At 44.1% G+C, this 61,503-nt stretch overlaps 2 protein-coding genes and 2 long non-coding RNA genes across 5 annotated transcripts; 3 read left to right on the top strand and 1 right to left on the bottom strand.

The window, feature by feature from the left end:
* Positions 1–11,152: 11,152 nt before the first annotated feature.
* LOC134760732 (uncharacterized) lies at positions 11,153–14,427 on the bottom strand. The gene is made up of 3 exons (XR_010138658.1): positions 14,328–14,427; positions 13,138–14,155; positions 11,153–12,027 (listed from the first exon to the last, which is right to left on the bottom strand). It is a non-coding gene; the product is annotated as an uncharacterized LOC134760732 (long non-coding RNA).
* Positions 14,043–19,660, top strand: SIGLEC14 (sialic acid binding Ig like lectin 14). The gene is made up of 7 exons (XM_024237133.3): positions 14,043–14,146; positions 14,230–14,613; positions 14,810–15,088; positions 15,334–15,387; positions 16,831–17,088; positions 17,198–17,333; positions 17,473–19,660. The coding sequence occupies exons 1-7, from the start codon at positions 14,110–14,112 to the stop codon at positions 17,513–17,515; spliced, it is 1,191 nt and encodes a 396-aa protein (XP_024092901.3). The 5' UTR covers positions 14,043–14,109; the 3' UTR covers positions 17,516–19,660.
* Positions 19,661–20,867: 1,207 nt separating this feature from the next.
* On the top strand, positions 20,868–23,298 carry LOC129052026 (uncharacterized). The gene is made up of 2 exons (XR_008516717.2): positions 20,868–22,309; positions 23,048–23,298. It is a non-coding gene; the product is annotated as an uncharacterized LOC129052026 (long non-coding RNA).
* An 11,174-nt stretch (positions 23,299–34,472) lies between these two features.
* Positions 34,473–53,627, top strand: SIGLEC5 (sialic acid binding Ig like lectin 5). 2 transcript variants are annotated; one of them, XM_024237131.3, is made up of 9 exons: positions 34,475–34,705; positions 34,789–35,172; positions 35,369–35,647; positions 35,916–35,954; positions 37,269–37,526; positions 37,614–37,898; positions 38,112–38,211; positions 39,239–39,320; positions 53,117–53,627. In XM_024237131.3, the coding sequence occupies exons 1-9, from the start codon at positions 34,669–34,671 to the stop codon at positions 53,306–53,308; spliced, it is 1,656 nt and encodes a 551-aa protein (XP_024092899.2). In that variant the 5' UTR covers positions 34,475–34,668; the 3' UTR covers positions 53,309–53,627. The 2 variants fall into 2 exon arrangements, with proteins under 2 accessions (XP_054397072.2, XP_024092899.2); XM_054541097.2 differs by lacking the exon at positions 39,239–39,320 and having other exon boundaries at positions 34,473–34,705; positions 53,117–53,237.
* Positions 53,628–61,503: the final 7,876 nt, after the last annotated feature.

The following is a 61,503-nucleotide window of genomic DNA, read 5'->3' as shown; positions in this document are numbered from 1 at the left end:
CTTGAGACTGGTGGTGGAGGGGGCTCTCACTATATTGTCAAGGCTGGCCTCGAACTCCTAGGCTCAAGCGATCTTGCTGCCTTGGCCTCCCAAAGTGCTGGGATTACAGGCTTGAGCCACTGCACCCAGCCTGGCTAAAGGAATACACACACACACACACACACACACACACACACACACACACACACACACACATATATATTGAGACAGGGTCTCTCTCTGTGGCCCAGGCTGGAGTGCAGTGGCGCGATCTCGGCTCACTGCAACCTCTGTCTCCCGGATTCAAGCGATTTCAGCTAGAAGAATGTTTATTTAACGGCTCAGTGCATCTGTTTCCCAAGAGTTACACAGTCGAGTCTCTACAAGAGAAAAGCACGTATAGAAAATAAGTAGGAGTGGGGTAAGATAAACTATGGGGGTGGGACATGGTGGCTTCTACCTGTAATCCCAGGGCTTTGGGAGGTCGAGGTGGGAGGATCACTTGAGCCCAGGAGTTTGAGACCTGCCTGGGCAATAGAGTGAGACCCCACTTCTACAAAAAATAAAAAAATTAGCCGGGCATGGTGGCACACACCAGTGGTCCCAACTACTCAAGAGGCTGAGGCAGAAGGATCACTTGAGCCCAGGAGTTGGAAACTACAGTGAGCTATGATCGTGCCACCGCACTCCAGCCTGGGGGAACAAGAGCAAGACCTTGTCTCAAATGACGACAACAACAAAAAGATAAACAATGGGGCAAGATATTGACAAAGCTTTGTCAGTCTACTTGTTTTGGCCTCAGCTCAGGGGAGACCATAGCACTTGGTGAGGAATGCAGCATAGTAAAGAGGGGCAGCTCCTGCTTCCCCGGGCTAATTTGCTGGTATGTGGGCATGCAAGCTAGTCAGTTATTTCAAGAGAAGTTAGACATTCAGATTACTGGGAGAGAGCTCCAAATTTTAAACTGTGATCCATGAATTAAAAATATTTTTTAAATGGCTGGGCGCTGTGATGGCTCACACCTGTAATCCCAGCACTTTGGGAGGCCGAGGCAGGAGGATCGCTTGAGTCCAGGAGTTAGCTGCAATGAGCTGTGATTGTGCCACTGCACTACAGCCTGGGCAACAGAGCGAGACTGTTTCTTAAAAAAAAAAATTAAAACACTATATATACTTTGAATACAACTATGAACTAGAATTTTATTGGTGAATGGCACTGGAGTTACTGTATTTCTGTAGCATGGACTTCCAGTTATACTGAATAGTGCAAATTGAACACTTTTTCCCTAAGATCAAGAAAAACAAAGATATCTATTATTACCACTTTATGCAACATTGTAATAAAACTACTAGTGGGTTCAATGAAGCAGGAAGAATAAGAGGCACATTGATTGGGAAGGAAGAAGCAAAACATTATTGTTTTCAATGACAAGATAACATACATAGAAAATCCAAAATATCCTCTAATTTGATATAACTATGAGAATTTAGCAGAGCAGCAGCATCCAAAGTCAACATACAGAAATCATTTCTATATCTCTGGTAGCAGCTATCGGAAAATTAAACTTAAGATACAGTATCTTTTAAAATAGCACCTCAAATCACAGTATTCTTAAAAGTGAAACTAACAAAATGGTTCCAAGACCTCTACATTGAAAGCTAGAGCACGTTGTTGAGAGGAATTAACGTCCTGAATAATGGTGAGCTATACCATGCTGATGAGTTAGAACAGTTGATAATTTTTTAAATTTTTATTTAATTTTTTATTTTTTGAGACGGAGCCTTGCTCCGTCGCCAGGCTGGAGTGCAGTGGCATGATCTCAGCTGACTGCAACCTCCACCTTCCAGGTTCAAGCAATCCTCCTGCCTCAGCCTCCCGAGTAGCTGGGACTACAGGCATGTGCCACCACGCTTAGCTAATTTTTGTATTTTTAGTAGAAACAGGGTTTCACCATGTTGGCCAGGCTGGTCTCAAACTCTTGACCTCAAGTGATCCGCCCGCCTCGGCCTCCCAAAGTGCTGGGATTACAGGCATGAGCCACCGTGCCTGATCAGAACATTTGATAATTTAAAGAAGTCAATTCTTCCCCAAATCAGGAGCCCAGGTGCTGAGGCCTGGGAGTGCACAGTGCTTTTCCTTCCTAGACCCATCTTGTTATTGGGGGTCCTGGTCACCCTAGAAAGGGGACTGTTTCCTGTTCCAAATCATGAAGCTAATATGTGAAACCAACAGTGAGTATTGAGCAGTGCAGGCTTCATTCAACAGCTACAGGATTGGGGAAGTGGGAGCTGGGCTTACAAATCAACTTCTCAGCTCCTGAGAACTGGGAAGTTACAGATATAGGGTATCATTCATTAGGGGGCTGGACATTAAGAGCAAGGGGAGGAATATTCGTGCTTTGTCTTGGGAAGGGATGAAGATTTTCTTTTTCTGTTTTTTTTTTTTTGAGACAGAGCCTCACTCTGTCGCCAGGCTGGAGTGCAGTGACACAGTCTAGGCTCACTGCAACCTCTGCCTCCCGGGTTCAAACGATTCCTCAGCCTCAGCCTCCTGAGTAGCTGGGACTACAGGTGCGTGCCACCATGCCCAGCTAATTTTTGTATTTTTAGTAGAGACGGGATTTCACCATGTTAGCCAGGATGGTCTCAATCTCTCAACCTCGTGATCCTCCTGCCTCAGGCTTCCAAAGTGCTGGGATTACAGGTATGAGCCACCATGCCCGGCCCTGCTGCCTGTCTTTTAAGGACCCTTGCAATTACATTGAAGGTCCACTTAGGTAATTCAAAATGATCTCCCCATCTTGAGATACTTAATCACACCATCAAAGTCTCTCTTGCCACAGGTCACATTCACAGGTTCTAGGAATTAGGGTCTGTATAGCTTTGCAAGTCATTATTAAACACGCTGTGATTAAATATCCATCTTTTAGGGGACCTGTGCCTCTGGGTTATGGCATTCACAAGTGATTCTCAGCTTCTCTCCATTCATTTCAGGTGAGACAGGAAGTCTAGAATGTGCTGTGCTGGATTCAGGAGAAAATCTCCTCCTTCTCCTCCTTCCTCCTTCCTCCTTCTTCTTTTCTTTGAGACGGGGTTTCTCGCCATGCTGACCAGGCTGGTCTTGAACTCCTGGCCTCAAGTGATCCTCCCAACTCAGCCTCCCAAAGTGCTAGGATTACAGGCACGAGCCACCATGCCCGGCCAGGAGAAATCCCTTCTTCCAGGTGGGAGAAGGTACCAATAAATTATTTATCCCTGGAGAATAGGCCTGTGTTGGGGAGAATGCTCTGGGTATACTTAACAACAGTTACTCTTCCTCTCCCTACCAGGACTATGGGCTAGGGGGCCTTTCAGGGCTCTTCACTGATAGAGTTACTGGAGGTAAAATCCACGAAAGTGTGGGGACTCGTAAGACTGAAATCTGTAGAAATTTATCATTCTTGGGCTAATTCTTACCCAGCCTGCAGCAACTTGTCAGAATTACCATGCAAATGTCTTCACCAGTTAGTGACTCCAGCAGCTTCTGCCCTGTGTAAATGGATCTCATTAGTAACTCTCTGGATTTGCCAGTGTCTCCAGACTTGGGGATGGTAATTCACTATGTTACTGCAGTTCTTTTGATGTGTCCAAGAAAAGCTGTTGATTCTCAGTTCGTTCAGCCTTTTCTTGTTGTAAGAAAAAAAGTGACAACTTCGAAGTTCTTCTCATGTCCGAGCAGAGACAAGAAATCTCATTCTATGTTATTTTCCTTCTTCTTCTTCTTTTTTTTTTTTTTTGTACATTTCCGTTGGAGGCTTGGCCTTGCGCATTAATACTTCGGGAATGTGTCTCTTCAAGTTTAACGTCCGGAATGTGCCAAAAATGCTGAGCTCACTGGGTCCAGCAGGGGGAGCCCTTGGGCTTTGGTTGCCTTTTCTTTCTCAAGGGAGTTTGACCTCTGCTGATGAGCCCAAAAGAGAGACATCGGATATCTTTTGTTTGGTAGGTCCAGTGCCCCTGAATCAAACCTCTACATGGTCAAGGCAGTTACGGCAAATGAGGGAAGTGGATTTGTGTAAGGAAAACAACTGGGCAAGTATTCCGACAAATGACACCTGGACTTTGGCTTTAGTAGAGGGAGATGATAGCCCATGGTGGGGAGTGCGGCAAAGTAAAGGTGATTGGTTCTTGCTTAGCCTCAGTTGATCGCTACATGTGAGGATACCACATCTTCCTATTTTCCAAGAAAGTCAGGGCTTTCATGTCAGTGTGAGATATCTTCCAATCTTTTTCTTTTCTTTTTTCTTTCTTTCTTTCTTCCTTTCTTTCTTTCTTTTTTTTTAGACAAAGTCTTGCTGTGTCTCCGAGGCTGGAATGCAGTGGCATGCTCACTGCAACCTCCACCTTCCAGGCTCAAGTACTTCTCCTGCCTCAGCCTACCAAATAGCTGGATTTACAGGCGTGTGCCACCACACATGGCTATTTTTGTATTTTTAGTAGAGACGGGGTTTCGCCATGTGGGCCAGACTGGTCTTGAACTCCTGACCTCAGATAATCCGCCCACCTCGGCTCCCAAAGTGCTGGGATTACAGGCATGAGCCACTGCGCCCGGCCCAATATTTTAATGCTGTAAATTAGTTAAGTATTTCCAAACCATCCCAGTCAAACAAAATGCGAAGAGGAGCCAGACCCTGCCTGCTCACTGGAAGCCAAGTCTAAGGGAGAGGGACCTTTTTTACTTTTTTTTTTTGAGATGGAATTTCACTCTCGTTGCCCAGGCTGGACTGCAATGGTGCGATCTTGGCTCACTGCAACTTCTGTCTCCCGGGTTCAAGCTATTCTCCTGCCTCAGCCTCCCGAATAGCTGGGATTATAGGCATGCACCACCACGCCTGGCTATTTTTTTTTTTTTTTTTTGAGATGGAGTCTCGCTCTGTTGCCCGAGCTAGAGTACAGTGGTGTGATCTTGGCTCACTGCCAGCTCTGCTTCCTGGGTTCACGCCATTCTCCTGCCTCAGCCTCCCGAGTAGCTGGGGCTACAGGCACCCGCCACCAAGCCTGGCTAATTTTTTTGTATTTTTAGTAGAGACGGGGTTTCAGCATGTTAGCCAGGATGGTCTCGATCTCCAGACCTCATGATCCGCCTGCCTCGGCCTCCCAAAGTGTAATTTTGTATTTTTAGCAGAGACAGGGTTTCACCATGTTGGTCAGGCTGGTCTGGAACTCCTGTCCTCAAGTGATCCACCCGCCTCAGGAGAGAGACTCTTTACAAGTGCCTGGTGTCTTTTTCAGCCTTGATGCCACCACTGTTCAAACATGTATCCCATCCCTCCTGCGGTCTATACCCATGCTAGTTGGAGTCCTTCATCATTTCCTCTCCATACTTCAGCTTCACAACATTGTTTCACATTCTTAGACGCGGGCCGGGGGAGAGGGGTGGGGAGGCTCTGCCTTTGTTCTCAGTTCTCCTTCCCTACCTTCAATGATGTCCACATGATAGTGATACCAAACTGATATCCTCAAGGATTTTTGCATTATGCAGGGTACAAACCAGAGATCCCCCAATGCTGCACCCTTCCAGGATTTTAAAGTCTAAAGGAAATAAATGGAACCCAAGCCACAGAAGTACAGTGAATCCCAAACTTCCCACCCTGTACATTATTTGGGAAGATTACCGTAGATAACGGTATTCTCCTAATTGTCATTTGCACAGTGATGTTCTTTCCTCCTGACATGGGAACAAACGCTTCCTTCTTGCATTCCTCGGTACTCTTAATCCAGTGATATTGTGTAAAACATACAGAAAGTTTGGGGAAAGCAATAGCGAATGGTCCCAAAAGACGTGTCAAAAATGCTGAGTTCACCAGGTCCAGCAGGGGGAGCCCTAACGGAGCAACCTACACGGGACATTAATCTCCACCATCCATCTCTACCCCACAGGACCTGGTACCAGCTGTATGTCTGCTGTCACCAGGCTGCTGGGGTCCCATCTATCAAAAAAGAACACTAGCTCCTGTACCCACCACCTCCATTGTCATCAAAACCAGGACTTTTGCTGTCTTTTCTCTCTCAGCCACAATCTTAGGATTCACATTATTCTATTGTGCAGAGAAAATTTAGCCTGTTCTTCAGCTCACCCTCCAGGCTAGTCCTGGGCTTACTGTTTAGACACCCAAAAAGGTGATCAATTTGTTTTGAAAAACAAGTATATAGGTCTTCTCCCTGAAATAAATTTTGTATCTCTTTTTGAATGTGGAAAATTGCTCTCCTACCCTGTGACAGCCTGAATATACATGCAGAAATGGCCAGATTATATATAAAACTAGAACTCTGACCCCTAATTTGCAGCAACCAGCCCTGAAAAACCAGCCCATCATCCACAGTCACCAGCTCAGGCAGCCAGGCTACTCTCTATAAGCCAGACTTATCTCTGGTAACCTGTCCAGGAAGCTAAACAATAATCCCTGTAACAATTGGCCCTAAATGGCTGGAACTTGATTAATAACTGACAGCTTCCCTAATTTCTGTCCCCACTTTCTACTTAGGACCAAATCAGAGAAAGTGGATACGGTTTCTTAACCCAATCATGTAGGATTCCCTGCTTCTAGCTGGCTCACCTACAGTTTCCCCAGGCCAATAGCCTCCAATCAGGACACACCTGAAGTTTTCTCTTTTCCCCACTATGAAGCTCTCCCACTCCACGGCCTGCCTGTGAGTGTCTGCCAAAACGCAAATAATGGTGGCTGACTCCCTTGTCATAGCAAGACCTGAATACATAGCCTTTCCTTGTTCTCATTTAGTTGGTCTTTATTTCTACAACTGCTTTTGATTATTTTAATTATTAATTAATAAATTAATTAATTTTGGAGACAGGGTTGCATCTCTCTCTGTCCTCCAGGCTGGAATGTAGTGGCATGATCATAGCTCACTGCAGCCTTGACCTCTGGCCTCAAGCAATCCTCCTGCCTCAGCCTCCTGAGTAGCTGCAACTACAGGCATGCACCACTACACCTGGCTAATTTTGTATTTTTTAATTTTAATTTTTAGTTTAATTTTTAAGTTTTTAAATTTTTGTGGATACATAGTAGGTGTATATATTTCTGGGTTACACAAGATATTTTGATACAGGCATGCAACATGTAACAATCACATCAAGGTAAATGAAGTATCCATCACCTCATGCATTTATCCTTTGTGTTATAAACAATTCAATTATACTTTTTAAGTTATTTTAAAATATACAATTAAATTATTTTTGACTATAATCACCCTGTGGTACTATCAAATACGAGGTCTCATTTCATCTTTCCAATTTTTCGTACCCATTAACCATCCCCACCTTCTCTCCTCCTCCATGCCTACTATCCTCCCCAGTCTCTGGTAACCCATCCTTCCACTCTCTATCTCCATGAGTTCAATTGTTTTAATTCTTACTTTCCTCCAATAAGTGAGACCATGCAAAGTTTGTCTTTCAGTGCTTGGTTTATTTCACTTAACATAGTGACCTCCAGTTCCATCCACGCTTATTGCAAATGACAGGATCTCATTCTTTTTCATGGCTGAATAGTACTCCCTGGTGTATAAGCACCACATTTTCTTTATCCATTCATCTGTTGGCGGATATTTAGGTTGCTTTCAAGTCTTGGCTTTTGTGAACAGTGCTACAATAAACTTGGGAGTGCAGATATCTCTTCCATATACTGATTTCCTTCCTTTTGGGTATATGCCCAGCAGTGGGATTGCAAGATCATGTGGTAGCTCTATTTTCAATTTTTTGAGGAATTTCAAAATTGTTCTTCACAGTGGCTATATTAACTTACATTCCCGCCAACAGTGTACAAGGATTCCCTTTTCTCTACACCCTCGCCAGAATTTGTTATTGCCTGTCTTTTAGATATAAGCCATTTTACCTGGGATGAGATGATATCTCATTGTAATTTTGATTTGTATTTCTCTGATTATCAATGATGCCAAGTACCTTTTCATATACCTGTTTGCCATTTGTACGTCTTCTATTGAGAAATATCTGTTCAGATCTTTTGCCCAGTTTTTGGTTGGATTATTAAATTTTGTCCTAGAGTTGTTTGAGCTCCTTACATATTCTGGTTATTAATCCTCATTTGTAAATTTTTTGTAGAGACAGAGTCTCATTACGTTGCCCAGGCTGATCTTGAACTCCTAGGCTCAAGCAATCCTTCCACCTTAGCCTTCAGAACAGCTGGGACTATAGGCACATGCCACCAGGCCTGGTAATTGACTTTATGTTGATGGACATCACAGAGGGTCTTGTTAAAAGGGAGGGGCATATGTCAGCATCTTTCCCAGAAGTCCATGGAAGGGTTGTGAACTCTGAAATTGAGGTCAAGTCTCACAGGGAGGTTTTTGGCAGCTTCAGGGTCTGATGCAGAGTAGGTGAGGGGATGTGGAACACAGTGGTTAGGGGAGAGGTTATATCAGGAAGAACTCTTTGGGGTGCAAGCAAGATCAATCTAGCTCAAATGGGCCTATTGGGAAATAAAAGCCAAGCATTGGCCCACTTAGCCGAAAAGTCCTGAAGTACACTGGCTTCAGGCACAGCAGGTTCCAGAGTTGGTTGATGTCTCTAAAATCCTTTTTCTTTATTTGTTAACCCTAGAGTTCTTCCTTCCTCTGTTGACTTTGTTCTCAGGCAGCTCCAGGCTTACATTTCTTCCACTCAGAGATGCCAGGAGAAACTGAACAGCTATTTTTCCTGAAGGTGTGGCAAAAATCCTGGAACTTGGATTCTTTGGAGGCAATTGGACACAGGCTTGTTCTTAAAATTGGCTGCAGCATTGCTGGTGATGAGCTATGTCGATTGGACAGTGCTCCCTGCACAATTCACAGACTCCCCACTGAAGCGAGGGATGGGGCTGACAGTGGTAGTTCTCCAGAGGAAAATAAAATAGGGCTAAGGGTGAAGAACTGGGTTGTGGGCAGTCAACAAATAAGCAAGCAAACAAATAATAACACCACTGCATAGGAGATCAGAGCCATCGGAGACCTCTGCCTTTCCCTCAAACTTGGAAAACCTAAAAGTGTAGAGGAGGAAGTGAAGATGAAGGCAAGTCTGCCAAGGGTTACAAGATTTGTACATTGGACTCAGCATTGGAGCTGGAGATCTGACACCAAGAGCGTGGTGTTGTGTTGGTATTTCCACATCAACTCAGAAACTCTCAGAAGGGTGGCTGGGGACCCAAGCTGGAGACATCATGGGGAAACTTCCTCTTCTACTGAATCAGAGTGCTTATGTCTACGTGTTGTGTCTTCTGAATGCAACTTCCTTCCCGCTCACTTATCTCTTCTGCATTCCCGCTCCTAGAAGATGAATCAGAGTATGGGGTTAGAGAATGAGGTGATTCCAGGGCAGGGACTTGGGTCTCCTCCAGCCTAGAGATGCTTCTGGCCTTCCTGCCATTGACTGGGGCAGCAGTCAGAGGGTGGATGGGGGCAGAGAGTGGGGTTGGCTGCACTTGAGTTTCATTTCCCTAGACAGAGCCTGGGGGTGTGCAGAAAGAACGAGTGACCACGAACCGTGCACTTCCCCTACACCTGGTGCATAGTCTGACTCTGATCCTCAGGTCTAGGAAACCCCAAATTCAAGTTCCCCACATTCAAAATTCCCAGAGGGCACATGTGACTTTGGCGCTCTGATTCCCTCTCTTGGTTCCCGCCATCTCCTGCAGTTTTGACTGTAAATTCTTTTCTCTCTTGTCAGCCCTTCCATGGTTTTCAGAAGATTTGTGTTAATAATCTTCCCTGTATTTTTAGTCATTTTCAGTGGGAAAGTGGGTCTGATATCCAGATCATGGAAGCCCTGGAGATGGTCTCTGTCCCTTTTTCACTTGAACTCATGCCCTGGCCAGGCATGGTGGCTCACACCTATAATCCCAGCACTTTCGGAGGCCAGGGCAGGAGGACCACTGGAGCCCAGGAGTTCAAGACCAGCCTGGGTCACATAGTGGAACCTTCGTCTCTACTTAAAAAAAAAATTAGTTAGGCGTGGTGATGTGCACACGTAGTCCCAGCTACTCAAGTGGCTGAGGTGAGATGATTGCTTGAGCCTGGGAAGTTGAGGCTGCAGTGAGCTATGACGGCACCACTGCACTCCAGCCTGGGTGACAGCTAGACCATGTCTTAAATAAATAAATAAATAAATAAATAAATAAATAAACTCATGCTCTTTGTGATGTCACTCAGGCTCATGACTACAGACACTCTTTGAACATGAATGACCCCACTTTTGTCTCCAGCCAGAACTTTTTCCTATTTTTCCTAAATTCCAGACCCACAGATCTAACCCCTTTCCTTTTCCTTCCACTTGTATGTCTAATAAGCACATCTAACCCAACATGCCCCAAGCTGAGCTCCTGATTCTTCTCTTGAAGTCTTTTCCTCTTCTCTCAATGGCAGCTTCAAGCCTGCAAAATCTCGGGTCAAAAACAGGCATTATCTGTGGCCCTTTCCTTTCTCTTCCTATGTGTGTCCAATCTGTTGACAAATACTGTTAACTCCCCCTCTTCTCACCACCTCCACTGTGTCCTTGCAGACCTGAGCACCCTCCTCTCACATCCCAAGCATTGCAATGGCTCAGCAGAGTCTAGTCTCAGGAAAGCAAGCAGAGTGATCAGGTAAAAACAAATAAAATCCTGCCCCTTCTCTGTTCAACCCCTGTCTTCACAATTTGCTCAGTGTGATGGTTAATTTTAGGTCTCCACTTGACAGGGCCATAAAGTGCCCTGGCATTTGCTCAAATACTATTCTGGGTGTTCCTATGAGGGTGTTTTGGGATGAGATTAACATTTAAATCAGTAGAATTTCAGTAAAGTGGATTGCCCTCCTCAGGGTGGGTGAGCCTTAACCAATCGGTTGAAGGCCTGGATAGAGCAAAAAGCCTGGCCCTCCTATGAGTAAGGGGAACTCCTTTTGCCTGACTACCTGCAAGCTGGGACCTGAGTTTCCTCCTGCCTTTGGACTTGAGCTGAAACTTTGGCTCTTCCTGGATATCCAGCCTGGAAGCTTGTGGACTGGAGCTACACCGTCAGTTCTCCCAGGTCTCCAGCTTGCCAGCTGAGGATCTTGGGACTTTTCTGCTTCCATAATTGTGTGAGTCAATTCCTTATAATAAACACACACACACACACACACACACACACAGACACACCCCGTTGATTCTGTTTCTCTGGAGAACCCTGGCTAATACACTCAGCAAAAGTCAGGTTTTTGTTTTCAGTTTGAAAGTAGATACTGTTTATTAACTGACCAGATTAGAAAAATAAATCATGGTAGACACCTTAGTTTGTTCTTCTAAGAAGCCTATTGATCTAGTCCTCCTTGTTGCCAGCATCTCCACCTTCTGCAAAAGGGGTTGTCTCTTTCCTCATTCTACCTTGTGGAGAGGATAATTTGAAGGGCTACGAGAAGTTATTTCTTCAAATCATTTTCCAGCAGTACAGGTCCCATGAATTGGATCCTCATATAGCAGATGATGCTATATTTACATATTTATCAAGCAATCAAAGTGTTATCTGTCAAAGCAATTTGCTTCTTATTGATTTTGTCGTAACCACGCTTGTAGGTTAGTTCATTTACTGACTTCAGGTTTGGGTACCCCCATGCGATATGTGGTTCTGCAATCCTCAGCCTGTTAATTGATGCTTTGTTGAGCTTCACAAAGGTTCCATTGGAGAGTTGATGATGGCGAAGAAGCTGCAACACCTTTCGGATGTTTGGGCTCCTGCCATTGACCCCTCAGATTCTGATGACAAAGGCCAATTTGGGTTCTGCAGGTGCATAGAAGTTGCCAGCTTTTCTTGCCTTTCTTGCATTCAAATTTCAGTTCTGTCCATCTGCCTATATTCCTTGTGATAGCGCTTTGCTTTTTCCTAGAAAAGCTTCTTCCTTGCCTTTCAAAGCATCTTTTAGGCAAACTTCCTTCTCAGGCGCTTGATCTTCAGCTCTGTGAAATTCCTTCACTTTTTTTTAAGGGTTTCTGGCACAGCAGGAACCTTCTTTTTCTTCTTCCTCTCTTTGACACCCTCCATGGTTCCAGCTGGACAAGAAAAAAGTGAACTTCTTATGAGAGCTCCCAAATCTCTTCATGATCAGACCCAGGACACCTCCCAGAACTACCCTCCTACCATCTTCCCCACTGATCACCCCTCGATGCTGGCATATGGCTATTTTCCAAGCACACCACGTGTGTTCCTACCTTGGGACTTTTAAATGTGCGGTTCCCTTGGAATGGATACCAGTGGACTCATTCCCACAAGCCCTTCGCATCTTTACTCAAATGTCATCTCCTCCAAGTGGCCCCCCAAGCCGTGTTGTAAAAAATTTTATCATCACGCCTGTCATACCAACACTGTGGGAGGCTGAGATGGGTAGATCACCTGAGGTCGGGAGTTCAAGCCCAGCTTGACCAACATGGAGAAACCTATCTCTACTAAAAATACAAAATTAGCCAGGTGTGGTGGCGCATGCCTGTAATCCCAGCTACTTGAGAGGCTGAGGCAGCAGAATCACTTGAACCTGGGAGGCAGAGGTTTGGTGAGCTGAGATCACGCCATTGCGCTCCAGCCTGGGCAACAAGAGAGAAACTCCGTCTCAAAAAAAAAAAAAAAAAAAAAAAAAAAAATTATCAGTCCTCACTGATTCCTCTTCTGTGTTCCCGTTTTTATTTTCTCTTAGAATATATTATTCTTTAGCAGACTGTGTATTTTAATTTCATATTAAATGTTTGTCTTCCCTCTAGGATTTTTATTATTTTAACTTTTTCTCTTTTTCTTTTTCTTTTTTTTGAGACGGAATCTCACTCTGTCACCCAGGCTGGAGTGCAGTGGTGCGATCTCCGCTCACTGCAAGCTCCACCTCCTGGGTTACGCCATCCTCCTGCCTCAGCCTCCCCAGTAGCTGGGACTACAGGCGCCTGCCACCATGCCCGGCTAATTTTTTGTATTTTTAGTAGAGACGAGGTTTCACCATGTTAGCCAGGACGGTCTTGATCTCCTGACCTCATGATCCGCCTGCCTCAGACTCCCAAAGTGCTGGGATTACAGGCGTGAGCCACCGTGCCTGGCCTTCTTTTTTTACTGTTCTTCGTGGAGCAGGGTATCCATAAGCAGTGTGCCCAGAGGAGCCCTCACTAGGATTTTTGACTTACCTTCTCATCCTAAGAGTTTATCCTTTGCTGTATCTCTAGCTTCTAAAACAGGGGGCCTGGTGCTCATGAAGCATCAGTTGAAAGAGTGAATTCTCAGGGCCAGACACTGTCCTAAGCACTTTACACATGAGACCTCACTGAATCCCCACACAGCAATTCTATTATTGTCTGTATTTTTCAGCCGAGCAAACTGAGGCACAGAGAGGGTAGGTAACTTCTGTAAAGTTCAACAGCCGGTAGGTGAGGGGTCTGGGTTCACACTTGGTATTCCACGTCCTCAACTTCCACATTTCAAATGCCTGGCTCTCAAGCCTCACCTGGCTGTCAACACCAGGGCTGGAGTCTGACGCTGTCTGGAACAAGGACAATGATGAGATGAGGGACCCAAATCCAAGGGGTGGTGGGGACCACATCTCTCTTGACTGCTAAGGACCCGGTCATGTCCACCTGATGTGTTTGTCCCTGAGAACTTGCCTTCCGTCTGGAAAGAGGAAAGTCTTCCCCACCTGAAACCCCCACCCTGTGCTTCCCTCACCACAGCTCCTATCATGTCATAACGAATTCGTTCTCCCATTTCGCTGAGGGGCCAGAGGCCCTGACTCCCAGGGAGACGGCCAGGTGCTGTTCTCCTTCCTGTGTAGACAAAGGTGCATAAGGAAAGTGCTGCAGCTATGGGACCTGGGGACCTCAGGAGTCTAGACTCACAAGTCTGGACAAGCCCCTCTGGGGGCCTCAGTATCTTCACCTGCGGCGTCCAGTGGGGGTGGGAGCAAGATGGCTTCCCAGCTGCCGCCTCACCCCGACAGCACACGTGATGCCCAAGTTCCCCTTCTGTGCGCGGCCGCAGCTCTCACTCACCCTCCGGCTTCCTGTCGGGGCTTCCTCAGCCCCACCCCACATTTGGACATTTGGAGCATTTCCTTCCCTGACAGCGGGACCTGGGACCGGGCTGGGGCCCTGGCGGATGGAGACATGCTGCCCCTGCTGCTGCTGCCCCTGCTGTGGGGGGGTGAGTGAGCTGAGGGAGGAGGGACAGGCACGGGGGTGAGAAGGGGGCGCTGGAGCTGCAGCTGAGCCTCTGTGCCCCACTAGGGTCCCCGCAGGAGGAGCCAGGGTACGAGCTGCAAGTGCAGAAGTCGGTGACGGTGCAGGAGGGCCTGTGCGTCTTTGTGCCCTGCTCCTTCTCTTACCCCTGGAGTTCCTGGTATTCCTCTCCCCCACTCTACGTCTACTGGTTCCGGGACGGGGAGAGCCAATACTACAGTCAGGCTGTGGCCACAAACGACCCAGGCAGAGGAGTGAAGCCAGAGACACGGGGCCGATTCCGCCTCCTTGGGGACGTCTGGAAGAAGAACTGCTCACTGAGCATTGGAGATGCCAGAATGCGGGACACGGGAAGCTATTTCTTCTACATGGAGAGAGGAAATGATGTAAGACACAGCTACCAACAGAATAAGCTGAACTTGGAGGTGACAGGTATGGCAGAGGCCCTAGGAGAGGACCCCGGGACGTGGAGACCCCCGTATGAGAACAGGGACAGGGCTTGGGCAGGGGCGGCTGGAGGAGGTGTAAGACTTGGGGCAGGTCGGGGCCTGAGGCCTGGCCACTCTCGGGGTCACACCGTACGTCCTCAAGGCCCTGGGGCCCAGGTATCTCCCTGTCTCCTCCTCAGCCCTGATAGAGAAACCCGATATCCACTTTCTGGAGCCTCTGGAGTCCGGCCGCCCCACAAGGCTGAGCTGCAGCCTTCCAGGATCCTGTGAAGCGGGACGACCTCTCACATTCTCCTGGACGGGGAATGCCCTCAGCACCCTGGACCCAGAGACCACCCGCTCCTCGGAGGTCACCCTCACCCCGAGGCCCGAGGACCACGGCACCAACCTCACCTGTCAGGTGAAACGCCAAGGAGCTCAGGTGACCACGGAGAGAACTGTCCAGCTCAATGTCTCCTGTGAGTGGTGCTGGGGACCCAGATGAGTCCCCAAGGGCAGTGGGAGTAAGGGGTGTGTGTGTGTGTGGTGTGTGTGTAGAAGAGGAGAGAGAAAGATTATGATAACCAGGGAAAACTCGTGTGTGGGCAGGAAGGACAGCCGTCCCCACCTGGTGGGTTTCTGTGACCCCTCCTTGGGTCCCTCTTGGGCCCATGCCCATCCCTCTTGTCACCTCTGAAGCTGGGGCTGTATCTTTCTATCCCAGATGCTCCACAGAACCTCGCCATCAGCATCTTCTTCAGAAATGGCACAGGCACAGGTAGGAAAGACCCTCTTCCCTCTGGGGCTGTGATGGGAGACTTCTATTAGCTCAGGGTTCAGCACTGGGAGAGGAGACCCTCCCTCACCCCTCAGCCCCTGGGTCTGGGTCCCTCCTGCCCGCAATCCCCCAATCCCAGTCACTAAGATCTTGCACGAACAGACCTAGTATTTCTTTTGGCTTCTCCCTTTTCTCTGCTCTCTTTTTCAGATTTATTTTTTCATTGTGAGAAAATACACATAGCACAAAATTTGTCATCTTAGCCATTTTAAAGAATAGAATTCAACAGTGTTAAGTGTGTTCACATTGTTGCAAAACCAAACTGCAGAGCTCCTTTTATCTTGCAAAACTGAAACTTTGTACCCACTGAACAGCGACTTTCCACTTCCCCCTCCTGCCACCAGGCAGTCACCATTCTACTTTTCTGTCTCTGTGAGTTTGAGTACTCAGGACACGCTGTTCCCTTTTCTTGAATTTCTGCCTGCCCCCATGTCCTCTGATGCACGCCCTGCTTCATCTCTATCTGATCGTCCTTTTTGGGAGCCTTCGACTTTCCCACCTCCCATAGCTCTGTCCCAGAACCCTGTTCTTGCCCTCCACATTCCTGAGTGATCTGATCTCTCCTTGACCCTGTCCTGATGCCTCCCACAACTTTATATCCAGCCCTTTCTCTGAGACACAGATCTGCACATTTAGCTGCCTCCCGCAGATGCTTCTCAGCTCCTCCTTCCCTGTTGATCCCAGGGCTGTTCTGGACATCGCTCTAGACAGCACCCTGTCTCATCAGCTTCTCCGTGAGTCCACAAGTCTTAACACCTTTACTTCACCAATCATCACTTCCCTCCTCATCCCCTTGGTTCCAGGCCCAGCTCAAGTATCGTGCTCAACCCTGGCCCATTGCCCCAGCCTCCTCCCAGCCTCCCTGCGTCCCATCCCACTTCCCTCCAGTCGGGGACCTACTTGGCTCCAGCAGGATCTTTCTAGATCCAGTGCTAACTCTGTTTCCCTTGCTTATAGCCCCCTACTGCTTTCCAGGATAAAGCCCAAGGCCCTCAATCTGGCACCCAATGCTCCAAAAGATCTGAGCCTGCTTCTTCTACCTCCATTATCGTGTCTTGGGAACTCTGGGTCCTCCCTGCCAGGTTGCAGATATAGATGCCTCTTTCCTCTTCTGCCTGTCTCAGTTCTTGCCACATCTGCACCTAAGCTGCCCATCCACTTCTCCTTAATGTGAGAACTCCTCCTCATCCGTCTTTTCTCAGCTCAGCCACCTTCTTTCCTGTAGCCTGACCTGATCACCAAGTCCTCACCCCTTCACCCATGACTAGTCCATTCTCAGCACTCACCACACAGTCTTGTCTTTCTTCTTGCAGCTCAGTGGGAGGAGTGAGGGAGATTTGGGCCTCCCAGCTCCACTCACCTGGCTGTGCTTCTCTATCCCAGCCCTGCGGATCCTGAGCAATGGCATGTTGGTGCCCATCCTGGAGGGCCAGTCCCTGTTCCTCGCCTGCACAGTTGACAGCAATCCCCCTGCCTCACTGAGCTGGTTCCGGGAGGGAAAAGCCCTCAATCCTTCCCAGACCTCAGTGTCTGGGATCCTGGAGCTGCCCAACATAGGAGCTACAGAGGGAGGGGAATTCACCTGCCAGGTTCAGCACCCACTGGGCTCCCAGCACCTGTCCTTCATCCTTTCTGTGCAGAGTGAGTTGCAGGACAGGTGCTGAGGGTAGACAGCCCGGTGAGGTATTCAGGTTGGAGGGAGGGACTGAGGCCTGGTAACAGCACCTTACCTTCTTCTCCTTTCCCCCAGGAAGCTCCTCTTCCTGCATATGTGTAACTGAGAAACAGCAGGGCTCCTGGCCCCTTGTCCTCACTCTGATCAGGGGGGCTCTCATGGGGGCTGGCTTCCTCCTCACCTACGGCCTCACTTGGATCTACTATACCAGGTGAGCAGGCCTGCCTGTCTCCAGGAAGCTCCTGAGTTCCAGGTGGGGCTGAGCTGTCCTGGGGCAGGACAGCTCAGCCCCACCTGGAACCAGAACTGAAGTGGCTGGTGCTGATCTGAGGCCCATGTTGGCTCTGCAGGTGTGGAGGCCCCCAGCGGAGCAGGGCTGAGAGGCCTGGCTGAGCCCCTCCTGCTCAAGACAGAACTGAGGTGTGGACACACAGCCCTGCGGGACAGATGCAGGACATCACTGTCAGCTTCTTTCTGGAAGCTCACATCCCACTGACTACCCCTCTTTTCCTTCCTGCCGCATGCCCCTTCTACTTATCCCCCTCTGCTTGTGAGTCTTGCCCCACCATACCTGCATCCCCATCTGCACCCCATCCCCTCCCCACCCCCCTTCTCTTCCCTCTCCATCCTCCATCTCCAGCCCTGTGAAGGGAATGTACTTTTGGTCTTATACCCCCATTACCCATTACCCAAAAGTTACCTTTTTTTTTTTTTTTTTTTGAGACAGAGTCTCGCTCTGTTGCCCAGGCTGGAGTTCAGTGGCACAATCTCTGTTCACTGCAACCTCCACTTCTGGGGTTCAAGCAATTCTCCTGCCTCAGCCTCCCTAGTAGCTGGGATTACAGGTGCCTGCCATCACACCCAGCTAATTTTTTTTTTTTTTGTATTTTAGTAGAGATGGGGTTTTACCATGTTGGCCAGGTCTCGAACTCCTGACCTCAAGCAATCCACTGCACTGGCCTCCCAAAGTGCTGGGATTACAGGTATAAGCCACCTTGCCAGGCCACCAAAAGTTACCTTCTTAACACTTGAATTTCTGGTCTCCTCAGCTTCCCTATCCATATAGGCACAGACAGGCAGCATTTGTTTTCCTGTTAAAACTCTACCTCATTGTGATTATTATCCAATACAATTATTATAAAATAAGTAAAACTTTTATGAAACAATACAACATAATTGATTTTACTCTTTAATACCTCCGTGAGAGTTTGTAGACAAAAATTATGTTTTTTTTTTTTTTTTGAGACAGAGTTTCTGTCTTGTTGCCCAGGCTGGAGTGCAATGGCAAAATCTCAGCTCACTGCAACTTCTGCCTCCCAGATTCAAGTGATTCTCCTTTTGTCCATATACAGAAGGCAATACCTGTATTGTCAGGTTCTGTGCATCGTATAACTGGAACCAAACATATTTGCTTTAGGGTCTGCTTTCATTTTTTCAGTGTGGTTTTCCCAGTTTATCCATGTTGTTACACGTATCAATAGCTCATTCTTGGTTTTAGTGGGTTTTTTTGGCTTTTAATATCGTACAGTCAGCCTTCTGTATCCACTGGTTCTGCATTTTCCCTTTAATCACCACTTTTGCTGCACCACAAAAATTTTGTTATGTTGTATTTTTATATTAGTTCAAAATATTTCCTTCTTTCCCCTGAGATTTCCTTTTAATTCATGGATTGCTTAGAAGTGTGTTGTTTAATTTCTAAGTGATTGCAGATTTTACTGGTTTTTTATTTTTAAACAAATTGTTACTACTTTCTTTTTTAGTTACATTTTAATAAGTACACATACTTGATATGATTTTTTTTTAACTTTTAAGCTCAGGGGGTACAAGTGCAGGTTTGTTACATAGGTAAAGTGTCATGGGAGTTTGTTGTACAGATTATTGCATCACCCAGATATTAAGCCTAGTACCCATTAGTTATTTTCCTCATCCTCTCCCTCCTCCCGCCTTCCACCCTTTGAAAGGCCCCAGTGTGTGTTGCTCACCTCTATGTATCCATGTGTTCTCATCATTTAGCTCCCACTTATAAGTGAGAACCTGTGGTATTTGGTTTTCTCTTCTTGTGTTAGTTTGCTGAGGATAATGGTCTCCAGCTCCACCCATGTCCCTGCAAAGGACATAATCTCATTATTTTTTATGGCTGCTTAGTATTCCATGGTGTGTATGTACCACATTTTCTCTATCCAGTCTACCACTGATAGGCATTTAGGTTGATTCCATGTCGTTGCTATTGTGAATAGCGCTGCAATGAACGTATGCATGCATGTGTCTGTAATAGAATGATTTATATTCCTTTGGGTATATACCCAGGAATGGGATTGCTGAGTCAAATGGTATTTCTGTGTTTAGGTCTTTGAGGAATCGCCACACTGTCTTCCACAATGGCTGAACTAATTTTCACTTTCACCAACAGTGAGAGTCTTTTATATTGGTTAAGTTTACTTTATGACACTGGTCTGTCTTGGTGAATGCTGCATGTGTGCTTAGAAAGAATGTGTATTGCCCTGTTATGGGACGAATATTAAATGGCAATTAGACATAGTTGTTCGATGGTGTTCACTTTTATATCTGGTAACTTTTTTGTCTACTAACTCAGTCTATTACTGAGAGAGGAATGTTGAAGTCTCTGATCATAATGTTGGATTTGTCAGTTTCTCCTCTCAGTTTCATCAGTTTTTGCCTCATGTATTTTTAAACTCCGTCATTAGGTGCATACCTATTAAGAATTCTCATGTCTTCTTAAAGAATCAACTTAAAAAAAAATTTTTTTTTGAGATGGAGTTTCGCTCTTTTTGCCCAGGCTGGAGGGCAATGGCGCGATCTTGGCTCACTGCAACCTCCACCTCCCAGGTACAAGTGATTCTCCTGCCTCAGCCTCCCAAGTAGCTCGGATTACAGGCATGCACCACCATGCCTGGCTAGTTTTTTTTGTATTTAGTAGAGACGGGGTTTCACCATGTTAGTCAAGCTGGTCCTGAACTCCTGACTTCAGGTGATCCACCCGCCTCGGCCTCCCAAAGTGCTGGGATTACAGGCGTGAGCCACTGCGGTTGGCTGAATCAACTGTTTTACATTATGTAACATCACTTTTTGTTCCTGGTAATTTTCTTTGCTCTTAAGTGTACTTCATCTGCTATTAACATAGCCATTCCAGTTTTCTTTTGACTAGTAGTTGCATAGTATGCATTTTCACATCCTTTAAGTCCTAGCCTCACCTCATTATATTTGAGGTGAGCTTTTTAGAAAGCATATATATGGGTCACACTTTTAATTTTAATTCATTCTGACAATCTCTAATTTTTTTAGAGTATTTGCATTTAATGTTATTATTGATATGCTTGAATTTAGGTCTACCATTTTATTACTACTATTTTTCTTTTTTTATTATTTATTTTATTTTATTTTATTTTACCATTTTCCTGCCCTGTTTTGGGATTATTCAAACATATTTTAGTATTCTGTTTCAATTTATTTACTGTGATTTTTTTGTTTCTGAGACAAGGTTTTGCTCTGTAGCTCAGGTTGGCGTGCAGTGGTGCAATCACAGCTCACGGTAACCTTGAATTCTTGGGCTCAAGTGAGCCTCCCACCTTAGTATCCCAAAGTGCTGGGGATGACAGGCATGAGCCACTGTAACTGGCCATATTGACTGTGGTTTTTTTTTTTTAACAGCTCTATTGAGATATAATCCACATACCATAAAATTCACACTATTTTATTTTATTTTATTTTATTTTTTTTTAAGATAAAGTCATGCTCTGTCACCAGGCTGGATTGCAGTGGTGCGATCTTGGCTCACTGCAACATCCGCCTCCCAGGTTCAAGTGATTCTCCTGCCTCAGCCTCCTGAGTAGCTGGGATTACAGGTGAGCGCCACCACACCCAGCTAATTTTTGTATTTTTTAGTAGAGACGGAGTTTCACCATGTTGGTCAGGCTGGTCTCGAACTCCTGACCTCGTGATCTGCCCGTCTCGGCCTCCCAAAGTATTGGGATTACAGGCATGAGCCACCATGCCTGGTCTTCTCCTCTTAATTTTTATTAGTCTTTTATTACTTTCTTTTATAGTTGCCTAGTTACTAAAATATGCATCCTTGACATATTGCAATCTTTCATACATCAGTATTTTTATCTCTTGAATAATACAAACAACTATATCTTCAGATACATATACCATTTCTCCCACCGTTTTTTATTATCCTATATTTTACATCTATAAATGTTATCAACTTCATAGAATATTATAGTTTGATTTAAACAATGATGATTGTTAAAAATTACCTACATGGTCATGATTCACTCATGAAATTCAAGACTTCTATCAAAAATTATTTCTTTTTAGACTGAAGAACTTACTTTTGTTTATACTGCAAGTCTACTGGAGCTCAACTCTGTTTGTTTTTTTAACATGAAATACTATTTTAATTTAATTTTTATAGAATTCTTAGTCTGGTATGGAAATCTGGATGCTACTTTAAAGATATCACTCCATTGTCTTCTGATTTATAGTTTCTTTTGTTATATCATCTTCATCATTATTGTCACTTCATTGAAAGTAACCAGTTGTACATTTCATATATCTGATTGATTTTAATATTTTCTTACTATCATTTGACAATAAGTTCTTACTATTGAGTGGAATGGGGGGCACAGAACGGGGGTGAGGAATACAAGTGGAGATTGAGTTGGAGCTGCTGGTGGTCTCTGTCTTTCCTATAGAAGAGGTGTAGATTCTTTCATGGAATAGGAGGGTCTGTGTGACCTCATGCTGTATGCCATCTCCTACACCTGGAATTCTGAGAATGACTGCAATTAAGCTAATGGTCTGGGACAAACCTCGAATAAATGTGAGCAACTAATTCAATCTTTTTTTTCTAGTGGTTATAAATGACTCTAGATCCAAATGTACAAAATAGAGTCCAAGTTGATTCTAACTTCTTTGACACCCTCAAATCAACATTTCCCTGAGGACTAGAATCTCTCAGGTTGTTGAAGTAGGTGGAATGGAGAGGTACTTGGAGTTCTCATGTGAGATGTACCCTGGGACCTAAGAGACTTGCTGTGAGACTGACAGGTACAAGTCTTCTCAAGGAGAGAGCAAGAAGATGGGGACTGGAGGAGGCATCAAAGCCCAGCTTCAAGAGGACCCCCTGCTATTCATGCTATGGAGAGTAGCCAGCCAGAAACCGTGGTGAGAACATGACCCTCAATTTTTCTTGAATATCACCTATCCTCTCCACCTGGGGACCTGAGATGCCCTGTACTTTGATTCTCACCTTCACCTTGGTTCTCCAGGAGATCAGAAACAGCCTAACTGTTCAGGTGCCATTTCCTGGAGCTGGGGCAACCACACAGAGAACCACACTGTTGAGCATGGCCTGTGAGTCACTGTCATCACAGGACCTCCATGCCCTGGGAGAGGCAAAACATGTTGGCTGGGGAATGGACGTGTCACTAAGCGGCAGAGTCCTCGGTTTTCAGCTTAGGTCAGGGCAGCAGGAAAAGGCCGGAAGGATCTGGTTAAGTTCATTTAGACCAGAACATCCTGGAGCTCCCTGCAGCTGGAAGCACATCACTCCCTCATCCCCCAATCAGGGCAGGGTAAATGTTAGGAGCTGGTTGCAGATCACCTGGGTCCTGGGTGGGCTTTGAGTAGTGTGGGTGGGGATTTGATCTTGGCACCAACTCCTCCCTGTCCCTCCCCCACTTCCACATCTTTACTCTGTCTCTAAGGAGCAGCAGGAGGGCTCCTGACCTTGAGTACTAACTTTGCTGGGGTGAGAAATCTCTCATGGGAATCATCTTTCTTCTAATCTATAGCCTTCCCTTGTTCTACATCAGTTGGCATAGCTCTTTCATTCCTGGGGAGTCCAGACCCTCCCCTACAACCCTGGTCTCAACCTTAACCACAGCTCTGTGTTCACTACAGATGCTGAGACTCTCCAAGATGAGAAGAGCTTGGAGGCCAGGATAAGCTCCTGTCTTCCTCAGGACACAGGGAGTCAACTAGGGATGTTACCAAGAGGATTTCCCAGCCTCACTCGCTCATCACCCCAAATGCCCTCAGGCTCAGATTTCTTTACCACCCCATTCCACAGCTTGTCCTGCCCCCACATACATCCTGGGCCTCCAATCCCCTCACCCAGGACTCAGACAATAAATATCTTCTTTGCTCTGAGATTCTGTCTATGAATCTGGCTCCAGAATGAAGAGAAGCTGGGGACCTCTAGTGTTGCACAGGAATTACCCTTAACCCAGAACCAGTTCCTTCCTCTCCCACAGACAGCCTACATGCCAAGGGGATCAGACATCAGGTCTGATGAGCAGCAGCCTCACTGCACATGAATATCTTCAATTTATTAGATGGTGATGGGAACAATTTATGTCTTTCAGTGTTCCACTCTTTACCAGCACTTGACATCTTCAGATATCTAAAAGTTTTCCAATTTGCAGAGTATGTAATAGTATTTTGCTAGTGGTTTGAACTTAAGTTTGCCCGCTTACTAATGAAACTGAGTACTTCTTCATCCATTTTGTTGGGGCTGGATATTATTTTTATGAAGGATTGCTTTAAATCTTTGGTTTCTTTCATGTCTCTACCAAATTTAGGATGTTTTGGTCATTTTATTCAAATATTTTTGTCTGTTCCATTCTGTCTTTCCTCTTCCTTCAGGACTCCAATTACAAATAGTTAGACTTATTTATATTGTCTCACAGGTCCCTGAGTCTCTGTTCCCTATTATTTTCAATATTTTTTCTCTGTTTTTTTTCAGGTTGAATAACTTTCATTGATCTATCTTCACATTCACTGGGTCTTTCTTCAGTTATCTGTTTCCTTTAAAATTTTAGATACTGTATCACAGTTTTCAGTTTCAAAATTTTCATTTGCTCTTTTAAAATAAATATGTTCTATATCACTGGTCAGATTTCCTATATCTTTATTCATTATGACTATGTTTTCCTTTATCTCCTTGAGCATAGTTATAGTAGCTGCTTTAAAGTCCTGGTCTGTTTTTTCCATCACCTTGGTCATCTCAGCATTGGCCTCTGTATATTGCCTTTCACTTTTCCCCTTTTCTGTGTGTTGTTACCTTCAGGTAGGTCCTATTTTCCTGTGTTTTCATATGTTGAGTCGCTATGGATTGGATCCTAAATGTTCTTAAGGTTACATTGTGGAGACTCTGCAACAAGTTATATTACTTTAAAGAGTATTTTTTAAAGCAGGCAAATAATTTGGTTCAAGTAAAATTGCAGACTATTCCTTGCCTGTGATGGGTGACAGCTCAAGTCTCATAGCAATTCTGTCATCTTTACCTGCAGTGCTTGTGGTATGCCCTACACATACATGGTTCTGAGGTCGTCAGAGACATGGAAAGCATTTATACTCAGAAGCTGGAGTTCCTTTTCCCCAGCTCTCTCCTTTCCAGAATTGTCACCTGTTGTTTCAGTGTTCCTAGTTGCCCTGGGCTTCATCCCTTGTTTCTCAGTCCAGAAAGATGGAAGGAGTTGTATCAGAATTTTAGCAGCCCCTTTCTGCACTGTAGCTCTGACCTACCATTGGAATAAAGCTACTTATTCCTTGTTGGTCCCTTTCCCCAAATATTGACTCCTGCCCAGAATCTATTTTCTTTTATCCCATTTCCCAAGTAGCTTTTTTTCCCCCATTCAAAGCTTATAACTTGTAAGGATTTTTGTTTGTTTGTTTCGTTTTGTTGTGGTGAGTTCACTCTGCTAGGAGCTTACTCCTTCATAATAAAAGCACGACTCCTTCTCTTTTGTTTTGAAGGATAATTTTCCAAAATGTAGAATTCTAGCTTTGCATTTTTCTTTTAACCTTTTGGAGATGTCATTCCACTTTGGAGGGCAGGTGAGTTTCTCATGACAATTCAGTCATCAGTTTCTTATTGCGGTTCCACTTAAGGCAATGTCTGTTTATGTCTTGCTGCTTTTATAATTTCTTTATTCTTTTTCATGAATTTAACTTTTATAAACTTCAGGTATTTTTCTTTTAATTTCCCTAAGTGCATGTAGCAAAGAGAGTGCAATATTTGCTTCTTTTCTATATGCTTTAACTCTTGATATACTTTATTTATGCTATAATAGAAATGTGTGTCTTCCCCAAATTTATATGTTGAAATCTTAAACCTCAAGGTGATGGTATTAGAAGGTTGGGGCCTTTTTGGAGGTGATTAACCCATAATGGTGCCATCCTTCATGAATGGGATTAGTGTTCTCATAAAAGAAATAGAAGGAAGTGTGTTTTCCTCTTCTGCCATGTGAGGATACCACAAAAAGATACTATCTGGGAAGCAGATAATTCTCTCCAGACACTGAATCCACTGGCACCTTGATCTTGGACTTCCCAACCTCCAGAACTATGAGAAATAAATTTCTGTTGTTTATAAATCACCCAGCCTAAGGTATTTTGCTATAGCAGCCCAAATGGACTAAAACAATTTATCTTTTCCATCCTATGTTTTTCCCCTCTTTATTGTTTGGGTAATTTTTGTTGGAAGAGATAGCTTGGACCACCACAGTACATAATAGAAAGTGTGGCAAAGTAAAAGAGGCAGTTCCTGTTCATCCCCAGTTAATCACTGTCATAAGGGGAGTACTAGATCTTTCCATTTTGAAAGGTAAGTTGAGCAAGTTCATATTATTTTAATACTTCTAAATATCGAAATATTGTAAACTAATTTGTAATTTCCAACACATAAATACTTATACAATTTTGTAAACAGTAATAATTACAGGAATGCAAATCAAAACCACTATGAGATACCACTTCATACACGTTAGAATGACCACTATTGAAAAACAAAAAAAAAAAAACAGATAATAACAAATATTGGTGAAGATTTGGAGAAACTGAAACCCTTGTGAATTGCTGGTGGGATGTAAAATGGTGCAGTCACTATGCAAGATGGTATGAAAATTCCTCAAAAAACAAAGCATATAATTACTATGTAATTCAGCAATTCCACTTCTGAGTAGATACCTAGAAGAACTGAAAGCAGGGAGTCTGACATTTGTACACCAATGTTCACAGCAGCATTATTTACAATAGCCAAAACATGGAAGCAACATAAATGTCTATCAATGGATAAATGAATAAACAAAATGTAGCATGCATCCAATAAAATCTTATTCAGCTTTAAAATGGAATGAAGTTCTAACAAATGCTTTAACGTGGATTATTTTGAAGACATTATGCTAGGTGAAATAAACCAGACAGAAAAGGACAAATGTCATATGAGTCTACTTATATGAGATACCTAGTCAAATGCATAGATACAGAAAGTAGAATGACGCTTGCCAGGGGCTGGGGTGAGACGGAAATGGAGAGTCAGTGTTTAATGAGTACACAGATTCAGTTTGGAAAGATGAAAAAGTTCTGGAGATGGATGGTTGTGATAGTTGTACAAGATGAATATATTCAATGCCACTGAACCACACACTTAAAAATGGTTAAAATGTTAAAATTTGTGTTATGCATTATTTTACCAAAATAAAACTTTTTTTGTAAACACTTTCAGTCAAATATAATAGAAATACAAGCTAAATATATCTATTCAATGGATGCCCAATTAAAGTAAAGACTTCATAGCTACCACAGTGTTCTCTCAGTCCACACCTCTCTTAGTTGGAGTCCTTCATAATTGCCTCCACATAATTCCTGCCTCACTTTATCATACCGTCAACTCAGACACAGGTTGTAACTTTGTTCTCAGCTCCTCCTCTCCTGCTTTGAATTTGTTAAAATTGTACTGCACCAGGCTGATATCTTCCAAGAGTTTAAGAGCAGATTTAAGTTTTGATGGTATGAAGCAGTAGTTCCTAAATCTTGCATCCTGTTCAGATTTTAAGATCCCCAGAAACTAACTGGATCTCCCATGCTTAATAATCACAGAGAACCTAAAGCTGCCAACTTACCACAATATGTGGGAGAGTTCCTGGGGGTGATGGGTGGTTGACATATGCAAGCTGGTATCCCTTCCCCAAACATGAGAATGAAGACTTCTTTCCTGCCTTTCCCAGCACTTTGTACAAGTATATTTTGGGTAGCACTCTCATTCAAGGTTTGAGAGCAGCAGAAAGGAATGGCCCTTCAGGATAAGTAGGTTAAATTGGATGCTAGACATCATGTTGCAAAAATTCATCATTCATCCCTACCACAGAAAGTCTTTCACTGGATTTTGTGTCCTATCACCACGTTGTTGAGTCCAAGAGGTCATCCCCCAAATCCTCATTTCATTGCCACTGAATCCAGAACTTTTAAAAATGCTTTCTCTATCCTCCACAAGGGGTAGCCTTAATGTTCATGTTCCTTTTTTATCCAGCATCATTTTAGCTTCCTCTTCACCTCATCCTTCAAAAGTTTATACATCCAAAATTACCACTAGTAATTTTGTCGTCTGAAATTCACCTCAAAAAAAAATTATCACCAGTTTGATTTGAAAACAAAGTAGTGATAAAATATACACACTTCTCTCTTAAGGCAAACTCTGTAGCCCTTCTTGAATAAATGGTTATTTCTTTACCCCAATTCTTTTTTTCCTTCTTTCACCCAATTCTGTATTTTGTGTTACTTTACTTTTATTAGGATGGGCATTGTGTCCCTGAGGTGGGCCAGCCTGGCCTCTTTCTTGCCCTTGGGGCCCAGCTTTCCTGGTAGAGGCTGTGGGGAAATTTCCTTTTCTGCCCTTCTGTCTATATCTTGTGGCTTCTGGTTGCAATTTCCTCTTCTCTCACCCCATCTGTTTCTTGCACTTAATAGGCAGCACAGAGGATGGGGGATGGGGGATGGGGGGATGAAGCTGTCCTGGGGCAAGATCTGGGATCTCCAGCTTGAGAGATGCCTGTAGTGTTGAGTGGGACAAATGCTTGAGAGGACCAGGTGGGGTTTGGGGCTGGCACTGCAGGTATCTCTGTCTCTCACCCAAGGAAACAAGTGACCTAATGTTTTATACATTCTCCTACACCTGGGATCCTGGAATCCTAAAACTCACTGCAGCCAGGCATGTGGTAACTGTGCTCTAGTGATCACAAAGGAGAGGGTGAAAATAAAAAATATAATTCCCAAGATCAATGTCACCTCCTATTGTCCCAGGACAATAACTCTTCTCTGAGTACTGGGGGATTCCAGATGGGAGTTAGTGGGAGATATATCTTAAGAGGATGTGGTATAACATAAACCTTTTACCTAAGGAGTCACTGTGAGAGTGACAGGGGTACAAATTCTCCAAGAGTGAGCAACAAGAGGTGGAGACCAGGGTGGGACCACACATGGAGTTACTCATCACTCAGAAGGGACCCTGGAGCCAACTGGAGAGGAAACACCCATTACCTTCTCTCAAAAAGGTGCTGCCTTCTCCTTTCAGGGACCTGAGACCGATGACTGCTACCTCACTCCTTGTCTCAGTGGTCACCTTTACTTCTGGGCTTCAGGTGCTCTGCAGGTGCCCTTCAGTTTTCCCCTTTGGAAACCAGAGAAACATGGAGAGAACCAGCCTCCTTAGCATGGCTTATGGGAGCTGGAGTAGGATGTCAGGGTCCTGGGGAGACAAGACCTTTGGATGTGCAGGTCCTGTGGAGGCAAGACCTCAGAGAGGTAGAGCTCAGTGTCTGGGCCAGGGGTCAAGTTTTCAATCTTTCTCTTTATAAATAGTGTTATTGGCTGGGCATGGTGGCTCACACCTGTAATCCCAGCACTTTGGGAGGCCAAGGTGGGTGGATCACAAGGTCAGGAGATTGAGACCATCCTGACCAACATGGTAAAACCCCATCTCTACTAAAAATTCAAAAACTAGCTGGGCGTGGTGGGGCGTGCTTGTAGTCCCAGCTACTCCAGAGGCTGAGGCAGGAGAATCACTTGAACCTGGGAGGCGGAGGTTGCAGTGAGCCAAAATCACGCCACTGCACTCCAGCCTGGGTGACAGAGCAAGACTCTGTCTCAAAAATAATAAATAAATAATAAACATAAGCAAATAAATAAAAAAAATAGTGTTATTTATGTTTTGCTCAGAAATCCTTTCCTACCTCAAATTCATGGTAATTTCCTGCTGTATTATTTTCTAACAGCTCTATTGTTTTCTTTGTCATATTTAGCCCTTCAAGCTACCTGTACTTGACTTTTATGCATAAGCTGGGAGTCAAATTTCATTGCAAACTTACTGCAAACTTGATTGCATTAAGTTTTGCCCACAGATATTTTTTGAAAAGTTGGCCGGGCCCAGTGGCTCATGCCTGTAATCCCAACACTTTGGGAGGTTGAGGTGGAGGACCGCTTGAGCCCAGAGGTTTGAGACCAGCCTGGGCAACGTAGTGAGACCCTGTCTCTACAAAAAATTAAAAAATTAGCCAAGCATAATGGTGCATTCCTGTAGTCCCAGCTATTTGGGAGGCTGAGATGAGAGGATTGCCTGAGCCCAGAGAAATAGATACTGTGGTGAGCCCTGATCACACCATTGTACTCCATCCTAGGTGACAGAGACACTGTCTCAAAAAAAATTAAATAAATAAAAACCCAAAATAAATAAAAAGAAAAATTTATCATTTGCCACTTCCTCTATCACACTTGATGTTTCCTGTGGTTGAGGTCTATTTCCAGGTACTCAATTTTGTTCCACTTGGTCAATACATAATTGTCATTTTTTTTTTTCAGACAAGGTCTCACTCTGTCACTCTGTCACCTTGGATGGAGGGCAGTGGTGCAATCTTGGCTCACTGCACCCTCCGCCTCCTGGGCTCAAGTGATCCTCCCACCTCAGCCTCCCAAGTAGCTGAGACTACAGGCATGAGCCACCCATGCAAAGCTATTTTTTGTGTTTTTTGTACAGATGGGGTGTCACCATGTTGCCCAGACTGGTCTTGAATTCCTGGGCTGAAGTAATCTTCCTGCCTCGGTCTCCCATAGTGCTGGTATTACAGGTGTGAACCATTGAAATGGGCCTATTTTCTCACATTTTTAAAAATTTAAGACAGTCTCACTCTGTCACCCTGGGTGGAATGCAGTGGCACAATCTCAGCTAACTGCAACTTCCACCTCCTGGGTTCAAGCAATTCTTGTGCCTCAGCCTCTTGAGCAGCTGAGATTACAGGCACATGCCACTATGCCCAGCTAATTTTTGTTATTTTTTAGTAGAGACAGGGTTTCACCATGTTGGTTAGGCTGCTCTCAAACTCCTGACCTTAAGTGATCCATCTGCCTCGGCCTCCTAAAGTGTGGGGATTACAGATGTGAGCCACTGTGCTCCGTCTGAAACGGTCATATTTTCTGTAATGTTATGATACATCTTTTTATCTTGCAGAGCCATTCATTGTTCTTCATGGTTGCCTTGACCATACTTGAACATTTCTACTTCAGTATAAATTTTACAATAGAGTTATCAAATTGCACAAAAATCACCCGGGAGATTGTATGACATATTCCTTTGATGCTGTAGATTGTTGGGTAAAATTGACATTTATACAATATTGTTCTCAAACTCATCAACATGGCCTCTTTTTCAGTTTATTTACATCTTTATTTATTTATTTATTATTTATTATTATTATTTTTTGAGACGGAGTCTCGCTCTGTCGCCCAGGCTGGAGTGCAACAGTGTAATCTCGACTCAAGGCAACCTCCATCTCTCAGGTTCAAGTGATTCTCCTGCCTTGGCCTACCGAGTAGCTGGGACTACAGGTGCCTGCCACCACACCCAGCTAATTTTTATATTTTTAGTAGAGACGGGGTTTCACGAGGTTGGCCAGGCTGGTCTCGAACTCCTGACCTCAGGTGATCCACACGCCTCGGCCTCCCAAAGTGTTGGCATTACAGGCATGAGCCACTGCACCCAGCCTATTTACATCTTTAATGTCCTTGAATACAGATTTATAATTTCCTCCATAGAGGTGACATATACATATTTTTGTTAGATACATCTCTAATAGTTAGATAGAATCTATATATTCAAAAATTATATCATAATTTTTGATATTGATAAATTATATCATAATTTTTGAAGCTTTTGTCAATGGCATCTTTTATAAAATTCCATTTTTTATTACTGTGATGTGGAAAGACAACTGATTTTGTAATTTGATTAATCTCTGGCTGTCTTGCAAATATTTTATTAAGGCTTCAAATGTGTCTGTATATACTTTTGGATTTTTCTTTTTTTTTTTTGTTTTTGAGACAGAGTCTCGCTCTGTCGCCCAGGTTGGAGTGCAGTGGCGTGATCTCTGCTCACTGCAAGCTCCGCCTCCCAGGTTCACACCATTCTCCTGCCTCAGCCTCCCAAGTAGCTGGGACTACAGGCGCCCACCACCATGCCCGGCTAATTTTTTGTATTTTTAGTAGAGACGGGGTTTCATCATGTTAGCGAGAATGGTCTTGGTCTCCTGACCTCGTGATCCTCCTGCCTTGGCCTCCCAAAGTGCTGGGATTACAGGCGTGAGCTACCGTGCTTGGCCTGGATTTTTCTATATGCGCAATCATGTCATTGATAAAGACCTCTGTTAAAATTTCATTGTAATTGCTGTACCTTTTGCTTATTTCTATTGCCTTATTATGCTAGGACCTGAAGCTACTTCATTAGGTATATGATGTTTGCTGAAGACACCCTTTATCTTGTTTGGGAAATTCTCTAAAGAGAATTTCTAGTTGGCTATGAATTGTATCATAAAGGGATTTGAAATCACCCAATGCTCATTTATTCATCTCTTGAGATTTAATTAGTTAAGGCTGATGTGAAAACAGAAGCCATAGTATGTATTTTAGGAGAGGGAATTTAATATAAAGATTTTAATATAAAGATAAAAATGCCATGTTCCTACATAATCGAGTCTTTATCTTTAGATCCTACTAGCCGGTATGATGAATTACTTTCACAGTTCAAATGAGAAATAAAGTTCAGAATTTGCAATAAGAAAAAGAAAAAAGAAAAAATTATTCTGACACCTGTTAGCATTGACTATTCAGGATGACTGAGACAGGTATCAAGACTAGTGCAGACCAGGCATGGTGGCTCATCTGTAATCCCAGCACTTTGGGAGGCAAGGCGGGCAAATGACCTGAGGTCAGGCATTCGAGACCAGCCTGGCCAACATGGTGAAACCCCCATCTTTACTAAAAATACAAAAATAAGCTGGGCATGGTGGCATGCACCTGTACTCCCAGCTACTCAGGAAGCTGAGATAGGAGAATCACTTGTACCTGGGAAGGGGAGGTTGCAGTGAGCTAAGGTTGCACCACTGTACTCCAGCCGGGACAACACAGTGAGACCCTGTCTCAGAAAAAAAAAACAGAAATCAATTAAAAAAAAGACTAGTGCAATAATGGAGACAGATCAGGTTCAACTCGGAATACGGCAAAGACAAGGGGGGTTTATAGCCAACAAGCATGGTGCAGCAGGTGAGGGAGGCTGGGTGTGTGTGTCAGTGGATGGAAAACTACTAAAAGGAGACACTGAAGATACTGGGATTCTTTCTAAACTGACTTAACAGGATTCTTGCTGAAAGCAGGCCAGCCTGATCAGATACCAAGGGTGAGGGCTAGGGAATTTGATCAGATAGTGAAGGTGATCAGATATCAAGAGTCTTGCAAAACCGTCTTCGCAGGATTCTTGCTACAGCTGGACAAGGTAGTCCCAATGACAAAGCCTAGTTGAAAAAAGGGCTCCGAGGAGCTTTCATAAGTTTGGTTAAGAAGAGAGTCTTTGTGACTCTTTAGAAAAAAATACAAAAATACACAATTTGGCACACATAGGATGATTTTTGGACTGAGAAAACACATCAAATCACAAAATCTAAAATGTCAAAATATGAGACAACTCAGAAAAATGGCATACTATTTTTATTAATAGTATAGTCTACCTGTCTCCTACACCTGCATACTTTTTCCCTATATTTTTGACTGATGCTCTTTGATTGCCTTCATAATGGTGATTTTTGTTTGTTTGTTTGTTTTTTGTTTTTTGTTTTTTTTGAGACAGAGTCTCGCTTGGTCGCCCAGGCTGGAGTGCAGTACCTTGATCTTAGCTCACTGCAACCTCTACCTCCTGGGTTCAAGTGATTCTCCTGCCTCAGCCTCTGGAGTAGCTGGGACTATAGGTGTGCACCAGTACGCCTGGCTAATTTTTGTACTTTTAGTAGAGACGAGGTTTCCCCATGTTGGCCAGGTTGGTCTAGAACTCCTGATCTCAGGTGATCTGCCCGCCTCGGCCTCCCAAAGTGCTTGGGATTACAGATGCGAGCCACTGTACCCAGCCAATATTGGAGAATAATTTTATAATATAATTTTTATAGATAGAATAGAAAGAGAAGTCGGTATTTCTTCTGGCATGGGTGGTTGACATTTGTTTTGATCATTGATAGTTTAAGAAACTGTCTTTATTCTCACAACACATTAATCGGAATGTGTAACTTTTTTAAGATCATTGTTAAATTTTTGGAAACTATTATGAAATTTCTTTCATAAAAGAGCAGTAACAATGCAGGTTATTTCCACACATTGCGTGGGCCCTCCTGGGCATCTGAAAAGTGGATCCTGCAAGGGATGGCATTGAAGATTGAGCTTCATCAGCCTCATAGTGGCAAATTTGCTTCTGTAGCTCCTTAATAGGATGAGGCTTTAGCAGGGGCTTGTGTTTCACTGCCGTCCCACAAGACCCTCAGGTCCATCAAGACCCAAACTGGACTGTGCTGTGTCCCAAGAATCTTCTTAACATAAGAGTGCTTCAGTTCTCTCATGTTCTGACCCTCCACTAAATATGGGTCAAAAAAAATTTTTTTTCAGCACTTTTGAACTTTTTTTTTTTTTAAGGCAGAGTTTCATTCTGTTGCCCAGGCTGGAACGCCGTAGTGCGATCATGGCTCACAGCAACTTCAAACTCCTGGGCTCAAGGAATCCTCCTATTTCAGTGCCCCAGAGGAGCTGAGACTATAGGTGTGCCACCACACCAGCTAATGGTTTCTATTTTTTGTAGAGATGGGGTCTTGCTATGTTGCCCAGGCTGGTCTCAGACTCCTGGGCTCAAACAATCCTCCCACCTCAGCCTCCCAAAGTGCTGGGATTACAGGCATGAGCTACCATGGCTGGTTACTTTGAACATTTAAAATCAAATTTAAAATTATATATTTTCAGAATGTTTCATGGTTTTTAGGTGGAGGGTGGTTCTGACATCTCACCTCATCACCGGGACAAGCCCTTGTTTCTCTTTTCTTTCTGCATTCACCCCCCCGAGGATCTCACTCATGACTGAAACATCATTTGAGGGGTGATCACCTCCAGATCCCCAGCTGGACAAGCCTCACATCGTCTGGGGGCCTCAGTATCTTCACCTGCGGCGTCCAGTGGGGGTGGGAGCAAGATGGCTTCCCAGCCCCCGCCTCACCCGGACATCACTTGATGCCCAAGTTCCCCTTCTGTGCGCGGCCGCAGCTCTCACTCACCCTCCGGCTTCCTGTCGGGGCTTCCTCAGCCCCACCCCACATTTGGACATTTGGAGCATTTCCTTCCCTGACAGCGGGACCTGGGACCGGGCTGGGGCCCTGGCGGATGGAGACATGCTGCCCCTGCTGCTGCTGCCCCTGCTGTGGGGGGGTGAGTGAGCTGAGGGAGGAGGGACAGGCACGGGGGTGAGAAGGGGGCGCTGGAGCTGCAGCTGAGCCTCTGTGCCCCACTAGGGTCCCCGCAGGAGGAGCCAGGGTACGAGCTGCAAGTGCAGAAGTCGGTGACGGTGCAGGAGGGCCTGTGCGTCTTTGTGCCCTGCTCCTTCTCTTACCCCTGGAGTTCCTGGTATTCCTCTCCCCCACTCTACGTCTACTGGTTCCGGGACGGGGAGAGCCAATACTACAGTCAGGCTGTGGCCACAAACGACCCAGGCAGAAGAGTGAAGCCAGAGACACGGGGCCGATTCCGCCTCCTTGGGGACGTCTGGAAGAAGAACTGCTCACTGAGCATTGGAGATGCCAGAATGCGGGACACGGGAAGCTATTTCTTCTACATGGAGAGAGGAAATGATGTAAGACACAGCTACCAACAGAATAAGCTGAACTTGGAGGTGACAGGTATGGCAGAGGCCCTAGGAGAGGACCCCGGGACGTGGAGACCCCCGTATGAGAACAGGGACAGGGCTTGGGCAGGGGCGGCTGGAGGAGGTGTAAGACTTGGGGCAGGTCGGGGCCTGAGGCCTGGCCACTCTCGGGGTCACACCGTACGTCCTCAAGCCCCTGGGGCCCAGGTATCTCCCTGTCTCCTCCTCAGCCCTGATAGAGAAACCCGACATCCACTTTCTGGAGCCTCTGGAGTCCGGCAGCCCCACAAGGCTGAGCTGCAGCCTTCCAGGATCCTGTGAAGCGGGACGACCTCTCACATTCTCCTGGACATGGAATGCCCTCAGCCCCCTGGACCCTGAGACCACCCGCTCCTCGGAGCTCACCCTCACCCCGAGGCCGGAGGACCATGGCACCAACCTCACCTGTCAGGTGAAACGCCAAGGAGCTCAGGTGACCACGGAGAGAACTGTCCAGCTCAATGTCTCCTGTGAGTGGTGCTGGGGACACAGCTGAGTCCTCAAGGGCAGTGGGAGTGAGGTGTGTGTGTGTGTGTATGTGTGTGTAAGGAAAAGAGAGAGAAACAAAACAACTTGAGAAGCCTTGTGTGTGGATCTGAGCCTTCGGATCTTGGGGGAGTGAGCCAGGACAGCCTTCCCCACTTGGTGGGTTTCTGTGGCTCCTCTTTGGGTACCTCCAGGGCCCATGCCCATCTCACTCCTCAGTGCTGAAGCCAAGGTTATATCTTTTTATCCCAGATGCTCCACAGAACATCACCATCTTCAGGAACGGCACAGGTAGGAAAGACCTTCTCCTCTCTGAAGCTGGGACCTGCCTCTGGGTCTGTCTCTGAGCAGAGATAGAGAATCAGAGCTTGAATGGAATCAGATTTGGGAAGAGCAAGAATGAGAATTACTGCCTTCTGGCTTCCACCTTCTCTGAGCCCCATGTGCAGGCACACATGCACACACGCACATACACACGCACACATGCACACACGCACATACACACGCACACATGCACACACGCACATACACATGCACACGCACACATGCACATCCACCACACACACATACACATGCACACATGCATATACACCGCACATGCACACATGCACATACACACGCACACATGCACATGCACCCACACACACATACACCACACACGCACACATGCACACACGCACATACACACGCACACATGCACACACGCACATACACACGCACACATGCACACACGCACATACACATGCACACGCACACATACACATGCACATGCACACATGCACATCCACCACACACACATACACATGCACACATGCATATACACCACATATGCACACATGCATATACATCACACACATACACATGCAATACACCACACACGCACACATGCACATGCACCCACACATGCACATACACCACACACACATACACCACACACGCATACACACACATACACACACACATGCACACATGCACATATACCACACACGCACACACGCACATACACCACACACACATACACCACACACGCACACACGCACATACACACACACATGCACACACACCACACTTGCACACATGCACATATACCACACACGCACACATGCACATGCACACGCACACAGGTTCACACTCGTGCATTCTGCTCAAAGCAGTGAACAGACTTTAGACCCCTCCCATCTCCCATCCCTCCTGTGGTCTGGTTCTTTCCACAGTCACCAAGGACTGTGCCCCGCTCATCTCAGTCAGCCCAGCTCTGTGGTTCTTCTCCTCTCAGCCTTCCACTCCTGCATCCTCAGTCTTATTTCCTGTCACATTAGCGGACTGTATTTCCCAACGCCACCGGGTGCTCTCTGTCCTCTCTCCACCACAGTCCAGGCATGTACCAGTGAGATATTGAGCCTCCTCTGGAGACTTGAGACTTAGACACTTTTGGTCAGTTTCCTGAGTGTGCAAAGGCCCAGCCTTTAAACCAGGATGGAATCAAGCCAGCATGGGCCAGCGGAGGGGAGGGAGATGTCATCTGGATCCTGGGAAGGAGGGAAGGATAGGGACTGTCAGCCTCCCTGGCCCCATCTCTCTCTCCCTGCCCCTCTCTCCCCACAGCCCTAGAGATCGTACAAAACACCTCGACCCTTCCGGTCCTGGAAGGCCAGCCTCTGCAGCTGCTCTGTGATGCTCCCAGCAACCCCCCTGCACACCTGAGCTGGTTCCAGGGCTCCCCTGCCCCAAACGCCACCCCCATCTCCAATACCGGGATCTTGGAGCTTCGTCGAGTAGGGTCTGCAGAAGAAGGAGGCTTCACCTGCCGGGCTCAGCACCCGCTGGGCTCCCTGCAAATTTTTCTGAATCTCTCAGTTTACTGTGAGTGTGGGGGCAGCTGGAGCAGGAAGTGCATGGTATTAAAGAGGGAAGAGGCCCCCTGCTGAGTCTTGTCCTCCCTCCTCACAGCCCTCCCACAGCTGCTGGGCCCCTCCTGCTCCTGGGAGGCTGAGGGTCTGCACTGCAGCTGCTCCTTTCGAGCCCGGCCGGCCCCCTCCCTGTGCTGGTGGCTTGGGGAGAAGCCGCTGGAGGGGAACAGCAGCCAGGGCTCATTCAAGGTCAACTCCAGCTCAGCTGGGCCCTGGGCCAACAGCTCCCTGATCCTCCACGGGGGGCTCAGCTCCGACCTCAAAGTCAGCTGCAAGGCCTGGAACATCTATGGGTCCCAGAGTGGCTCTGTCCTGCTGCTGCAAGGTCGGGGGCGTATTGCAGAGGGCAGGGGCCTGAGGGGAGGGGCATGGATCCCAGAGTGATGGATGGTGGGAGAGAGAGGCTGGACTGGTGGTGGGGAGGACAGGGGTCTTCATCTCCTGTCTGAGCAGAGCCCTGGAGCAAGTTGCCCAGCAGGTGGGAGGGCAAGAGTCTGAGTCATGGGAGTGAGTTATTGCACGCCCCTCTTTTCTGCAGGGAGATCGAACCTCAGGACAGGAGTGGTTCCTGCAGCCCTTGGTGGTGCTGGTGTCATGGCCCTGCTCTGTATCTGTCTGTGCCTCATCTTCTTTTTAATGTAAGTCTTGGTCCCAGGGAAGGTACAGGGTGGTGTTTGTAGGGAGTAGGAGAGACTGAATCTCAGAAACACAGAGCTAAGGCCAGAGGTGGTGATGTGTGCTTGTGGTTCCAGATGCTCAGGAGTCTGAGGCAGGAGGATCACTTGATCATTGATGTTGAGGCTGCAGTGAGCCAGGATTGTGCCAATGCACTCCATCCTGGGCCTCAGAGCGAGAGACCCTGTCTTAAAAGAAAAACAAAACAAAACAAAAAGCAGAACTGAGTAGATCCAGAGAGGTCTTCTTTTTTTTTCTAATAGCTTTATTGAGATACATATTTTGTACAATTCATCCACTGAAAGTGTACGAGTCAATGGCTTTAAGTATATTGACAGAGTTGTGCATCTTCACCAAAATCAATTTTAGAACATTTTCATTAGCCTAAAGTGAAAAACGAAGACATAAAGAAAACTTGCACCCCTTAGCTATCACTCCTGCTTCTTTTCCCCAGCCCTAACCTATTCCCTGTCTCTGTGGATTTGTCTGTCCTGAAGTTGCAGTTGTACTTCGTGTGAATGGAATCATGCGATATGTGGTCCTTTGTGGCTGGCTTCTTTCACTCGGCATAATGTTTTCAAGGTTCATCTATGTTGTAGCATGCATCGATACTTCATTCCTTTTTGTTTTCAAATAATATTCCATTATACAAATGGAACATATTTGATTTGTGGGTTCAGCTGTTGATGGGTATTTGGGTTGCCTCTGCTTCTTGGCTATGATGCATAACACTGCTATGACCGTTCCTGCCATGGTTTTGTGTGTAAGAGGGGGTCTATATGATGGAAATTCAGTCCATAGCCACCCTGACCAAATCCCTGGTCATCCAGGAGGATGGAGCCCTCACTCCCATATCAGGAAGGTCTCCGAGTTCAGTTCCGGGGCCTGGATGGCTTCATTGTCATTTTCACCATCTTAGCACGGGACGGGGCAACCTGCTAACCCATGCCTGGGTGGTCCCAGCTGCACTGTGCTGGTTTCTTTCCTTAGAGTGAAAGCCCGCAGGAAGCAAGCAGCTGGGAGACCAGAGAAAATGGATGATGAAGACCCCATTATGGGTACCATCACCTCGGTGAGTGGTTTGGGGATCTTCTCATTTGCATGTACACTCGGAAAGTCCAGGCTGAGCTCCTCAGCATTCCACCAAATCCACTCCTCCCTCATCACCTGGGAGTTCTCTTCTCTCCTGTTCTCCCCCTTCATATCCCAGAGCCAGGAAATCATTATGTCCCATTCAACCTTCTTTGTTTTTTGTTTGTTTGTTTGTTTTGAGATGGAGTTTCCCTCTTGTTACCCAGGCTGGAGTGCAATGGTGCGATCTTGGCTCACTGCAAACTCCACCTCCCAGGTTCAAGCGATTCTCCTGCCTCAACCTCTCAAGTAGCTGGGATTATAGGCGCACACCACCATGCCCGGCTAATTTTTGTATTTTTAGTAGAGACGGGGTTTTGCCATGTTAGGCAGGCAGGTCTTGAACTCCTGACCTCAGGTGATCCGCCCTCCTCGGCCTCCCAAAGTGCTGGGATTACAGGCATGAGCCACTGCGCCCAGCCACCAACCTTTTTTCTAAAAGTAAAACTAACTTGTCCTTTGCTCATCTTCCCTCCCCACCTCTACTGACCACAGAGCCTGCCTCACCTCCTCCCTGCCTCCATCTCTCATCCCAAACTTCAGGCTGCCAGAATCATCAGCCCAAAACTATTACTTCCCAGGCAGCCTGGAGTTTCAATGTTGTTGTTGTTTGTTCCTGTTGCTTAGAGAATCAGGCCCATGTTCCTTGCCCCACACCAGGTGGTCACTTCAGCCTGTTTCTGTCCTCTGATCCTGCCCCGTGGCCTGGCCATGCTGGCCTTCTGTCTCCATACAGACCTGCTGTCCTACAACTTTGAGCCCTCGCAAGTATAGTTTCTTCTACCCTTCCTTCCCCGTTTCCACCAGACTACCTCATCTAGTCCTTCCAGCTCTAATCTCAGTATCTGCTACTCTAGTCATTTCCCCTCCTGTTGACATCTACCCCTTCTCTTCTGTGTTTACTGCCCTACATGCATCCCTGTCCCCATCACACATCACCACTGCCTTTACCTGTCTCCACCCCCGCATCATATCTGTGGAATTCTTTTTATTATTATTATTATTATACTTTAAGTTTTAATTCTTTTTTATTTTTATTTTTTGGAGACAGAGTCTTGCTCTGTCACCCAGGCTGGAGTGCAGTGGCGCGACCTCGGCTCACTGCAACCTCCGCCTCCCAGGCTCAAGCAATTCTCCTGCCTCAGCCTCCCAAGTAGCTGGGATTACGGGCATGCACCACCCGGCTAATTTTTGTATTTTTAGTAGAGATGGGGTTTCACCACGTTGGCCAGGCTCGTCTTGAACTCCTGACCTCAGGTGATCTGCCTGCCTCAGCCTCCCAAAGTGCTGGGATTACAGGTGTGAGCCACCGCGCCCGGCCAATATCTGTGGAATTCTTGAAGGACAGGGGCTGGGGCTTCTTTAGCCCCTGCAGTTTTTTCTCACACTGTTTCTGTCCAGCATGTCTCCTCTCCTCTTTTGTAAAATTGATCTAGTGTTGCCCCGAATGAATAGTCCAAAATGCTTAGTTCATGACCAAGCTATCATCACTGGAACAAGCATCATTTACTTTTACTTTTTCACTTTGGTTCATAATATGATAAATAACTGCAAACCCACCATCCAACCTAAGACCTAACATATTGGTGATAACTTATATCCACCTGTGTTGCTCCCTGATCCATTCCCAGTAACCACTGTTGTGAATCTTGTCTTCCTAGTGTTGTCACATATATGTATTGTGGTACATATATATGTTGTCACTTATACCACATATACCACATCACAGTGGTATATGTTGTCACTTATACCACTATTTAGTTTTAATTGTTTATGAATCTACAGAGGGTATCATGTTCCATGCACACTTCTTGGACTTGCTTTGTAGACTCAACATTGTATTATGATTCATCCATGTTGTATAAAGTTGCAGTTGTATTCATTTTTCCCGCTTATAATATATATATTTTTTGAGACAGGGTCTGACTCCATTGCCCAGGCTGGAGTGCAGTGGTGCAATCTTGGCTCATTGCAACCTCCACCTCCCGGGTTCAAGCAACTCTCCTGCCTCAGCCTCCTGAGTAGCTGGGATTACAGGCGCGTACCACCATGCAAGGCTCATTTTTGTATTTTTAGTAGCGATGGGGTTTCACCATGTTGGCCAGGCTGGTCTTGATCCACCCACCTTGACCTCCCAAAGTGCTGGGATTATAGGTGTGACTGCTTATAATATTATATTTTATGATTGTATCTATCACCTAAGCTCATATTGATGCACACTTGAGTTGTTTCCATTTGAGCTGTTCTGAACATTCTTATCCCTGTCTCACCGTACTAACAGGCAAGAGCTTTTCTTTAGCATTACCTAAAAATTGAGTTGCCGCATCGCTGGGCATGTGAATGGGCATCTTTACAAGGTCATGAAAAATGGCTTTCCAAAGCAATTATATCCATTTATACTCTCATCTATGCCTAGGAAATCGTGTTGTTCTGTAATCTCTCCAGCACTTGCTTTTCTCAGTTTTCTCAGTTTTGGAGGCTATTTTACTATCTCACTATGGTATTGATTTGCATTTCCTTGGTTACCAGTGAAGATGAAAAATCTCTCTCTGCTTTCATCTTCTATAAAACACCTGGTCACATCTGGATCCCATTTTCCTATTGGGTGTTTGACTTTTTCTTATTGAATTTGTTGGAGGGCTTTATACATTTTTACACTATTTTTCTCATTATATGTGTTGTAAATATAAATATCTTCTCCCAATGCATAGCTTGTCTTCACTTCTTAAAGTGATCTTCAATGAACATAAGTTCCTAGTTGTAATATAATCATATTCACAAATCCTCTCTTTTCTATTGAGTACCTTTTGGATCTCATTAAAAAAAATTTCACCCATCCTAATATTAGAAAGATATTCAAATATAGTTTCTACTAAAAGTTTTATGCTTCTATTTTTAATTTTGTGGGTACATATTAGATATATATATTTATGGGGTACATGAACTGTTTTAATACAGGCATGCAGTGTGAAATAAACACATCATGAAGAATTGGGTACCCATCCCCTCAAGCATTGATCCGTTGAGTTGCAAACAATCCAGAAGCAACCTAAGTGTCCATCAATAGATGAATGGATAAAGAAAATGTTGTGCATATACACAATGGAGTACTATTCAGCCATAAAAAAGAATGAGATCCAGTCATTTGCAACAACATGGATGGAACTGGAGATCATTATGTTAAGTGAAATAAGCCAGGCACAGAAAGACAAACATTGCATGTTCTCACATATTTGTGGGATCTAAGAATAAAAAAACATTGAACTGATGGACATAGAGAGTATGCTTTTATTTTGACATTTAAGTACTCACTCTATCTGGGGTTGACTTTTGTGTATGGTGTATAGTGTTGATCCATATATGTTTCTCCTTCATTTCTGAATAGTCCTTCTCCCTTCTCCATTGAGCTACATGCCAATTCTGCCATGTATTAAAATTTTATATATTTGTGGGTCTCTTTCTGTGGTCTCTATTCTATTCCAATAGTCAATTTTACTGTCCCTGAGTCATCACTATAAATTCAAAAATAAGTCCTGATATAGAGTACAGCAAAACCTCTTCCTTAATATCCTTCAATAGTATCTTGACCATTCTTGGTCCTTTTTTTTTTTTCACTTAAATGTTAGAATCAGGTTGTCAAGGCTGGGCACGGTGGCTCGCGCCTGTAATCCCAGCACTTTGGGAGGCCAAGGTGGGTGGATCACGAGGTCAGGAGATCAAGACCATCCTGGCTAACATGGTGAAACCCCGTCTCTACTAAAAATAATAATAAAAAAAAATTAGCCAGGCGTGGTGGCAGGCACCTGTAGTCCCAGCTACTCGGGAGGCTGAGGCAGGAGAATGGCGTGAACCTGGGAGGCAGAGCTTGCAGTGAGTGGAGATCACGCCACTGCACTCCAGCATGGGTGAGAGCAAGACTGCATCTCAAAAACAAACAAACAAAAAAACCCAACAAAACAAAACAAAACAAAACAAAAAAAGAATCAGGTTGTCAAATTCCAAAAAATACATTGAATCTACAGCTCAATCTGGAAAAAATTTACTTGTTTAGAAATTCATGCCTTCTTATCCATGACAGTACGTCTTTCTCTCTCTATTCCTTTAAATCTTTTTAAGTGTTTTAAAGAGATAATGTAGAGTTTCTTTACACAGGTCTTATACATCTTTTGCTATTTTTCTTCCTAAATACCAGTTTTTGTTGCTATTGTAAATGCTATCTTTTTAAAAGTGCATTTTCTGATTCCTTATCAGAATGCAGAATGAAAGTATTTAAAAAATATAAGAAGGGTTGATTTTTTTGTAATTAAAAAAAAATCACAGGTTGGTCTTGCATGGGTCCTTTAGCATCTTCTTGCTTTGGTAGCTGGAGAATTCTTAGACATTTATAAGCCTGCTGATCTCTTCTTTTTCAGAGATATAGATACCATCTGAAAAATTAGTGATATTCCTATTTTTAACTGTCATGGCTTGCTGAATCAAAGCAGCTGGGTCTGATGCAAGTGTAATGCTATTTTCTTCAAGAATCAACTCATCCTTTTGGGCTTCAGGTACTGAGCAAGAAATGCCTGTCCTCATGTATACTCTGCAGATGTATTTTTCTTCTAAGAGATGTCAGATTTCAACAAATGACCCACTGTCCTGAATAATCACTTTGATGAGGAAGTGAGGACACACAAACCTAACCTCATCTGGCAACGGAAGTCTATGTAACACCTCAGACTGTGGGCAGTTTGTGACTATGGATGGTTTGAAGAATAGCCAGTTACCTTTCATTTCCCCACCATTTGGCAACACAGAACTTCTCCTTTTCCTTTCCTACATTGATGGGGTTGAATTTCTCGGCTGGGTTCCTTGACGGGATTCACTATAACTGTGCATCTCTTCATAGTGACACCCACCTCCTCTGGGATGTCAGCTCTCTGGATTTAGAGAATTGTCTTAATTCTCTCGGTAAATGCAGCAAGTAAAACTCAATTACATTTTTAATTGATTTCGTTTCCTTCCAACTTGCTAAGCTCCCCTATTAGTTCAAATAACTTGTATATAGAAATTGAAGTATTTTAAATAAATTTTTTTCAATTAAAACAAAATCACAAATTAGGCCAGGTTTGGTGGCTCATGCCTATAATCCCAGAACTTTGGGAGGCTGAGGCAGGAGGATCTCCTGAGGCCAGGAGCTCAAGGCCAGGGGATAACACAGTGAGACCTCCATCTCTACAAAAGGAAAAAAAATCACACATTGGTCTTGGGTATTATTTAGAATCTTTTGGGATTTCAAATTAGATGATTATATCATCTGCAAACTAATAACAGCTTATTTCTTCCCTTTGTCCTAAGCACTTCTTTCCTTTTTCTTGTTTCAATATGCTGGGTGAGATTACGGTCAAAGTTGAGTAGACATAGTGACCATGGGCATCTTTTGCTACTGCTAATTTAGAAGGAAATGCACCCAATATCCTGCCACTTGGTTTTGTGAACTTTCATCAGGTTAAGGAAGTTCCTTTCTATCACTAAATAAGTTTTTATCCTAAATTTCTGTTGTATTTTTTGAATGCATCTACTGATAGGATTTTTTCCTACTTAATCTGTTACCATGGGGAATGACAAAGATTTTTCTAGTATGAAACTACTCCTGCATTCCTGGGAGAAAACCATATTGCTCATAGCATTTTTTTGTATATACTCCAGTAGGTTCAGTTTGATCATCTTTTGCTCAGCACTTTTGCATCTACATGCATGGTCAAGTACACTTGTCATTTTCCTTTTTCCTCCTGTTTCTTTTGTTTGGGCATCAAGATAAGATCGAGAAATTGGGGACTAGTCTCTCTTTTTCTATTGTCTGGAAGAGCGTGTGTAAAACTGAAATGACTTGTTTCCTGAATGGTTAATAGATGTCACTTATCAAACTACCTGGGCCTGGTGGCGTTGCTATGTGCAATTTTCCTAATTTAATCGTTTTATGTATTCTTCAGTGAGCTTTATTCTAGAGACGTGTTCATTTCACCTAAGATTTATATATATATATATTTTGACAAAAGGATATGGGTGGCATTCTTTTGTCTTTATATTATTTGTTTTTGTCGAGATTACTTCCCCTTTTAGAAATATTCCTGACATTGGTTATTTATGACTTCTTTCTTTTTTTCTAGCTAAATCTTGTTAATTGCTTTCCCTATTTTATTATCAGTTTCAAGGAACCAACTTTTGGGATCGTAGAATTTTCTCACTGTATCTTTGTTTTCTATTTTATTGATTTTTACTCTCATTTTCTCAGCACCTTCCTTCTATTTGTTTTGGTTTATTCTGATGATCTTTGATAAATATTTAAGCTGGATACTTAGCTTCTTAGTGTATATATTTTCATTCTCTATAAAACGTAGTTAGGGATAAATTTCTCTCAGAATTTCATTTTCATCCCATTCCACAAATTTTGATATGTATTATTTGAATAACATTCAGTTGTGGATATTGTTAAAACAACATTGTGATTTCTTCTTTGAATCTTAAATTATTTGGGATTAAAAATTCCAAAGGTATGCAGATTTTAAACATCTTTCATAATTAAATTCTAAGTAGACGCTTTTTGGTCAGAATACATGGTTTTATGATATCTATTTTTAAAATTTGTTGAGACTTGATCTGTGGCCTGTATACAATGAATTTTTGTAAATGTTTCCTGTGTGCTTAAGAATAATGTATATTTTTAGCCAGGCGCGGTGGCTCATGCCTGTAATCCCAGCACTTTGGGAGGCCGAGGTGGGCGGATCACAAGGTCAGGAGTTCAAGACCAGCCTGGCCAATATGGTGAAACCCCGTCTCTACTAAAAATATAAAAATTACCTGGGCATGCTGGGTGGTGGCAGGCACCTGTAGTCCCACCTACTTGGGAGGCTGAGGCAGGAGAATCGCTTGAATCCAGGAGGCAGAGGTTGCAGTGAGCCAAGATCGTGCCACTGCACTCCAGCCTGGGCAACAATGTACATTTTTTATTTCTTAAATTAACAGGCCAGTGTGTTAATTGTAATGTTCAAATCCAAATCTTTAGATGTCGATAGATCTTCCCATCATGTCAATACTTGAGAGAGGTGTGTTGAAATCTTACATTATGATAATGTATTTGTCAATTTCTTACTGTAGTTCTATCAATTATGTTTCTTATATTTGATGTACTTTTAAATTAAAACCATATATTTTAGAAAAGCATTATATCTTCTCAGTGAACTGAACATTTTATCAAACATAGTAATTCTTTCTCTTCATAGTGGTGCTTTTTTTTTTTTTTTTTTTTTTTTTTTGAGACAGAGTCTCACTCTGTTGCCCAGGCTGCAGTGCAGTGGCACGATCTCAGCTCACTGCAACTTCCACCTCCTGGGTTCAAGCAATTCTCCTGCTTCAGCCTCCTGAGTAGCTGGGATTACAGGTGCCCACCACCACGCCCAGGTAATTTTTGTATTTTTAGGGGAGACAGGGTTTCACCATATTGACCGGGCTGGTCTTGAACTCCTGGGCTCAAGTGATCTGCCCACCTCGTCCTCCCAAAGTGCTGGGATTATAGGTGTGAGCCACTGTGCCCGGCTCATAATGATGCTTTTTGCTTTAAAGTCTGTTCGAATGGATTTTTTTTTTTTTTTTTTTTTTTTTTGAGGCAGGATCTCACTCTTTCAGGCAGGCTGGATGAAGTGGCATGTGGATCTTAATATAGCTACTCTAGTTTCTTATTGATTAGTTAGATGCCTGATACTTTTTCATTTTCTTCCATCCTCCCAACATTTTATGTATTTATGCTCTACCAGTGATTTTTGTAAACAGTATATAACGAGGTTTTAAAAAATCCAATTTGACATCCCTTGTTGAGTTTACTCTACGGGTATTTATTGTAGTTACTGACATATGTGGATTTCTTTTTTTTTTTTTCAACTTTACTTTCTTTTTTTTTATTATTATTATACTTTAGGTTTTATGTACATGTGCGCATTTCTTTCTACTATTTTACCTTTTACTTTCACTTAGTTACACTTTTTCAATATTTCATTTTTCTCCTTTCTTATTTAGAAGCTTAATATCTTGCCGGGCACAGTGATGCATACCTGTAATTCCAGCTACTTGGGAGGGTGAGGTAGGAGCATCGCTTGAGCCCAGGAGTTTGAATCTAGTATGAGCAACATAGCAAGACTCTCGCCTCAAAAAAAAAAAAATTAATATCTCTGTTTTACATCTAACAAAAAGAATTTTGGTGCGCTTTTATATCTCTTGGCCTCTCTTCCTTCAACTCCTTACAATGTTGATATTTTCTACAGATGTGCAGTTTTTGTTCTGTGTTATTATGAACATACTTAGCATTTTTCTATTATTTGATTTTTAAAAAAATATACAGCTACACATTTTGCTGAGGTATTTTGTCACCTTTCTATTCCATACTTATCACAGATTTTCTGTTTTCCTTTCTCTTTCTCTCTTTTTATTTGAATTCTTCCTCCCAATGGGTTTTCAATTTGGGTTCCTCAAGGCTTCTGAAGACTTATATGCCTGGAAATATCTTTTATTCCCTTACATTTGAATTTTATTTGGCAGGATATACATTCTAAAATTAAAGTGATTTTCCTTTGGTGCTTTAAACTCCACCCCACTGTTTCTTGCATTTAGTATTGCTGTTAAGACATCTTACGTCATTCTTAATCTCACGTATTTGTAGGTAATCCACTCATTTTCCCTGGAAACTTTTATAATTTTCTCTTTGGTTCTGATATTCTTAAGATTCACTATCCTGTATCTAGGCATGGGATTCCCTGCATCTTTTTCTTGCACTCGTGGAGCCCTTTCAGCTGAGGTGTTTCATCTTCTTTAACTCTGGAAATTTTGTTTCCATTATTTTTTTCAAAAAGTTCTTCCTTTTCTATTTCTTTTTTTTTTAAGGCAGAGTCTTGCTTTCTTGCCCAGGCTGGAGTGCAGTGGCTCGATCTTCTCTCACTGCAAGCTCTGCCTCCCGGGTTCACGCCATTCTCCTGCCTCAGCCCTCCGAGTAGCTGGGACTACAGGCACCCACCACCATGCCCGGCTAATTTTTTGTATTTTTAGTAGAGGTGGGGTTTCACCTTCTTAGCCAGGATGGTCTTGATCTCTTGACCTTGTGATCCGCCAGCCTCGGCCTCTCAAAGTACTGGCGTGAGCCACCGTGCCCGGCCTATTTCTTTTTTATCTTATTTGAAAACTATTATTATCTAAATGTTCAAGTGTTTTGTTTTGTTTTGTTTTGTTTTTTTGACAGTCTCACTCTGTTGCCCAGGCTGGAGTGCAGTGGCACAATCTCGGCTCACTGCAATCTCTGCCTTCTGGGTTCAAGTGAATCTCATGCCTCAGCCTCCTGAGTAGCTGGGATTACAGGTGCACATCATCACACCTGGCTAATTTTTGTATTTTTTTAGAGACAGGATTTTGCCATGTTAGCCAAGCTGATCTTGAACTCCTGACCTCAAGTGATCTGCCTGCCTCGGCCTTCCAAAGTGCTGGGATTACAGGCATGAGCCACCCCGCCCGGCCAAAGTTTTCTATTTCTATCCTCCATCTATCTTAACCTTTTCCTCATATGTTCTGGTCTTCATCCTTCCCTACTTCCTTTTAGGGGATACTTCTGACGGCCCTTCTAGCTCACTAATTTGCCCTCAATTATAGTCATTCTATTCTCCATCCCATCCATTGGGCTCTTCCTATGATATTTTTCAGATATTTCCACATGGCCCTTTTTGCATCAAGTACACAATTACATAATTCCTTATTATGTTTCACATTCATTTTTCATGCACACTTTGTTATGGACAAAGTTTCTTATGCTTGTTTTCATGCTGTTAATATTGCCACATCTTTTTAGTGCATGTAATGTGCTCAGTTTAGCTTCTTGACCAAAGCGTCCTAGTACTGGTGCTTCTAGTGGTCTATCAGGTTCTGTTGGTTTGCTTTTCTTCAAAGGTGCCCAGCCTTCTGAGCTGTGAGCTCATATTCCCCTGGGGTTACTGGCTACTCTGGCAGTGTTTCTTGAATGAGGGAAGGGCAGATGCTGGCCTGTGTCAGGCTTACTGAGCCAAAGAAATGACAGGGACGCTGGGCACGGTGGCTCACGCCTGTAATCCCAGCACTTTGGGAGGCTGAGGCGGGCAGATCACCTGAGGTCGGAAGTTTGAGACCAGCCTGACCAACATGGAGAAACTCCATCTCTACTAAAAATACAAAATTAGCCAGGTGTGGTGGCACATGCCTGTAATCCCAGCTACTTGGGAGGCTAAGGCAGGAGAATCGCTTGAACCTGGGAGGTGGAGGTTGCAGTGAGCCGAGATCATGCCATTGCACTCCAGCCTAGGCAACAAGAGCGAAGCATCGTCTCAAAAAAAGAGAAATGACTGGGACAAGCCCCAGGGTGGAGCCCCTCAGGAACCCAAACCACACCCAACCAGTCCCACTTCCTATCACCCCAGTAAGGCAGCTTAAGTCATCCCTCCATCTTCAGACCCTCGTGGAGAAGCAACATTGGTCGAGGACTCTCGTTGCATTGTGATCCACCAGCCCTGGGAGTTTGGAGTGGAGAAAATAGCAAGGAGAATGTCAAAGACCAGTGAGCTTCCACCTCTGTTCTCCTTCTCCTCACCCCAGTGGGCCTCTGGTGCTTACCCAACACATGCCTCTTGGACACTGGCACATCCTAATCCTGTCCATACTCTGAATTCTGCAGTGAGGGGCAGACAATGTTTGTCCCATTGGAAGGGTAGAGGAGAGAAAGGAGAAGAATTCAAGTATGTTTGGGGTAACCCACCCTCTCAACAAGCCAGCTGTCCCCCCGCCCAGTTCTCCCACCCCTTTTCTTCAAATTAGCCTTTACTTTCCCCTAGGGATATCAGTGTGATTGATTGATCACAAATTGATTTGTAAAGTTTTGTTCACCCAGGAGCTCCATCTTTAGTTCCATCGTTGGTAGGTCTTGGAGAACAGAGCCAGTGTATGAATTCACTCTTTTGACAAGAACTATGGTAGAGAGAGCTTTGTTTTCTCCTTTATTTTACCTTTAACCCTTCTGCACACTTTCATACCATAGGCAGAATGGTAAAGTGAGGCACAGCGTGGTCCCTGGAGTTTGACGTCCTGCATTCAGGTTCTAGATTCACCCACTTGCAAGCTGTGTGACCTTGGATAAGCTAATGAACCTCCCTGCTTTTTTGTTTTCTCTTATGGAAATGGGGTTATTAATATGCTAGTATCTGTCTCGGATTGTTACAAGGAGTGCTTAGTAAAGTGGCAAGCTCACAGGGAGCTCACTTATAACTGTTATCCAGTATTACTTTTCCTTCTGTCTAACAAGGAACTGCACGAGGGGGAGGTATTTGGGTGGTTTCAGTCTGCTTTATGTCCTCATTTACAAGAACAGCATCTAGCCCAAAGCAAGCACTCAGCAAAGAGCTATTGAGTGAAAGGGTGAACATACTGCATTATCCTATTTACTAATCTGAGCTGTGCCTTTTCTTTCGGTTGCCAATTTCACCCTTTTTATTTCATATACTGCAAACCTATTGATAGACATATGTCTTTATTTCTTCCTTTGGCTGCATAATGCTGGTGTGCATAGCCACTTTTTCATTTTATTTCATCTTTCTTGTGCCTAATATAAGAAGCTCTCTCCAGAAAGTCTATTTTTTTCTGACACAATGAAGCCATTTTTCCCTAACTCTGGAGTCCTTTTAAAAAAACTTTATGGCCAGGTGTGGTGGCTCACACCTGTAATCCCACCACTCTGGAAGGCTAAGCTGGGCCAGTCGCTTAGCCCAGGAGTTTGAGACCAACCTGGGTAACGTGGCGAAACCCTGTCTTTACAAAAATTAGCTGGGTATGGTGGCATGTGCCTGTGGTCTCAGCTACTCAGGAAGCTGAGGTGGGAGGATTGCTTGAGCCAGGGACGGGAGGTTGCAGTGAGACGAAATCACACCACTGCCCTCCAGCCTGGATGATAGAGTGAAACTCTGTCTCAAAAAGAAAACTTCTGAGCTACTGTTTGAAGACTCACATTGCTTTCAACATATTTTCCATAGCGTGATGGGTAGGGATATGGGTGAAGGTGGGAGAGGAAAGAAATTGCTTACTTGTGTCTGGTTACCAGCTTTGCTGGGGACAGGATCTGCTCCATTTTGTTTCTGTTTCATGGAACTTGGGTCCAGGATCAGAATTGCCATCTCTTTTCTGGTTTGCACATAAGACACCTTGTAACACATGCCGAAGGTATACATTTGCTTCATCTATAATCCGCTCCTCCTGCCTAGGTCAGGGTCTATGTCTGATTTCTCACACTGTACGTGCCCAGAACCTGAAACGGGGAGACAGGGCTGAGTTCGAATCCTGGCCTCACCATGTATTAGATGAATAACCCTGGGCAAGCTACTTAACCTCTCTCCACCTCAGTTTCCCTGTGTGTAAGGTGGGGATAATTAGAATATCTTTTATACTGTTGTGGGTTTTTTTAATGATGATTCAATGTGATTAGTAAGTCCTCAATATGGTCTCATCAATCATAGTATTACAAAATTTTGAAAGAATGAGTGAATAGTTGAGTTCACAGGAAATGTATATGGACAGGTGGGGCCGGGATTTGAACCCAGCCCTGTCTGCTCTGTGCCAGGTCCTGGGCATGTACAGTGTGAGAAATCAGACATAGACCCTGACCTAGGCAGCCTATGGCCTGTCCTTAGGAGGAGTGGATTATAAAAGGATGAATTGATAAATGTCACATCAGCCCAACTTCCCTGTGGGAACCATTTGTTGTATTTTTCTCTTATTTGGTGTTGAGGTCTCTCTTTGGGGAGTGGTCATAAACTCTAGCCCTGCCTTGAATGGGAACCGCAGGGATCTGGCCATCATGTTCACAGTTTGACTTTCACAGAATGCTCCTTTATCCTGGCACACCACCTACTGCCTAAGTGCCCGGCCTGTGACCCCCTCTCACAGCAAACTTGTTTATCCTGGCAGATTCCCTTGCAGCTTTCCTATGACCTGTGTCCAGTTTATTCCCGCCAAGACAGCTATTCTCTAGGAGAGCCTTGACCAGAAAAGAAGTTAGGTTCAGGTCTGTTGGGCGGGTGGGACACAGAGGAGACAGCAGAACAAAACACATGAAATAACAGAAGCAGTTTGTTACTCACAGGTCCCAGAGAGAAGACAGCACAGCAAGCCTGGAAGGGCGAATGGAAAGGAGGGAACTGACCAGGACACAAGTGCCCATCCAGTGGGTAGGGAGCAAGAAAGAGAGAGAGAAGGACCCATGAGCCAAAGCCTTAATTAGAGTCCAGGGCATAACCCAAGCAGGCTTCCCACAGGGAGTTCTAACTGGGGGTTTAGAGCTAGCAGGCAGGAGTTCTGTGGAGCCACGCTGTGACTGAGAGGTGGTTGCCGCAGTATATCTGTGTAGCCTATGAGGGACACAGGAGTCAGGAGGTAAGTCAAGTAGGTTGTAGCTGTATGTCCCATAGGGAGCTGGTCACAAGGAGATGGTTGTATAAGGCAGACATTTGGATTAACCGCCTTAGGGAACTGGGAGGAGGCAGAGAATTGGAAATTGTGTCCAGGTGACTAAGCCCTGCTTCTGGCATGAGAAAGTCCAACTTATATTCAAAATAAATCCCAAGGCAACATATAAACATAAGAACTCATTATTCTACGCCTGCCTCTTTATTCCTACTGTGACACCTTTCCTTCCCCTTTACTCAGGGTTCCAGGAAGAAGCCCTGGCCAGACAGCCCCGGAGACCAAGCATCTCCTCCTGGGGATGCCCCTCCCTTGGAAGAACAAAAGGAGCTCCATTATGCCTCCCTTAGTTTTTCTGAGATGAAGTTGAGGGAGCCTAAGGATCAGGAAGCCCCAAGCACCACGGAGTACTCGGAGATCAAGACAAGCAAGTGAGGATTTGCCCAGAGTTCAGTCCTGGCTGAAGGAGCCACAGCCTGTCTGGGGGAAAGGACAAGTCAGGGACCACTTGCTGAAGCACGAAGAGACCTTGTGGCAATGTTAACATTAACTGATGTTTAAGTGCTCCAAGCAGAGCAGAAAGAAGACAGATGATGGAATTAGAGAGGTGGGCTCAAACCTAGACCCTGGCACTGTCATCAAGCAATTCACTGCATCCCTCTGTGCCTCAGTTTCCCATTCTGTAAATCAGAGATCATGCATGTTACCTCAAAGGTTGTTGTGAACATTAAAGAAATCAACACATGGAAATCAACCAACATGGGTCCTCGCACAGGGTGTTGTGCTCAGTGCTTTCTGGTCTATCTTCCTTGAACAGGAAGGTCCTGCTGGCAAGTTCTTTCAAGGCTGGGGATGACCAGGCACAAAAAACAGGGCAGCAATATGTTGGTGTCACTCCCCTTCCCAAAACTTTTCAAAGACTCCCTAAGAAAGACCAGCCCCTCAGCCTGGCACTTGGTTCATGATGTGGGATCTTATATCCTTGCCAGGGTCATATCTTTGCCCACTTTTACCTGCAATCCTTGCATCATATTCCATTGGCTCCAGTCCTTCATTTATGAGACCCATAGGAATCCTCCCAACAGCCAAAGAGTTGAGTCTAACTCTTTCCTGCCCAAACCCATTCATGGCCCCCTGGTCTTAGACAATATATCACAAGCATCTCCCCTGACACTTAAAGTCCTTCATGACCTCCCTGCTATCTATTCATTTATAGTTTCCTCTTGGCCAACCCTTCCTTAAGCCTTTCATGCTGGTTCATACCACACTGTCTTTGCAATTTGACATTCCTCCTCCTGGAAGCCATGCCTCCTTGCTTTCATCTGGCTTACACTATCTTTTCCTCCAAACATGAGTTAATGGGTGGTCTTGGGTTGGAAGAGTGGACTGAAGAAAGAACTTATACTCTCCCTCCTCTAAAATTGAACTAATTTATTTTTTAAAATGCTAAACAAAAAGCAGCTAAAAATTCTCCAGTTACTTATCTAGGGTATCTCCAAACCCAGATAAATGACAATGTTAGAAACTTTAGCAAGTGGCCATGAGGAAATGAGTGGATAATTCCAGTGGAGTACTGGGAGGACATTGATTCTCAATATCTACCACCCAAACCTCATTTTCATCACTGTAAAGAAATTGAATTGTGACTACTGTTTTGGTTATGACAGGTTAGATAATTTTGATCAAGTCTTGTGTTGAAAATAATAAAATCTTCTGGGGAAAAAATGAGTAGAAAAAGAATACTTCCCTTAAATAGTATAGAATGCCTGAAAAGAAAATGGGAACTTAGTAGGCCAAAATTCTGGGGAAAGGCTGAACCCAGAGAAGTAAGCAGAATCACTAAGCCAAAATTCCCAAGGGCATTTGCTCATATTGAAAAACGAAGCTTTGGTTCTGTGGTCTTGCATGTGGCTCTGGAAATGAAGGTTAAGTATATGGCCCAGCGAAAGGTTGGAAATGTCAAAAGAGACCATCCCCACATTGGGTTTGTGTCAAGGTAAGGCTGAATCAAAACTGAAGACAAGGAAAAAAGTCTGAACAGCTACCAGAGAAAAAGGATCACCTTCAAAAGAAAAGTCATTTAATTGACAACTGAATTATCAGTAGCAAACTGGAGAGTAGAAGAAGGCAAATACTATTTCTAACATCAATTTGTAATCTATACTCAGTAAAGTCAACTCAAAAATGAGAAAGCAATAATGATCTTTCAGAGCAAGTAAATGGGGGAGCTTTAATAAAAACAAAAGATAGTTTAGAATTCCTGACAATCACAATGGCTAAGTACCAAGGTAAGTGTATTTTACATGTCCTAATATCCATATATTATCCAGGAGGAGAGAGAGGTTTTCATTTACTAAAGACTTTGATAGGTTAATAATGCATGCTGTAAATTTTTCTCATGATGGCTAAAAGAACAGAATCATAATATATAACTTTCAACCTAGTGATCATTAAAGGTATTAAAAAGTTTTTAATACCTATTAAATACCTATTAATAACTATTTAATACCTATTAGTTTTTAATACCCATTAAATAGGTATTAAATACCTATTAACAACTATCTAATACCTATTAAATAGTTTTTAATACCTATTTAATAACTATTAAAAACTTAGTAAACCAGCCAGGCACAGTGGCTCACACCTGTAATCCTAGCACTTTGAGAGGCCGAGGGGTGGAGAATCACTTGAGCCCAGGAGTTCGAGAATAATCCCAAATATCAGCAACGTAGTAGTCATAAAGAAGGTCAGGGAGGGTGGGAAACAAAGAGGGGTTCTAAGATTCCCGGGGTGCCTGCATGTTATATTTCTCAGCATAACAGATGATTACACAATGTGAATGGTAAGTATATTTTTGATAACACAAACATGGAAAAATATTGCAAGCTAGGAAATGTCTGATCTTCTGATAGTCATCTTTTCTTAAATTTTTTGAAGAAAAAATAATTTTCTTTAAGGAGATTATGACAAAAAGTTAATAAAAACTCATCCTTCTTACCAAAAATCTTGATAGATTTGACAACATCACAATGGAAAATATCACCAGGCTCAGTGGCTCATGCCTGTAATCCCAGCACTATTGGGAGAGTGAGGCGGGAGGATCACTTGAGCCCCGGTGTTTGGAACAAGCCTGGCAATGTAGTGAGACCCTGTCTCTACAAAAAGAAAAGAAAAAGTTAGTGGGCATGGAAGCACACGCCTGTGGTCCTAGCTACTGGGAAGGCTGAGATGGGATGATCGCTTGAGCCCAGGAGTTCAAGAAGAGCCTGGGCAACATAGTAAGATCCCATCTCTACAAAAAATAAACAAAAACGAGTTGGGCACGGTGGCAGGTGCCTGTGGTCCCAGCTACTTGGGAGGCTGAGATGGGAGGATCACTTGCGCCCTGGAGGTTGAGACTGCAGTGAGCTGAGATCACGACACTGCAGTCCAGCATGGGCGACAGAGTGAGACTTTGTCTCAAAAAAAAAAAAAAAGAAAAAAAAAATGTATATACACACACACACATACACATATATATATGCACCAATAATGTGAGACCCCATGAAATCGCTTATACATCCAGTCTCTGTTTCCCACTCTGTCAAATGAGAATTATTAACCAAACCTCTCTTAGGTTGGTTATGAAGATTAAATGAGGCATATACAGAAAAGCACAGCCGTGAGTCTGGAACTTGGGGAGCTTCAGTGAATGTCCATCTCTTTCCTAAACCCTTATCCGAGAGGAGATCCAGGCACAGACTTGCTACTTAAAGCGTGGTCCAAGAGCTAGCAACATCAGCATAATCTGGAACCTCAGATAAATACCTTGTTCTTCCCTGTCCCTTAGCCAGGCCGGTACTACAATTCAAAAGAATGATCCTTAGCTCAACAAGAGGAGTGAGAGGAAAAGCACAGCGATAAGTCTCTTTCCCTGGTCTCTCCTTCCCAAAAGGGACCCAGCCTTTTCGAAGCCTCTCTGACTTAGGTGCCCCGCTGGCCTACAGCTCAGTACCGTGTGCTTGTAAATTTGTGTCCATGGCAGAGTTGGGAGTTTCCTGAACTCAGAGCACAGTTATGGTGCAGAACCATGGACAGCGCCAACCCTGGGCTAGTTGTTCCCCAAATCGGGCATGGCGGATGGAGCGCCCCCTGGGGGCAGAACTCTGGCCTGTCTCAAATGCAGAGGTAAGAAGGTTGGAAGGTAGTGTTGGTTACATTCTGTGCTGCAGGACAGAGGTGCTGGTCAGAGGATATTCAAACTCCTCCTTAGTCTTCTTCTGAAGTACCCCTTATTTTAGGGAAGAGAAGACTTAACTTTAGAGAGATGGTGCATTTCTCACAGGCCACTGGGATCCTTGCCTCTCTGGGCTGACTCTGCCCTCACTTCTTCCAGGAAACCTTCTATGTGGCAGGCTCCATCTCTTCCTCCCTTCCTTTTCCAGTGAGTCGATAATTTGATCTTGCTTTGAATCCCTTATTTGTCCTGTCATGGTGTTCTGAACAACAGAACATGATATGTGATCCTTTTCCGTACCTGACTCTGTGCCAAATCCTGAATCAGCTCAAATGAAGGAATGTATCTATCAGAAGGCTGGTTGTGAAGTTATATTTGGAGCTGAGGGGTCACAGAAACAAATTCTAAGTTTTCCTTCATTCTACATGAATGGTAAGTGTTTATACTAGGAAAAGGATCCTGGGGCCTCAGTGGACCACAGGATGGAGAGAGTTGTCATGAAGGGCAGAACAGGCAAGGCAATGACAGGGTAAAATGGATGTGCGTTAAGAAGGGAGAGATCTCATAAATACTGTGAAGATGGGAGGCCCATAGGGCTGGAGGAACTGTTAAGAAGTCAAAACTCGGATATTGAACCAGCCTTGCATCCCAGGGATGAAGCCCACTTGATCATGGTGGATAAGCTTTTTGATGTGCTGCTGGATTCGGTTTGCCAGTATTTTATTGAGGATTTTTGTATCAATGTTCATCAAGGATATTGGTCTAAAATTCTCTTTTTTTGTTGTGTCTCTACCCGGCTTTGGTATCAGGATGATGCTGGCCTCATAAAATGAGTTAGGGAGGATTCCCTCTTTTTCTATTGATTGGAATAGTTTCAGAAGGAATGGTACCAGTTCCTCCTTGTACCTCTGGTAGAATTCGGCTGTGAATTTGGCTGGGCTCTTTTTGGTTGGTAAGCTATTGATTATTGCCACAATTTCAGATCCTGTTCTTGGTCTATTCAGAGATTCAACTTCTTCCTGGTTTAGTCTTGGGAGAGTGTATGTGTCAAGGAATTTATCCATTTCTTCTAGATTTTCTAGTTTATTTGCGTAGGGGTGTTTGTAGTATTCTCTGATGGTAGTTTGTATTTCTGTGGGATCAGTGGTGATATCCCCTTTATCATTTTTTATTGCGTCTATTTGATTCTTCTCTTTTTTCTTTATTAGTCTTGCTAGCAGTCTATCAATTTTGTTGATCCTTTCAAAAAACCAGCTCCTGGATTCATTAATTTTTTGAAGGGTTTTTTTGGTCTCTATTTCCTTCAGTTATGCTCTGATTTTAGTTATTTCTTGCCTTCTGCTAGCTTTTGAATGTGTTTGCTCTTGCTTTTCTAGTTCTTTTAATTGTGATGTTAGGGTGTCAATTTTGGATCTTTCCTGCTTTCTTTTGTGGGCATTTAGTGCTATAAATTTCCCTCTACACACTGCTTTGAATGTGTCCCAGAGATTCTGGTACGTTGTGTCTTTGTTCTCATTGGTTTCAAAGAACATCTTTATTTCTGCCTTCATTTCGTTATGTACCCAGTAGTCATTCAGGAGGAGGTTGTTCAGTTTCCATGTAGTTGAGCAGTTTTGAGTGAGTTTCTTAATCCTGAGTTCTAGTTTGATTGCACTGTGGTCTGAGAGACAGTTTGTTATAATTTCTGTTCTTTTACATTTGCTGAGGAGTGCTTTACTTCCAACTATGTGGTCAATTTTGGAATAGGTGTGGTGTGGTGCTGAAAAAAATGTATATTCTGTTGATTTGGAGTGGAGAGTTCTGTAGATGTCTATTAGGTCAGCTTGGTGCAGAGCTGAGTTCAATTCCTGGGTATCCTTGTTAACTTTCTGTCTCATTGATCTGTCTAATGTTGACAGTGGGGTGTTAAAGTCTCCCATTATTATTGTGTGGGAGTCTAAGTCTCTTTGTAGGTCACTCAGGACTTGCTTTATGAATCTGGGTGCTCCTGTATTGGGTGCATATATATTTAGGACAGTTAGCTCTTCTTGTTGAATTGATCCCTTTACCATTATGTAATGGCCTTCTTTGTCTCTTTTCATCTTTCTTGGTTTAAAGTCTGTTTTATCAGAGACTAGGATTGCAACCCCTGCCTTTTTTTGTTTTCCATTTGCTTGGTAGATCTTCCTCCATCCTTTTATTTTGAGCCTACGTGTGTCTCTGCACGTGAGATGGGTTTCCTGAATACAGCACACTGATGGGTCTTGACTCTTTATCCAATTTGCCAGTCTGTGTCTTTTAATTGGAGCATTTAGTCCATTTACATTTAAAGTTAATATTGTTATGTGTGAATTTGATCCTGCCATTATGATGTTAGCTGGTTATTTTGCTCGTTAGTTGATGCAGTTTCTTCCTTGTCTTGATGGTCTTTACATTTTGGCATGATTGTGCAGCGGCTGGTACCAGTTGTACCTTTCTATGTTTAGTGCTTCCTTCAGGAGCTCTTTTAGGGCAGGCCTGGTGGTGACAAAATCTCTCAGCATTTGCTTGTCTGTAAAGTATTTTATTTCTCCTTCACTTATGAAGCTTAGTTTGGCCGGATATGAAATTCTGGGTTGAAAATTCTTTTCTTTAAGAATGTTGAATATTGGCCCCCACTCTCTTCTGGCTTGTAGAGTTTCTGCCGAGAGATCCGCTGTTAGTCTGATGGGCTTCCCTTTGTGGGTAACCCGACCTTTCTCTCTGGCTGCCCTTAACATTTTTTCCTTCATTTCAACTTTGGTGAATCTGACAATTATGTATCTTGGAGTTGCTCTTCTTGAGGAGTATCTTTGTGGTCTTCTCTGTATTTCCTGAATCTGAATGTTGGCCTGCCCTGCTAGACTGGGGAAGTTCTCCTGGATAATATCCTGCAGAGTGTTTTCCACCTTGGTTCCATTCTCCCCATCACTTTCAGGTACACCAATCAGACGCAGATAAATGTAATCCAGCATATAAACAGAACCAAAGACAAAAACCACATGATTATCTCAATAGATGCAGAAAAGGCCTTTGACAAAATTCAACAATGCTTCATGCTAAAAACTCTCAATAAATTAGGTATTGATGGGATGTATCTCAAAATAATAAGAGCTATCTATGACAAACCCCCAGCCAATATCATACTGAATGGGCAAAAACTGGAAGCATTCCCTTTGAAAACTGGCACAAGACAGGAATGCCCTCTCTCACCACTCCTATTCAACGTAGTGTTGGAAGTTCTGGCCAGGGCAATTAGGCAGGAGAAGGAAATAAAGGGTATTCAATTAGGAAAAGAGGAAATCAAATTGTCCCTGTTTGCAGACGACATGATTGTATATCTAGAAAACCCCACTGTCTCAGCCCAAAATCTCCTTAAGCTGATAAGCAACTTCAGCAAAGTCTCAGGATACAAAATCAATGTACAAAAATCACAAGCATTCTTATACACCAATAACAGACAAACAGAGAGCCAAATCATGAGTGAACTCCCATTCACAATTGCTTCAAAGAGAATAAAATACCTAGGAATCCAACTTACAAGGGACGTAAAGGACCTCTTCAAGAAGAACTATAAACCACTGCTCAATGAAATAAAAGAGGATACAAACAAATGGAAGAACATTCCATGCTTATGGGTAGGAAGAATCAATATCGTGAAAATGGCCATACTGCCCAAGGTAATTTATACATTCAATGCCATCCCCATCAAGCTACCAATGACTTTCTTCACAGAATTGGAAAAAATTACTTTAAGGTTCATATGGAACCAAAAAAGAGCCCACATCACCAAGTCAATCCTAAGCCAAAAGAACAAAGCTGGAGGCATCACGCTACCTGACTTCAAACTATACTAAAGGCTACAGTAACCAAAACAGCATGGTACTGGTACCAAAACAGAGATATAGATCAATGGAACAGAACAGAACCCTCAGAAATAACGCTGCATATCTACAACTATCTGATCTTTGACAAATCTGAGAAAAACAAGCAATGGGGAAAGGATTCCCTATTTAATAAATGGTGCTGGGAAAACTGGCTAGCCATATGTAGAAAGCTGAAACTGGATCCCTTCCTTACGCCTTATACAAAAATCAATTCAAGATGGATTAAAGACTTAAACGTTAGGCCTAAAATCATAAAAACCCTAGAAGAAAACCTAGGCATTACCATTCAGGACATAGGCATGGGCAAGGACTTCATGTCTAAAACACCAAAAGCAATGGCAACAAAAGCCAAAATTGACAAATGGGATCTAATTAAACTAAAGAGCTTCTGCACAGCAAAAGAAACTACCATCAGAGTGAACAGGCAACCTACAAAACGGGAGAAAATTTTCACAACCTACTCATCTGACAAAGGGCTAATATCCAGAATCTACAATGAATTCCAACAAATTTACAAGAAAAAAACAAAC

The sequence above is a fragment of the Pongo abelii genome, chromosome 20, assembly GCF_028885655.2.
Source record: "Pongo abelii isolate AG06213 chromosome 20, NHGRI_mPonAbe1-v2.0_pri, whole genome shotgun sequence".
NCBI lineage: Eukaryota > Metazoa > Chordata > Mammalia > Primates > Hominidae > Pongo > Pongo abelii.
This window is presented reverse-complemented; position numbering and strand designations above follow the sequence as displayed.

Bases quoted from the DNA above. Each gene is read 5' to 3' on its own strand.
- SIGLEC14 (XM_024237133.3), top strand. From the start codon at position 14,110: ATGCTGCCCCTGCTGCTGCTGCCCCTGCTGTGGGGGG. The intron at 15,089-15,333 runs GTGAGTGGTGCT...TTTCTATCCCAG, and splicing joins TGTCCAGCTCAATGTCTCCT to ATGCTCCACAGAACCTCGCC. The intron at 17,334-17,472 runs GTGAGCAGGCCT...TTGGCTCTGCAG, and splicing joins ACTTGGATCTACTATACCAG to GTGTGGAGGCCCCCAGCGGA.
- SIGLEC5 (XM_024237131.3), top strand. From the start codon at position 34,669: ATGCTGCCCCTGCTGCTGCTGCCCCTGCTGTGGGGGG. The intron at 35,173-35,368 runs GTATGGCAGAGG...TCTCCTCCTCAG, and splicing joins GCTGAACTTGGAGGTGACAG to CCCTGATAGAGAAACCCGAC. The intron at 35,955-37,268 runs GTAGGAAAGACC...CTCTCCCCACAG, and splicing joins CATCTTCAGGAACGGCACAG to CCCTAGAGATCGTACAAAAC.